General features: G+C 44.3%; 3 protein-coding genes across 4 annotated transcripts; all 3 read left to right on the top strand.

Moving 5' to 3' along the window:
- The first annotated feature begins 15,488 nt into the window (after window positions 1-15,488).
- Window positions 15,489-52,158, top strand: SNX6 (sorting nexin 6). 2 transcript variants are annotated; one of them, XM_068160353.1, is made up of 14 exons: window positions 15,489-15,574; window positions 15,738-15,785; window positions 22,225-22,329; window positions 23,279-23,389; window positions 25,087-25,208; window positions 27,156-27,279; window positions 30,846-30,941; window positions 32,105-32,210; window positions 34,163-34,238; window positions 35,467-35,506; window positions 38,110-38,196; window positions 39,495-39,654; window positions 40,691-40,776; window positions 50,194-52,158. In XM_068160353.1, exons 1-14 carry the CDS (start codon window positions 15,569-15,571, stop codon window positions 50,245-50,247), a joined length of 1,221 nt encoding a protein of 406 aa, XP_068016454.1. In that variant the 5' UTR covers window positions 15,489-15,568; the 3' UTR covers window positions 50,248-52,158. The 2 variants fall into 2 exon arrangements, with proteins under 2 accessions (XP_068016454.1, XP_068016453.1); XM_068160352.1 differs by having other exon boundaries at window positions 15,554-15,574; window positions 15,735-15,785.
- Window positions 52,159-52,419: 261 nt separating this feature from the next.
- Window positions 52,420-61,416, top strand: EAPP (E2F associated phosphoprotein). The gene is made up of 6 exons (XM_068160351.1): window positions 52,420-52,563; window positions 53,126-53,307; window positions 55,006-55,104; window positions 55,448-55,571; window positions 58,408-58,530; window positions 60,803-61,416. Exons 1-6 carry the CDS (start codon window positions 52,490-52,492, stop codon window positions 61,065-61,067), a joined length of 867 nt encoding a protein of 288 aa, XP_068016452.1. The 5' UTR covers window positions 52,420-52,489; the 3' UTR covers window positions 61,068-61,416.
- A 4,251-nt stretch (window positions 61,417-65,667) lies between these two features.
- On the top strand, window positions 65,668-70,123 carry SPTSSA (serine palmitoyltransferase small subunit A). The gene is made up of 2 exons (XM_068160350.1): window positions 65,668-65,846; window positions 68,817-70,123. The coding sequence occupies exons 1-2, from the start codon at window positions 65,744-65,746 to the stop codon at window positions 68,918-68,920; spliced, it is 207 nt and encodes a 68-aa protein (XP_068016451.1). The 5' UTR covers window positions 65,668-65,743; the 3' UTR covers window positions 68,921-70,123.
- The last annotated feature ends 168 nt before the right edge of the window (window positions 70,124-70,291 follow it).

The following is a 70,291-nucleotide window of genomic DNA, read 5'->3' as shown; positions in this document are numbered from 1 at the left end:
TGAATGAGACGTGGGTTGAGAGGGGGATTCCTGCAGAAGCTGGGCTGAACGTTCCCCCTCTTTTTCTCCTGCTGCCTCACCAGGCAGTGAATTTAGGCATCTACACTTCTCACTTATTTTGGGAAAGGTTTTGTTGCTTTGTTGGCTTTTTCTTTTTTCATGTTTAGGAAGGCACCATGCCTGAAATGTTTCAAATGTTTCTGAGAATTGCCTCAGTCTTTGGTAGTTCAGCCGATGGTATGCAGGGTGTCTGTGGAGGGGCTGAACTTCCTTTGTGTTTATGACAGCCACTGCATGTTGCTCTGTGCATTTCCAGGCAACACTGGACTATTGTATTCCATACAGCTTGTACAGCAAGTCCAGCTCTTCCAGCTAGAGTTGGATGCTCTCCAAATGCATATTACACAGCAGATAGCATAGAATCACCCAGGTTGGAAGGGGCCTCTAAAGGTCATATAGTCCAACCCCCTTGTAGCTAGCAGGGATATCCTCAACTAGATCAGGTCACCCAGAGTCCTTTTGAGCCTCACCTTGAATATCTCCAGGGATATCTCAACCACCTCTCTGGGCAGCCTGTTCCAGTACTCAGCCACCCTCGTTGTAAAGAACTTTTTCCTAACATCCAGTCTAAATCTTCTCTTCTCTGACTTCAAATTTGTGCACTTAGATTTAACACAGACCAGAAGCATCAGATGTTTGGGTCTCTGGCAGGTAGTGAATGATGACAGTCATATGGTTCTTTGCTAGCAAAACTGGGGGGAAAAAAATGGAAAGGCTGATGGTCACTTGCATCTCAGCTTCTTGTCTAGTATGTACTTTAAACTGCATACTTTCCAGTATTCTGACTCCTGTAGATTTATACAGCAGTGGTGAAATTTAGTCCATCCAATCTCAGCTGCTGATAATGCCACAGGGGACACGTAAAGGCATTGTAATGTATAACTTCAGATAAAACCTAGAGTTAAGCTGTATCAGACTTGCCCATGCCAGACACCAGCTCTTGCTTCCTTTAAAAAAATCTTTTTCACAGTGTTCTGGTCACCCTCCCCCTATGAAGATTTGTGATATGAATTAACTGAATTCCTCAGATTCTGAAGTCCTGACTGCAAGCATTTCAGAGTCTGGGAGTTGTGCCATGCCCATACTGTTCCTAAGGGTGTAGTCAAGCATGCTCTGTTCTTAGAGCTTTGAATATCCAAGGGCCAGCACTTCTTTAGGCTTGAGGTGAGGAGAAAGTTCTTCACAAAGAGAGTGAGTGCCTATTGGAATGGGCTGCCCAGGGAGGTGGTGGAGTCATCATCCCTGGAGGTGTTCAAGAGGGGATTGGACGTGGCACTTGGTGCCATGGTTTAGTAGTCATGAGGTCTTGGGTGACAGGTTGGACTTGATGACCTTTGAGGTCTCTTCCAACCTTATTGATTCTACGATTCTGCGAAGTTTGGGGTTTGCTTTGGTTGTTGAGACAAACTTTGGTCAGCTTCAGCTTTCTGTTAACGTTCCAGTATCTTAAGGAGGCCTACAAGAAACCTGGTGAGGGACTTTTTAGGGTGTCAGGTAATGATAGGACGAGGGGGAATGGAGCAAAACTAGAAGTGGGTAGATTCAGATTGGATGTTAGGAAGAAATTCTTCACCATGAGGGTGGTGAGATGCTGGAATGGGTAGAAGCCTCATCCCTGGAGATTTTAAGGCCAGGCTGGTTCTGGGCAACCTGCTCTAGTGTGAGGTGTCCCTGCCCATGGCAGGCAGTTGGAACTAGATGATCCTTGAGGTCCCTTCCAACCCTAACAATTCTATGATTCAATTCTATGATTCCAGGGGAATTGTGTCTGTGGTGGTTTGAGTGGAAAAGTGAAGTATGAGTTTACCACAGACCAGCTAGAAAACAAGAATGATAGGCAAAGTAGCTCACCTGATGTGCATTTGGAATTCAAGCAGTGCATGTGTGTCCTATGTATAGATGAAGTTAGTGGGTTGGGTTTTTTTTTGTCAGGATTGGTGTAATCCTGGAATAATTAGGGCTAGCTTCTTTAAACTCAGTGGAAGTTGGAAATGCTTAATACAAGTTAATTAGTGTCTGGAATCATTAGAATAATATGGCAGCAGAGGAGTACACTGGGGGTACAGTACATGAAGACAAATATTTCATCAGTGTTACGTGGCTTTCACTCCAACCACTTGCAATTGCCAGCTATCAAGTCAGATTGCCTTCCCACCTATTTTTTTCCCCCCAGTTTAGCAAGTTCACATTAAATTTATTATTTTTTTTCCCATTTTGCTTGTCTGATGGTGAACTCCCAGAACCCTGCTTCCACATTTTGAAACCTTCACATTACAGCCCAAATATATTTGTGGACATTTTATTTTGCACCTACTTCAGTAGCCTTCTCATTTCCCTTTTTTAAGTAAATCTCCTGATGTTATATTCTTTTTTTATTTGTTCATGCCAAGATTTTTCTGGCAAGGTAGCCCTCTTCATCCCCTCAGTTCTCCTACCAGCGCCTCTTGGTACCTGGTTCGGTTTGAATCTATCTTTCCTGAGCTTGTTTGGCCAGGCCTTATCAGTACATGTTATAATGATAGTAATGCATTGCCTTTTCTGCATTGCTTCTTCCATTAAAGTTTGGTATGTATCATGAGACTGATACATCTGCTTCTTTCTCTTCTCTTTCCCCATGCTTGTAGAAATTTACTTTGGCCCCTAAGAACACCACTTTGCATTATTTGCTATGCAATTCCATCCTGTTTCTTTTGTTGCAGCCCTCAAGGTCATGAAAGTCTTTCTGCATGATACTCCTTCTTCTGTATCAGTAGTACCTTCCTGATTTGTGTTGTCAGTAGATTTCATTAGGTCATTTACTTCTGATTTTGGTGTGTGTGTGCCAAGGTCACTATCGAGAAAATTAAATAAGATTGTTCCCAGAGTGAATCTAGGAAACTCCATTAATAATTCCCTTTTCTCCTGACAGAAGGCTCTTCTTCAGTCAGTTCTTTATATGCTTTACAATTCATATACTCATCTTGATTTTCATTTTAATTAATGTTATACAAAAGACATTCAGAAGTCCAGCTAGTTTGGATGATCAGAGGGCTGGAGCACCTCTCCTATGAGGACAGACTGAAAGTATCACAGTATAACTAAGGTTGGAAGAGACCTCGAGGATCATCGAGTCCAACCTATCAACACAGACCTCATGACTAGACCATGGCACCAAGTGCCACGTCCAATCTCCTCTTGAACACCTCCAGGGATGGTGACTCCACCACCTCCCTGGGCAGCACATTCCAATGATGAATGACTCTCTCGGTGAAGAACTTCCTCCTCACCTCGAGCCTAAACTTCCCCTGGCACAGCTTGAGACTGTGTCCCCTTGTTCTGGTGCTGGTTGCCTGGGAGAAGAGAGTTGGGGCTGTTCAGTCTGGAGAAAAGAAGGCTCTGAGGTGACCTTATTGTGGCCTTCCAGTATCTGAAGGGGGCCTACAAGAAGGCTGGGGAGGGACGACTTAGGATCTCAGGTGGTGATAGGACTAGGGGGAATGGAATGAAGCTGGAGGTGGGGAGATTCAGGCTGGATGTGAGGAGGAAGTTTTTCCACCATGAGAGTGGTGAAGCCCTGGAATGGGTTGTCCAGGGAGGTGGTTGAGGCCCCGTCCCTGGAGGTGTTTAAGACTGGATGAGGCTCTGGCCAGACTGCTCTAGTGTGGGGTGTCCCTGCCCATGGCAGGGGGGTTGGAACTAGATGATCCTTGTGGTCCCTTCCAACCCTGACTGAAACTATGATTCTAGTTTTGGTGTAGTGTCTGTTTCTGTAAAGAACAGGCAATACTTTTATGTAAATCAATAATATTTTCTTTTAAATCAAGCACATCAAGACTAATTTCTCAGTAAGTGGATGTTTTTATCCCACTTCAATACTCAATAATGTGCTGCCCAGGGAGGTGGTGGAGTTGCCATCACTGGAGGCCATTAAGAAAAGATTGGATGTGGCACTTGGTGGCATGGTTTAGCTGATGTGGTGGTGTGTGGCCATAGGCTGGATTTGAGGAATGCAGAGGTCCTTTCCAGCCTCAATAATTCTGTGATCCCCCTTTATGTTGAATTATGTTTTCCTTTCAAGTGTGTCATAAAATCCTGATCATTATTCAGCTCAGACATACATGCTTGGGCAGCTGCCTACTTCACTTACTCCCTTTCTTAAAAATTAATAGTAAGAGAGTATCTCACTTTTAGCAAAATATTAATTCAATTAAGACCCAAATATTTGGTACTTCATTCAAAATGAAAATGCTAAGATTTAGAGCAAACTAAGCAATTTCTCCCCCCTCCCCCCAATACTTATAAAATGGTGCCTCAGAAACTTACCAAAGAGGGGAAATATGAACACAATGAAGCAGCTGTAAACTTCATAGTGGGTGGCATTCACAAATTCTATAAGCATTATTTAGCCAACTTTCAGCTCTGGTGCATGCTGTTGCTTCACTGTGAAGCCCCTATATGGTAGCCTTGTTGCCCAATATGACTCAGTAGCTGGCAGCACTTCAGACTAAGCCATGATGATGCACTTCCTTAAAATAAATTCAAACATTGATATGCTTTGGATTCAGAATCAGGTGTGAACTGCAGGTGATCTGAAGAGGAGGGGATTAAAAGAATTGCTAGAAAGCTAGTAGGGGACTTTGTAAATGTGTAAATGGAACAAAGAGCCTGACTGAACCTTGCTTGCTGCTGTTATTTGCTTTGGCTCTTCACAAAGCTTATGCACGTCACGCACAATCATCTCTCAGGCAGACAAAACACGTTATGATTCATGTAGAAGTCAGAGCCCTGCATACCTCAGGGCATTGGTTCAGAATCATTGCAGAGGCAAGAGCATCACCTAATGAATTGCCAATATGACATTTTTTTTGCTGTCCTTTCCCATAAGGTACAGACTTGGTGTAACTCAATTCCACTGTACTTGCAGGATTTGATACAGCATTGTACCACTACAGCACACTGGGGTGTTTTATGGGGCAGAAATGATTGTGCATTCAAAGAGAAAATAGTTATGGTTAAGCAAAAGTTGTAGCTGTTGGTGGCTCAGAGGTGATTTGGTGGCTGCATGACTGCAAGACTGGATGACACAAAGTGCAGAGCTGAGGAAGGTCAGCCCAGGTAAGAGGGGGACTCCATTGCCAGAGTGTATTACTGAAATTCCTCAGTCTTCAGTGTTGCAGCTGGGTGACTACATGGAGATGTAAAGGAAGAAATACAGCAAAGAAATTCTCTTTCTATGAGATGAGAAAGGCAAAATTTAACCTGAAACTTATTTGGTGCATTTGCAATTGGGCCCTACACCGGTGCCCACCTTTGTCCTAAAGATTCTCTGGGCGGGGAAATTTCAAAGTGCAGGTTCCAAGAATAGCACTGCCTTAAATGGTGAGAAATGAGCTGCAAGGCAGGTTTGGTAGATCTGAAGGCTTTGTTCAGCCACTTAGTCATAGCTGCCCCCTCAAGTGAGAAAGAACAAAAGGAATTTTTTGTGAGAAGGTGGGACTAGAGCAAAATACAGTGATCTGAAACTGTATGGGCCCTTTGTGTTTTACAAAGGAAGCAGAGGTAAAAGATTTCCCATTGTGGTGTATTACCAAATTACTAGGGCAAATAAATTGTACATAATAATCTTGACTTCAGGTAATCAGCAAAGCTCCATTGACTTTAATGGAAAAAAACATTGATTTGCACTCTCAGATGAGCTGAGTGGAAGGAGGTACCTTCCTGTCTCGCTCATGTGGGTAATCTCCCTGAAATAATTCTCCAAAGTAAAGATTATTAAGGGCTTGTGCTTCTGTTGTAGGTCTGTTCTGCAGGTCCTTACACTTTCAGTGCCAAAGCCCTCTTTACCAGCCCTAGTGCACGCAGGGTGCAAAGAACCCACTCCAGAGAAGGGGCTGAATTTATTCCTTTTTTTTTCCCCCTGTCCTGGATAAGGATGCCTCACCAGTCCTGTGCCACAGCTTCCTGCTCTATTCCTGGTTTGTATTGCTTTGTGAATGTGTACAGTGTCCACCACAGGGGCAGAGAACTAGGAGAAGCCTGGAAATTCAGCAGCAATGAACAAGACACTGAACCCCCTGCCTTTTGCATGGAGTTAAACACCACCCTGATAGAAGACTTTCTGATGCCAAAGTTACTCAAAATATTGGCAGGATTTGGCCCTGTGTGTCACAATTGCTATTGTGTACAGAACCATACACAGCAATTGTGATCACATAGCTGACCTTCCCAAACCCATGTTCCAGATTTGGTTTTGTACCTTGGGAAAGAGAGAAATTGATCCCAGTGGGAAGATTGGGAGCATTTCCTCTGCTCATTCCCATTGCTTAGTTCTCACTTGCAGAGCCATCCATATATAACCTGCATTCCCTTCAGCCACATGTAGAACTCTCAGGCAGGTTCACCTGCTCCACCCACTCAGATCCAAAAATCTGTAAGTCAAAAGGCACATGTGTGGAAAAAGAAAAAGCAAAGGCAAAGCCCCACTGCTTTCCTTTCTTCTCTCTGCCATACATTGACCAGCTGGGACAAAAAGTGTCTGTAACAGTGCTCAGTTCTTCTCTAAAGACCTGCTCCTGGACCTGCTCCTGAACATTACAAGCTGATCACCTGCAGTACAGGTTAGTGTCTCAAATGCTGAACATTTCAGTTTGCCACACTACAGCACAAGGCTCATTTGCTCTCAAATACAGAATTACAGCTCTCATTTCACCTAGAGAGCTATAACCTCTCATAATATCATATCTTTGCCTTTACTGTGGAGCTATTGCAACTCAATAAAGGGCTAATGGAGATGCAAATGCTATTCCATTAGCTTTCATTCCAGATTATAGCCTGGCTAGAGGCTAATGTGTAAGTCTTTATGTTATCTGTTGCCATGCATGCTATGTGCAGACCCCTGTTGTGATGGAAACTATCCCAGCTGAATTTGTGCTGAGACAGCCTCTGTGCATTTCCTTGATAGCATGTTCTGTCCATCAGTGAAAACCACCACACTACTCTAAACCACCACAGCAGGAGCCTCATGACGTTTTCCTGGTCTCCCTCCTGGGTTGCTTTACTGTAATGTAGATGTGGGTTTCTCGTTGCTGAAGTGCAGGTTGAAAGAATCCATTAGTAATGCCACAGAGGTTTCCTGGTTGGTTTAAGCCAGTCTAAAACTGCACTGCTGCTGAAAAGCAGGGTGCTACCCTTCATACTGTCCCTACACTCCTATCATCCTGTCTCAAGTGAGCTGGCTAGGCTGTGACCCTGCAAGAAAACTGGGTGACTTGGGTCAGGTCTCTCATCTGTCTGCCATTGGGGCTGTACTGAGGCAATGCTGGAATGTCAATGGGCACAGGGGAAAGTGTGACTTCACTTCCAACAGCAGCATGACCTTTGAGCTTCATCCAAACTGCACTCTCTGGTTGTTTCACGTTGAGCATCTCCAGATCTGAAAAGATGGCCTGATAAACCAGGTGGAACTGGCCTGTCTGGAAGCATGGGCTGCAGCTCTAGAGCTGTCAGTCACTGTGTGGGAATCAGTTATTCAGGGTAGCTATTAGGAATGCTCTGCACATCCTGGCAGTTTTGTAGTGAGCACCATTAGTCAAGTCAAGCTGTCTCAGGAGATGTTAACTCGAAAGCAGACAGCTGGAAGTCAAACTGCAGTGAAGCCTAACAGTGAGTGCTTTGTGTGGCTGCATCTTAGCCCATGCCTCTTACTGCAGCTGGCTATCCAAGTTAACCAAGGCAATTTACAATAAGCAAGCATCTGCATCTCTGTAGCTGTTAAGTCAGGAAAAGAGAATCAAGAGGGTAATAGGCTTGGCCAGCCAAGGTCTATGTAGCCTGATTCTACTTTTTTGTTTCCTGACTACCCCTCAAGTCAGTCACAAAGCCTCTGGCTCTGAAGATACTATACAGAAAGGAGCACATCTGGATGCAGCATAAAATTCTTGGGGTTTTGTTGTTTGGGTTTCTTTTAGGCTGGACCACTGGGCAAGCAGGCATTTGAGACTGTGAAGAAAACACAGGATGTGTCTTAGGGTAGCTGCTCCCTTGCAACTCTGCTGTAATATGAGAGTCACAAGAGATTCACCTGGAGATGAAAGCAGCTTTGGTTTTGAGTCAGACATTATCATGTTTGGAGAGCTGCCCCAGGCCATTACATAATGCCTTGGCTGATTGTTGTTTTAACGCTGGTTGATGACATCTACCAAACTCTGCTTTTTCTCTGGTAAACCTATATCAGAGGCAGGGGTGGTGATCTTTTTTTATTGGCTTATCTTTGCTCATTTTAAATGAGACCCATTTGGTCAGAAAGTCTTCAGGATGCTGGTCAGGTAAGGCTCACCTGATCTGTGTATCACACCTCAAGTTGTGCCAGGGGAAGTTTAGGCTGGAGGTGAGGAGAAAGTTCTTCACCAAGCGAGTCGTTCATCATTGGAATGTGCTGCCCAGGGAGGTGGTGGAGTCACCGTCCCTGGAGGTGTTCAAGAGGGGATTGGACGTGGCACTTGGTGCCATGGTCTGGTCATGAGGTCTGTGGTGACAGGTTGGACTTGATGATCCTTGAGGTCTTTTCCAACCTTAGTGATACTGTGAGACTGTGTAGAAAGACAAAAGACACTTGGCTGATACTTGGTGAGCTTCTGAATACTGCATCAAGCAGAGCAGGCTAGTAGCCATCCTAATATCTCATGCTGCAAGTGATTGTCTAATGCTGCTTATAGGACATACTAGAAGACATCCAAGGTTTTCAGGGGAGGGAACTCAGTTGAGTGTGTCTATCTGCCAGACATGAAGGAGGGCAATGATAAATTCAAGTAACCAATAAGCCAGAGAGCAGCACATTAGAACACAAGAGTGAATGTAAGACTGGGAGTAAGAAGAAACAAAATGGAATAAGCTGGGACTGCTCACAGAGAGGACCTGAAGGCTTGGGAGTGAAGGTAGAGGCACCATTTTGCAATGAGCAGGACAGAACACACAGCTGCCCTTAGGCAAGACCAGAGGAAATGGGGGCACAGAATGGGTTGGTCTAGCCAAGAGAAAAAAAGAAACAGGTTGCAAGGAGAATGAAGTTAGGAAGGAAAAACTCTAAGTATTATTGAAATAAAAAAAGAGAGAGAGAGGGGAAAATGACTGGAAAGCAAATGAAGAAGTATTAGGAGAAAGGGAAATAAGATAACAGGGAGCAAAAGACAAAGAATAGTGAGAAATAGTGCCAAACAATAGGTATCTACTGAATTAGGCAGAAAGTGTCATTCAGCCTGTCCTGGCAAAATCAGCAGCATTGTTCAGTCCTTCCTGCTACCCATTATTGTACCACTGACAAGACATGACAAGAGCTGCTTTGTCTGCCCTGCCTGGTGCTGCTCTGCTGGGGCAGAACTGGCCTTTGAGAAGTGTCATGTATGAGGTCACTGTTAGCAAATCTGCTTTTTATCCCTCTTGGTCACACTTCTATCAACAAGACATTACTTATACTGAGGGGTTTTTTGTTTTGTTTGTTTGTTTGTTTGTTTTTCCTGAATCTGTTTTACTACTCCCTATCCCTGACAAGAACCATCAGTGCTAGCCTTGATGAAAGCACTAGTGTACATGGCCTTCTGGTTTTTCTACCTCATCAACATCTGATGTGAAGAGAGTAGTGAGACTGGTTCAGAGAGGACTCCCATAATGCCCCTACCATTGCAGTTACTGGTTGATAAAGTTAAGAGGCTGATACCTCCAAGAATTCCTATTGCCCTCCACAACCCAAGGATTAAACCAGGCAGCTCTAAATCCCTGTGAGGAGAGGATGAGGGAGTGGGGTTGTTTAGCCTGGAGGAGTCTCAAGGGAGACCTTATTGTGGTCTACAACTACCTGAAGGGAGGTTGTAGCCAGGTAAGGGTTGATCTCTTCTCCCAGGCAACCAGTAGCAGAACAAGAGGACACAGTCTCAAGCTGTGCCAGAGGAGGTTTAGGCTGGATGTTAGGAAGAAATTCTTCACAGAAAGAGTGATTGGCCATTAGAATGTGCTGCCCAGGGAGGTCGTGGAGTCACCATCACTGGAAGTGTTCAAAAAGAGACTGGATGAGGCACTTGAAGCCATGGTTTAGTTGTCCTGAGGTGTTAGGTATTAGGTAAGAGGTTGGACTTGATGATCTCTGAGGTCTTTTCCAAACTGGTTGATTCTGTGATTCTTGAAGATTAAAAAATCTGAGAAGCAACATGAAAAAAGTTTCTGTTTCTGTCATAATAATACATTCTGTTACAATAATTTAAAGAATTTTGTGCCAGTACTTGGTGCAAGTAAAACCCTTAGTTGGGAGCAAAGGTGAGGCCCAAAACTCTGACTTTCTCTTAAAGAAAGACATATTAAGAATTGAAAAGAGTGGAAAAAAAAGGGATTCTCTCAGAATATTCTCTGAAGTGCTCCATATTTCAGCTGATTTATAAAGAAGAAGGAATTGGAGTTTAGGAAAAGATGAGAGTTCAATGGCTTTAATTCCTGAGTAGGCAGCTGAAATGCTGATCAATCTGTGAGTTTATAAATATTTCTATGCACCCCTACGTGCCCACAAGCTCTTTCCTAGACAATCCTATAGGAAGTATGGGAGATGTAGTCTTTTTGTGCATCCATTTGCAATGAAGTACTTGTGCAGAGCAATGATTGCCTACAATCTGTTACAGAATTAAGATAATTAAGATCATAATAATATGCAATCCAAAGAAGAAAAATAAAACAACCAACAACTCCCAAACCTTCAAAAGCCTCAGGGCTCAGAATAAGTGATTTTTATTTCTATTTACTGGGTAATATATTCTCTCCCTTACAGCTTCCTGGCACCAGTTCATGGTGCTGTTGAAATCTTTAGATAGCTCAACTTTCTGCCCTGCTATAGCTGTGTGTGAGATAAATCACAAAGTGATTTGTGGCAAAGACAGAATGCCATGTAAATGGGGTTTGAAAAGGCAAAAAGGAAAAAAACCCTGCTTCTTTCCTAGGGAAGAAGTGTGCTGAATTGCATTACAATGTATATGCATACATAGCAGCAGCATCTGGCACAAGGAGGGCAGGATATTTTTTGAACTGCAGAATGAGCCTTTTCAGGGTCCCTGCAGCCTGAATAGAAACCCACACATCCTTATTATTTGCATATGGCCCCATTATGCTTTGGAATTCACAGAAGTCTGAGAAACAGACTTTTGGGGTTTCTCTTTCTGATGGAAATTATTAATCTTCAGCATGGCTAGAAGTTACTAGGCACAGTGTACTAAGATATATTTCACTTTCTTCTCTAGAATATGATAATTCCCCCCCCCCCCCCTTCTGTTCTTTTAATCCTACATCTTACATCCTCTTTGTGTTCCTGAAGGAATATGATCAGTTTGATAGCAATTTTTTACTGCAAGCCGATCTATCTCCAGAACAGGTAAAAAGCTTCTGTGGCTAACTGAGACTTTAAGGCTGGGTTTATAACAAGATTTTGAAGCCTTTCTTTCAGCCTTAACCTTCTGAAAACATTACACTTGAAAGCCCTAGTTTGCCACAGGAATGAAAGGTAAATATGATTCATCTTTTTAATATGTAATTATCTGCTCTGCCACCAAAAAAAAGGGGGGCAAAAAAAAAAAAGGCCTTGCAATACAATTTAATGATATGATTCCTTAATATAGTTTCAGTTAGCAGCAGTGGAGAAAATGTAAATGAAGTATGTAAGGGAACAAAATATTTTCATCTCAAAGATGAAACAAAAGGAGGAATCAATGTGGCACTGAGATACACAAAAGCTGCTCCTGATGACCGTGGTTTGTCTGCAGGATGTTGTACTTAAGCTCCACGTGAACAATACCTGAGGTTGCTTGAAGGAAACTGAGAGCAATTATGTTTAGAGAGGGAAGTCAAGAGACTGCTCAGAAGAGGAAAGCTCATGAAGAAGAGTTCCTCACACTTAAAAAAAATGTATAAAATCAGCTACTGAAATATCAGAACTACAGCACTTGCATACACCAAATGCTTGCATTCATTGAATCATTCCATGATCAGTCATACAGTACAGGACATGACACCATGGAGCGGAGAGTCTTCATATTTCTGTAATGATTCCCTGATAACAGCCAAATATTTCTTGAACTACGTGGCTTCCAGGTTTCCAGAGAAATCACCCTCGAACACAAAGGAAATGTTGATGGAGTAAACCTGGGCCGAAAATCATTCCTAAAAATACGTATATAGCACCATCTACTGATGTGTTTCAGTCTGTGCAGGGGGGTGCTTGTTGAACATCTGAAGACCTATCCATGGGTTAAGACAGTGCCCCACTTGTCCCCAGACTGGAGCTGGATTGGTGCCTCTTTCTACTTATGGCTCTGTAAACTAAAAACCAGCCAACCAAACCTACTATCAATTACCTCAATTAAGGTAAAATTACACCAAGAGCTTAGCAGCTAAAAATAAAATAAAGCACACTAACCAAACAGAAGAAAACAAGGGGGAAAAGGCAAGTAGAACAAGATAAAAATTGAGTAGCTGAGTGAGTTGAAGCACTGGAGTTCCAGAGGAAAAGTGAGATGTTGTTGGTAAAGGGTTAGGGAATAATTGGCAAAGGGAGTAATTTCTCAAGATGTCATTTGAGAGCCCCAAGGCTTTCCTTTTTTTCTGGTTTTAAGCTCCCACATCCTCCTCTGGGCCATCTACACAGTTTACCAGAGTCAATGCCACTCCCCTGACAAAATGGATTTTCCTTCTTATCCCATGTAATTTTCCTGCTGCTGAGACAGGCTGACTGTGCTTGCTGAAGACTAGAGCTGGTGGAAAGCAGAGAGTGAAGTGTGTGGAGATGGAAGGAAAGAATGTGATGGTGCTAAAGGCTGACAGATTGCCTCAATTACAACGTGTAATTTCATTTTTGCTGGGTTACATTTAATTCTTTGACCTGGTTTATCACTATTCTGTGGACATAATAATGCTTGTAAACAACTAAGATGGAAACTCCTTAGATGGAGCCATCAAAGGAATGTGATCCTGCACCCTCAGAGCAGGCTTATTAAACTGAGTCTTGACAGAACGCTGGGAAGAGGTAGTGCTCTCCTCCCAGCTACTAGCTAGGGTGTACCATGGCATTTACAATCTGTCTTTCAGCCACACTGAAGCAGAACTACCTGAAAGGACATTGTGGAGAGGCTGGTGCTGGTGTCTTCTCCCAGGTAATTAGTGATAGAACAAGAAGGAATGACCTCAAGATATGATTGGGTAGGTTTAGACTGAACAGTAGGAAAAAACCTTTCAGGGAAAAGAGTAGTCAGGCATTGGAATGTGCTGCTCAGGGAGGTGGTTGAGTCACCAGCCCTGGATGTGTTTAAAGGTGGTTTGGATGTGGTGACTGGGGATCTGGTTTAGGAGGTGAACCTTGGAGAGTAGGGTTATCAATAGGACTTGCTGATCCTGAGGGTCTTTTCCAACTGTAATGTTTCTGATAATGTGAAATGATGTGCAGCAAGCATTGCTCTGCCAGTGGGGAGGTGCATTGGGGACAAAAATAGGGCAAGACCGAGAACAAAGCTGATCAGGGCAGGATGAAAGATTAGTATCATGGGCAATATTGCTGCTTAGCAGTTTCAGTATCATTTGGTACACAGCATCTTCAGAGCTCCAGTACTGCTGTTGCTTGAGGATACGTCCCTCATGTGCCTCCAAAACATGACTGGAGTGCTCCCATAGCTACACTAGAAAGATATACAACTGTGTTTTATGTAGTCATCCTACCAGACTCGTACCAATCAGCCTGACTACTTAAGCTGTCCCCTGGAAGAGAATTGCCTATTATTTGTGAAGCCTTCAGTCTTTGGGGAGGATGTTTGTTCCTACAGGAATCTATTAAGAATCTAAAAAAATCCCCAGAACTTCATTCTGCCACTGATTTCAATTTTCCCAGAAAAACAGATGTTTACTAGGTGGAGTGATAGTGTGGTGCTGAGCCCAGACTGTGCACTGAACAGGATGCTAAGGCATGCAGAATCAGCTCCCCCTGTGACTTTCTCTTTACCCCTCCAGCATAACAAGGCTGGTGTTTAAATAAGAGGTCACATACTCTTTCTCAGTATCTTGTAAAATATTCATACTTCTCTTGAGCAGTCAGTACTTTGGATGATGTGGCATGCCTCTGTGTCAAGAAGAGACTGGATACAGGAAAACTGTTTAAAAGCCAGCTTTTAAAATTAGGTACAAAATGCACACTCAAAGGCCTCTTCCTGTAGCCATACTAAGAACAATTTCCCAGAGGTAACTTCCATTTCTGAATTCCAAAGCACACTTCTAAGCAGTGCAGAGCTCAGAAAGCATTCTCTTCACTTGAAGTTGTTAGAGATGCCTTCTCAAGGTGTATTTTCCTGATGGGCCTAAGCCTCCTCTAAATCCACGCTGCTACTGTGGCAATCAGTGATCCTGTCCCACTAGTGCAACTTATGGGCTTGGCTGGATTATGGACCTGACTCAAACTAATCGTTTGCTGCAAAATTAATCAATGCCCTCATCTGTCTGACTGTACGCCCATAGCAGCAGCAATGTCCGCACCTGCCACCATCTCTCAGCAACTGCACACACTTGGATTGGTTTGTGATGATCTTGAAACCCCACCCGGAGGTTGTTCCTTGGCAGTTCTAGCTCTGATTCACAGAAAAATGCTATCTCGGGCACGTACTCCCTACCCTCCGCGCTTATATTCGTTTTAGCCCACGGATGCTGATGTTTTCCAGCGTTATCAAAGGGGCTTTTAACGGCTCCTTTCTCCGTCTGAGTGAACGGCGGTTAGCAACCTTAGTCACCCAACTGCCCATAAATCAAAGACGTGCGATAAACCACTTCATTCCTAGCACCGCGCAGTTGCATAGGCCCGTTCCACACGCACACGCTTGCAAAAATTAACCCAGGGAAGGGCTGGCGCTGCGAAGCCCACGGAGAGAGCAGGACAGCACGAAAGCCACCGGGCGCGCCAACAGCCGGGGACGGCGGCGGTTCCGCCCGCTCGGCACGTTCTAAGGGGCTCCGTACGCCTGCTCTCAGCGCGGCCAAGCACTCGGCATTTCAAACGCATCGACAAAACCGCTCTGGGTTTGCGAAACGCGCGCAGCAAGCATCCACCACCGAGCCGCGGCTGCAGGTCGAACGGCAGCCTCTCGGTGCTCGCCCAGACCCGCCGGCAAGCCCCGGGAGCCGCAGCACGGGCCAACCACACCCACAGAGGAAGGGGAAATCCCAGGCGGCGGCGCCGCACGCGGCCGTGGCCACGGCCTCCGCGGGCGGCTTCCCCACCCCTAGCCGCGGAGAGCCCGGCTGCCCCTCGCGCCCTCCCGTCAACGGCCACCGGCATCGCGCGGGGCGGCGGAGGGGCGGGGAGCTAGGCGCGCGCGGCCCGCGCCCTCCGCTCCCTCGCGAGAGGTGCAGGCCGCCGCCGCCGCCGCCGCCGCCCCGCGCGCCCCGCCCCGCCCCCGCGCGCCGCAGCTCCGCCTCGCCGCTGGGCTCCGGGCGGGCCGGCGGGCGCGGAGCGCTGCTAGCAGCCATGATGGTGGGTCTTGAGGCGGCCGCGGTGCCGGGGCGGGGCGGGCGTGTGCGGCCGGGTCGCTAACCTGTGCGCTTTGTCTCCCCCCCCCCCCAACCCTTCCTGCTGCCGGCTGTGCCCCTTGGCGCCCCTCCGGCCCGCTCCGCCTCCTCCTCTTCGTCCCTAGCAGGAAGGCTCGGACGACGGCCCAGATTTTCTGTCTGAGGAAGACCGAGGTGTAAGTGCCGCGGGGAGGCGTTAGGGACCCCGGCGCCCCGGGGTTGGGGTGAGTGGGGGAGGGTAGGGTTGGCCGACTCCTTCGGGGGGCCTCCAGCTGTCGCCTGGCCCCAGCCCGCTGCGTGGGTACCGGAGGGACGCGGGATGCCGGGGGGCGGCGGGCCGCTAGGGTTCGGGGCGTTTGTCTGCCGGGATCTGCTGGCTTGGAAATGGCACAACCTCCCTCTGAAATTAGTGTCTGCCTGCCTGCCTGTATGTTGTGCCTTGAATTCTTCATTGTTCAGCTGCTCAAGTTTTGGAAGGGCTCTGATTTTTTTTATGATTTTTTTTTTTAATAGCTTGAAGAGATTGTGTGTGTTGCTAGAGATTCATATTTTCTCTGTGTGTCCTTCCTTCCCTCCTCTGATACGTGCCTCCCTCCTCCCGCACACACCCAGGTTGTACTGTGGCCCTGACCAGGTTGACCAGCCTTGTGGAGAGCACTAGGTTCCATCTTCAATCCTGAGCCAGGGCCTAAGTGGGATCGTCCTGCCCTCTCTCTTCTCTTAGTGCCCTAGAGACTCCTGTGCATAACAATGGGGCGTTTACATTGCTGCATAATAAACTGTCTGTTTGAAAAGAAGTTCTGTTGTTGAGACATGATGCCACAATTCTGTGTCTCACTGAGGAAAACCTTTTTTTCTATGCCTGGCTGTTTCTGGCCTCCATCTCTCTTCTGACTGCTGCATCCATCTCTCTTTAACTTGCCTGCCTTGCTGAATCAACAGATCAGCTAATCTAGTATAACTTACTCAGAATGATTACCCCTGTCGGTTAGCATCATGAGAGACTGACTCTAAACAAGCTAGGACAGCAGCTTCTGGGTTGCTGAGGTTACCTTGGCTGTGGCTGGTTATTAAAATGGCTGCATCCAGTATAATACTGAAAAACCCCAAACACTATGTTTGTATCCCTTTTATCGTCCATGCCATTCTGAACTGTCAAGTATAATGTTAAGTACCAAGTGATTTTTTGACTGTATGCATGTGGCAGGAATTCACTGCACTTCATGTTTCAGTTTATGACCAGGAATTTTAAAAGGAATTGTAGGTTGTAGTTGGCCAGTTCTGGTCACTGTAGGTCTTTTACCTTTAATTAGGCAGCTACCTTAATAAGAATGCTAGATAAAAAAAGAGAGAAGGTGGAAGTTGTTGTCCTCTTGAGTGTCTTCAGAACAAGGACTGAAGAACTTCTTAATTTTGTAGTTGTGCTTTACATAGGCTGTGCCTGGTATTTAGGAACAGGCACTGAAGTGCACAATTAAGTTGTCTTTATCTGAAGGTGCAGGTAGAACATAACAATGCAGATCTGATCTCGTGTCGAACTTGTTTGTTTGGTTATTAGTTTTCCCTCTAAGGCTACAGGTAGTCAGAGTTCACAAGGTAATTCAAAAGCCTTAAGAAATCTCTCAGCTGTCTCGTTTGTGCTGTTGGACAACTTGCATCATCTCACTTGGCCAAGTGCAGTCCCTTTTTTTTTTTTGCCTTTCCTCCCCCATCTTCCTCCAGCACAGAGCAATTAAACCAGATCAGTGTCCTCCTCCTTTCCCTGTTTTTCTACCTTTCTATTTTCAATCACTGTTGTCTTAATTTGTTTTTCATTGCTGTGTGAATCCTGGGGTTAAAACACAGGTTATCTGCACAATTTTGATTATGATACAGAAAATCTAATCAAAACCAATGCTGACAGTCTGTTCCTGAGTGGGTTTGCTGTGCTTTAATCTTCAAAACCATAGCTGTTTTTTCCCCCCTTAGTAGCAGTAGTGAAAACAAACAGCTTTTCATGAAGTGTTTCCCTCATTCTGATTTCTCACCTTCCTCTGGGATTAAAAAGATACGTAGGTCAAGCCTTTATTTTAAAGCATGGATGGCAACTTCTGGTTAGAGTAATTGAGCTTTTAGTTTTGATCTCGGTACTCTCTAGAATTCAGACATTGCTATGACAACTGTACTTTTAACTCTCCAGAGTCATGCTACATCATTTACTACAGTTGTGTTAGGTTTAATGTGGAGTTGATGGGTTAAAAAGAGGGCTGGAAGTCCTACTGGTGCCACATAGAACAATAATTCTCAGACAATTGTGCTAAACTCTATGGAGCCTCTGTAAAACAGCACTGAGAATCATCTTAGAGGAAGTAGCAGTGGGTGGTCTGTAGAAGGAACTTATTATAAATGGTCTGCATAAAATGAACTTGTGGGAATTGCTTCTCTAAACCTAACTTAGGAAGATATGATTGAATTTGCTTGGAGGAACTCGGTTCCTGTGGGGAGTTACTTGTGCTCTCTCTAAATGTAAACAAATAGGTGCTTTGAAAGGTGGTATAGAATTGCTTTACTAGTACTGGCTTGTGTATCTTGTACCTATATAAACTTTGGCCTACTTGCCTAGTGCCATTGTCTACTCATTTGGGGGAAATGAACTATCCCTTAGATCAGGTCTGCTAGAAACTTAGTGCCGTGATGATACTTTCTGAACTTTTGTTGTAAAAGTATCGTTTGTTTCCTTTGCTCTGTGTATTCATCTGCCTGTAAGGAACCCACTGAAGAAAGACTCCTTTTTCTCTAGGGCTTTTGGAAGAGCTTAGAATATAGAAGCTACTGTTGTTAACGGCTGACCTTGCCTAGGAATGCTAGGTTTGATTGTTTCTGTTGTCCCTACCAGCTTCCTTCCATTAGCATTTGAAGTTTAATTGATCCTTTAGCCAGAGCTTAGGTGCTAAATCCTCTCATTGCATTGTGTTCTCTTTTAGTACTGTAACTCCCTTAGCCCTTCCTTTGGCTTCTGGTATTTTCTAGACCCTTTGAATAAAAGAGGGACTTTCTTGGTATAGCATAGGAAAGCAGGTAAATTAGGTTAGCTTTTATCCAGCCTGGATGTAGAACGTTTATACAAGCATAAATTTAATATACTATGTTGCATGTTAGACTGGGGAGGAGGTGGGGTGAGATACAAAGGGACTATATCCTCCCTTTCTGTATTTTCTAGCATTCAAGGTACTTTCAGTTTTCATCCAAATCTGGTTTTGTAGCTTATTTCTTCTTCCCATTTCTCCTTACTTCATGCCTAGAAACCCATGTATTAATAGCAATTTTCTTTTGGAAGTAACGATGAAGATGTGGCTTAAGTTTGTTGTGTGATGATGATGGTTGTGATTATAATTCCCAGTACTGCCATGTGAACCATAGTGTCACATGAATACATTTTGAAGTGCTTCAACTTTCTGATTGTCTTTGACACCTTTCATAAAAGCTTCATTACCATTGCAGATGAAAACATTCCCTGTTGGCAGTCAGGCTACACAGCATAATTTAACATATGATTAAACTCTTCCAAACTGTTACAAACTTAACTTGCTATACATCCAACAAATAGTCCTGTGCAGTTGTATGTCGTGAGTGAAGTTGTGATATTTAAGTAGTTGTTTTTTTCAGTTCAGGTAAGCATTTTGTTTCTAAAGTTGAGCAGTCTATGTGCCCAGGATGTGCAGCACTAGAGACCAAATGTGCATTAGTGACTAACTTGAATTGTAGAATTTTGGTTTGCACTGTTCTCCTGAATTGTAGGTTTTTGTGCTGTACCATTCTTTCATTTTTCTATTTTTTAATGGAGGAAATTAGTAGAAAATTCTGTGACTTGTGGAAGACTTACAAAACTAGTTGGGATAGTCCAGATCATTTGCAGAGATTATTCTGTGTATTAAGGTATTGGAGGAAAAAACAATACTCCAGATGGTGTAACCACTAAAAACTGAAGAATGTGGTGTCATGACATGAGGCAGACACTGGTATGTCAGATTCTATTTTTCTTTCCTAAATTAGGTGTTAAGCACTTAGGAAACTCTGTAGGAGCTAAGAGATTCTGCCTCTCAGAAGTGATCTGCCATGGATTGTTGCATGATAACGTGCCATTGTGTGAGGCAGTGACCCCCTAAACCTTGGGAAAGCAAAACAGAAAGCAATGCCTGAATCACATGCGCGAATGTGTGCAGTGGTTTTAATGATTTCCAACTTTGCAGTAAGGAAAAAAAATACTACTGTTTGTGTAATAGTTATTGAGCTGTTTTGCTAGCCTGGCAGAATGCAGCAGACTGCGTGATTTTGGTTTACTTTAATACACCAGTTCTAAGATAAATTGGTCTGCGTAAGCAGCAAAGTTGTCCATTCATTGAGGTTAACAAGAAAGCCAGAGTGGGTGCTGACCGTTGTGACTTAAGGATTAAGATAAGTGGTAGAAAACAAGATGTGGCAGTTGATGCTTCTCTCCTAGTGCTGTTCCAGTGCCTTGCAGCGTTACCTTGAAAGTCTCCCGAGTAACCTTTGTACTGTGTGAGGCCGACACTTTAAAGTGTTTTCGTGCTTGAGTACAGACTTCAAAATGCAACCTGAAAAATTTTGTGAGGATAAAGTCTGCATCTCTGTATGGTAGAACATTTTTATACTGTAGAATGTGGTATTTCTAAGGGGGGGCAGGAAAAATCCACTAGCATCAAAGAAAAGAGTAAAAAAAAAATTGAGGCTCAGAGCGTGATGTTGAAATATTTTTTTGACAGTGTGATTAGAGAACGTTTGAAGGTTGGGCTTAAGTACTTGTGAGGATTGTCTGGTTGTCTGTTGATTGTGATGATTAAATTGTTATGGGACAAATTGGTCTAGAACAAGGGTGAAAGGGGAATTTCCAGTTGGGATCTAGATGAAGTTAGTTTCACCAGTACTGGTCATGGTGTCATAGTATCAGTCAGGGTTGGAAGGGACCACAAGGATCAGCTAGTTCCAACTCCCCTGCCATGGGCAGGGACACCCCACACTAGATCAGGCTGACCAGAGCCTTGTCCAGCCTGGTCTTAAACACCTCCAGGGACGGGGCCTCGACCACATCCCTGGACAACCCATTCCAGTGCTTCCCCACTCTCATGGTGAGGAACTTCCTCCTCACATGCATTCTGAGTCTCCCCACCTCCAGCTTCATTCCATTCCCCCTAGTCCTATCACTACCTGAGATCCTAAGTCGTCCCTCCCCAGCCTTCTTGTAGGCCCCCTTCAGATACTGGAAGGCCACAATTAGGTCCCCTCGGAGCCTTCTCTTCTGCAGACTGAACAGCCCCAACTCCTTCAGTCTGTCCTCATAGGAGAGGTGCTCCAGCCCTGTGATCATCCTTGTGGCCCTTCTCTGGACATGCTCCAGCATGTCCATATCCCTCTTGTAATAGGGGCTCCAGAACTGGACGCAATACTCCAGGTGGGGTCTCACCAGGGCTGAGTAGAGGGGGAGGATCACCTCCCTTGACCTGCTGGCCACACTGCTCCTCATGCAGCCCAGGATCTGATTGGCTTTGCGGGCTGCAAGTGCGCACTGTTGAAGCCTTTGGTCCAGTTACTGACAAATGTTGCAGTGCTCAGATAATCTTCCAATTTTTCTGTATTTGATCATAGTCTTGTTTTCTTTTCAACATGACTTTGGAGCTTTTTTGTGAGAGAGCTCAAACTTTGTCTTGTGGAAAACGAGAAGTGCATTCATTGTACTCTTGCCATTTCTTCTGCTGATTTTTGAGGAGATTGAAATCCTGCGTTTGGGGTTTGGGTTTTTTTAAGCTTTTTCATTGTATCATGGGAAATGTGAAACGAAAGCATGTGAGAAAACAAGATCTTTTAGTAGCTCTTTGAAATACAGGACCACTTTTCTCCTTAATGTTTTAACTTTTGTAATTACTTTTACAAGCACATTGACATAGAACAGATTGTAGATTAGGAGGATAGGAAGTTGAAAGAAAAATGAGGAGGAAAAACCTACCAAATTTGCTGCTGTTTGTCATTGCTGTTTGTCCCTGGGGAGGGACTTCTCAGGATATCAGGTAGTGATAGGGCTAGGGGGAATGGAATGAAGCTGGAGGTGGGGAGATTCAGGCTGGACATGAGGAGGAAGTTCTTCACTGTGAGAGTGGTGAAGCCCTGGAATGGGTTGTCCAGGGAAGTGGTTGAGGCCCCATCCCTATTTAAGACCAGGCTGGACGAGGCTCTGGCCAGCCTGCTCTAGTGTGGGGTGTCCCTGCCCATGGCAGGGGGGTTGGAACTAGCTGATCCTTGTGGTCCCTTCCAACCCTGACTGATACTGATACTATGAATGTCTTGAGCATCTCAATTACTGGCAAGTTAGCAATATACAGAAATGAAAAGCACTAACAAGCATGGTAAATAAAATTATTTGTGTGATTGTTGGTGCCATGAAACAGAACTCTGGAATTTCTTTTTCTGCTAGAAAGAATCTTTTGATGTTGGGTGTTTTTGTAATGTGTCCTTAGTGTGCTAAGGATGTTCAGTGTTGCAGAATCAGGGCTATTCTCAAGGGAAGAGTAAGGGAAATAGGTATATATTTTTAAATTAAATAGATTTTTTTTCTTTCTTTAGCTTAGACAAATAAATGTAGATCTTCAGACTGATGCTGCTCTGCAAGTGGATATCTCAGACGCACTCAGTGAGAGGGACAAAGTGAAATTCACTGTCCATACAAAGGTAAGTGCCTGAGTTTGTATGCTGAGCATTCTTCTTAATTACATAGAAAAGAAAGTTTGCTTGAACTGTTCATTGAATCAAGTGTAGCACAATCCAAAGGAAATGAGAAAGTAGCATTGGCCCATGTTTAAGAGACTGTGTAGCTGCAGTGCTTAAGAAAAAGATGACTAAAAATATGAGGTTACAAAACTTCACAAAGAAAATGTAACATCCATTTTTTGGTACTGATACATTGCCACACCAGTCCCATGTTTATTAATTGTCCTATTGGAGGTGGTGGAGTCACCATCACTGGAGGTGTTCAGGAGGAGACTTGATAGGGTGCTTGGTGGCATGGTTTAGTTGATTGGGTGGTGTTGGATGATAGGTTGGACGTGATGATCTTGAAGGTCTCTTCCAACTTGGTTTATTCTATTCTGTTTGCAGGTAGAACCTCTAATATACCTCAGTATTCTTCAGTATAGCTTTTTTATTAGATTAGTTATGGTTTCAGATTCTAAACATACAATTCATGATGGAATTGCCTTGAAGGATCATTTTTATTAGCCACTTGTTAATGAGTTTTCTTAATCTTTTTACATTTGGGTGTTTATTGATCGCTGAATAAGTTGAGGCTGAGTAAAATTTCTGGAGATACTTAGTTCCATTTGCACCCTGGCTCATACCATTAAATTGGGGTGAAGCACGTTGTTAAGGACTTGTCCATTTGGGTTCTGAGAGTGGAGACTCTGCAACCCCTTTGGGCAGCTCATTCCAATCAATTGTTGCCCTAATTAAGAAGGGGTAATTATTGCTGTACAAACTTCTTACTTTGATAATTCCCCTATTATTGCAGGGATATTTTTGTTGTTCCTTCAAAGTGTGCTTCATGTAATAAAGTTTGTTGGCGTTTTGGGTGTGTGTAGTTTGTTTTTGTTTCATCATTCCTCTCTTCCTTTTCACCTTCTAGAGTTCCTTACCAAATTTCAAGCAAAATGAATTTTCTGTTGTGCGGCAACATGAAGAGTTCATTTGGCTTCATGATTCTTTTGTTGAGAACGAGGACTACGCTGGCTATATTGTAAGTGTTACAGCTCTTTTGGTTTAGGGGCACTGTTTTCTTTGAGCTCTCTCAAAAGTGTCTTGTGACTGTTTTTAAGTGCAGTTGAAATGGCAGATGTTCCTTCCTTCTCAAATCAAATCAGTTGCTTTAATGCCTCATTTTATGCAGTTACTCGTAGTTAATGGTTGAAGCAAAGTTACTGCAGTTGTTACACTTTGTTGTCTTTCACTCCTAAGGAGTGAGTAGTTTAAACACTTATCCAAGCAGGTTTTAAGTCCACCATGTTAAGTGTGGGAGATAGGTGAACTATATAACTCGATGGTATTGTTTTTGCCATTTAATGTTTAACTTAGTTATAAGTTTCATGTTGCTTTTGTTTTAGCTGGGATAGCAGAGTGCAGTAGCTGAGCTCCAGTAATTAGACTTTTCCATTTTTCAGTATGGAAGGTCAGAATGATTTTACTGTAATCCAGTTGAAGGGGAAAATACCAATGCCAATACGTGGCTCAGTTGGTAGTGCATAAGTCCCTTAATGGGAAGGTCGTGAGTTCAAGCCTGCAGTGGGCAGTAGTGTCCTCCCTACTCTAGTCATGAGGTCTGTGGTGACAGGTTGAACTCGATGATCTTTGAGGTCTCTTCCAACCTTAGTGATACTGAATACTGAATAGAAATATAGAGAACCTTAATATACTTAAGTTTAGAAGTTTGTTTCAGGCCTGTGGGGAATAGAGATCCTAAAATAGTCACCTTATGATGTTGCTTATTAAAAGTGATTGCTGCTATTCATACTTTTAATTATGGTTATGTATATTTGACATCTTGGTGTGAAAGTTAAGTATTTGTTTTTCCTTTGTGTGTGTGTCTACTGATTAAAGAAGTGAGCATGTATTTTGAAGTGGACTACTGTGATGAATATAATCTATCATGCTATCCTTGAGCTAGTCTTATTTTAGTCAAAACAGCTACTTGAGACTAGACCCTCAATTTGGTACTACTTTCAGGCAGTTGACTGCATAGTTGCTAGAGTTTTCTGTTTTGTAATGCATTAATGTAATGGGCCAATATTGATGAACTCAAATTTAAGCTTTGTTCTCTGTCCCTTTACCAACAACAATTCAGGATTAGTTTGCAGTGTTTTCTTTTTCAGGGTTAATAGACTATATTAGAAGATGAACCCAGAGACTTCTTTACTGTGTGCTTTCTTGCTTCAAGAGACGTATCTTTAATGTCAGCAGTACTGCAATAAAGAGCTAGTGTCTGCAAACAATATGGAATGGGTTTTTTAGCTTAAAGTTTTGTGGAGTTATGAATGGGTGGTGTGAAAACAGTTCTGGATAATTTTTTTCTTCTTTGAACAAGAAATAATGCTTACCAAAGAAGTTAGAACTCAAAATCATTGTTTTGTATTTAGTTCTGTTTCAATTCATTGTCATGGGAAAGCTAAGTGTTACTTGGTTTCTGTTAGACTTGAGCTACTGAAGCCATTAGTTAATACTTTAGTAATCTTCAAGGACACTTGGCTAAAAGTGGTATAGTAATACAGCATGGGAATACAACTTGTGAATGAGAGACTTTATCCATAAATGCTCTAATGAATCATGAAAGAGGAAGCCACATATTAAAAAGCTTCAGGCAGTCTACAGTTCCTGTACTGAGTGGATGTTTTTTTGACTGAGAGGATGAGCAATTAAACCCTGCCCCTGATTCAATTCCAGATTCCACCAGCACCCCCCAGGCCTGACTTTGATGCCTCAAGGGAGAAACTGCAGAAACTCGGGGAAGGGGAAGGATCAATGACTAAAGAAGAATTCACCAAGATGAAACAAGAACTGGAAGCGTATGTAGATTTCATTACTACTTGGTTTTTCAATACATATTGTCTCCCTCAACTTCTAAAGCTGTTTGCTGTCCCATGTTTCTGATTTCACTGTAATGATTCTCTCTAAGATACAGACTTGGGAGTCCAGGTGCTACATAATCAGGGTTATCTTGGTGATCATGATCAGAGCCATTAGGAAAATTGTAGAAATACTTCAGTGGAAGATCTGAAATCAAACCAAAACCCAACAGCTTGTTAATGAGCATTGTTTTAGAAGGAAAAAATGATAGTTGGATCCTCTTCTTCACAGAACACCTGCAAAGGGAGGAGGTAGCCTCTGTCTTTTTCAGTTGTGTTGTTCCACATTTTATAAGCATAACAAGACTAAGGTTTTTATACATGTAGTGACTGCATGTCGTTGGCACTGTAAACAGATGCCAATCTCCTGTTCCCCAAGAAATATGGAGACTACTAGAAGATACTTTTTTTTCCACACCTTTTTTTTTTAACACAAGGAGAATATACTTGCTGAAAAGAGTATTTTCCTTTACTGTGAATTTTAGTGTGTGCTGAAATATGTTCTCTAAGGCTTTTTGTTCCATATTGAGTTACACAGTGAAGTTTCGCCTTGCTTCATCCACTTTCCTTATCATGCATTCACTTCTTTGATCTTTTTCCTGTCATTGGTTTCAGTTTTCAAGTGTATATTTACGCTGCTTCTAGACTGCTTCTATCAAGAGCTCTGAATTGGCAAGAAAAGTACATAGAACTCTTAGAACTGCTGCTTTCTCTTCGAACTTCAGCTGCTGTGAGCAAATGTCTTAAAAAGCTCTGTATTAGTGTTACATACAGCATAACTTATAGCAGAGTAGATATACACTTCCTGTGCAGAAAACTGGAAATTAGCAAAACACTATAGATTTTAAAGAATCTGTGGTTTTCCAGCGGCCCTGATCATGATTCTCTTGTGGTCTGGTTAGGGGTTGGATAACACAGAAAACTTTGGGTTTCTTCTACTGCCACCTCCATCCTCTGCATCCTCCTTTTTTGTCTTCACTGAATGACTACTACTCTCACTGAGATCAAACATCTCCCAACACTGACCCTGCTGGTTTGCTGGTATGTAAATCTTAACCTCCTTGCCCATAGTGGAAGCAAAAGTGTTGATTATCATTTCACCATCTGACCTCAGAATGGGGAAAAGAGCCCCCCCCTCATTTTCAGACACATTACATGTTACTAATTGAATTTGCAAAACAAAATGAATTCTAGCAAACTTACCTTGGTAAGAATGCCTTAAAGGAATGCTTTAAAGTTAAGTTGTCTGAACTGGACAACTATGCATTTGTCACAGTTAAACAAATTAATCTTTTTTGGTTGTACCTATCAAATACAGCACTGAATTTCACTTTTAGAACCACTATGAAGCAAGACATCCATGTAAGCTTTGACCCAAAAAGGCTAGATGCTTTAACATGGAATAAAAAGGCTTGCTGTCTAAACCTCTTACAAAACTACATGAATGTTTAAATAAGTAAGGAGGGTGCAAATAGGCAAGGGGATGGAGATGGGGAGGAAGGAATTTACACATCAGCTACACGGTGCCTAGTGACTGTAGTCTATCTCAATTTCTTGATGTTTGGGGAGTTGGGGAAAGGACAATTAAAGATGATCACACTTTCAGCAAATCAGTCTGTGTTAGCTAGCCATAAAAATTAGAAGGTGTTTGTTGAGTCTTCATTAAAAGTCTCTCTGTAATATGTTAGGGCTTCCAATTTCCCAGTAGAATTAACATTACAATATTGATGTATACATATATGAAATATTGGAGTCGTGACCTCTTCTGTATCAGCTTATAATTTGGTATCTTTACTGAGGATCTCTAAAATCTTCTCACTAGACTAATCTCAAGCTTAATTGCTTCCTGTGAAATTCTTAAGGTCTGTCTTGTTTTTCTGTTTGCAGTGAGTATTTGGCAATATTCAAGAAGACAGTTGCAATGCATGAAGTGTTTTTGTGTCGCGTGGCAGCACATCCTATTTTGAGAAAGGATTTAAATTTCCATGTGTTCTTGGAATATAATCAGGATGTGAGTATTGAAAACTGAGTTGCTGGCAAGGAAAAAATCAAGATGTACTTTTATGGTAGGATGGAAAATTGATTAAGAGGGCTTTACCTCCTGAAGCAAATTGCATCAGTTCCTTCATACCAGGCATATTTGTATTTTAGAAGTTAAAAATTAACTTAGTCTGTAGGAATTCGTTTTCTTGCCACCTGGGGAACCAGATGCACCATGTGCTCTAGCCTCAGCATCCAAAATATTAATGGGAATCCAATATGTTTTGGATTATAAAGATTAGCTTTTGCTGGGGATTTCATTTGAAGTTCCAATTGTCTGTTCTTTGGGGTGGGTTTTTTGGTTTGGTTTGTGGGTTTTTCGGTGGGGAAGGATGATGCAACAAAGATGGAATGCTGATTTCCAGGATTTGGAACCATGGTTTAAAACAAACCTAGAGAAGTTTTTCAGTGAAATGTTCTGAAAACTAAAACCTCCTTGTTAGGAATGTAAGTGACAGCTTGGTTATTTTTTTCTAGATATTGGGCTACTGTGGCTATGTTACATACTGAGTTGCTCTCTACTTTTGAGTTAATGGAGAGGAGCAGATGTTAGTCAGAGGGTAGAAGGGCTCTGCAGAGGGACCTTGACTGACTGGACAGATGGGTGGAGTCCAATGGGATGTCATTCAACAAGTCCAAGTGCCAGGTGCTGCTCTTTGGCCACGGCAACCCCATGCAGAGCTACAGGCTGGGGTCAGAGTGGCTGGAGAGCTGCCAAACAGAGAGCACCTGGGGGTGCTGATTGACAGCCGCCTGAATATGAGCCAGCAGTGTGCCCAGGTGGCCAAGAAGGCCAATGGCATCCTGGCCTGCATTAGGAATAGTGTAGCCAGCAGGAGCAGGGAGGTCATTGTGCCCCTGTACTCTGCAATGGTTAGGCCGCACCTTGAGTCCTGTGTCCAGTTCTGGGCCCCTCAGTTTAAGAAGGACATTGAGACACTTGAGCGTGTCCAGAGAAGGGCAACAAAGCTGGGGAGAGGCCTTGAGCACAAGCCCTGTGAGGAGAGGCTGAGGGAGCTGGGATTGTTTAGCCTGGAGAAGAGGAGGCTCAGGGGAGACCTCATTGCCCTCTGCAACTACCTGAAAGGTGGTTGTAGCCAGGAAGGGGTTGGCCTCTTCTCCCAGGCAACCAGCACCAGAACAAGGGGACACAGTCTCAAGATGTGCCAGGGGAAGTTTAGGCTTGAGGTGAGGAGAAAGTTCTTCACTGAGAGAACCAGGGAGGTGGTGGAGTCACCATCCCTGGAGATGTTCAAGAGGGGATTGGACGTGGCACTTGGTGCCGTGGTCTAGTCATGAGGTCTGTGGTGACAGGTTGGCCTCGATGATCCTCGAGATCTCTTCCAACCTTGGCGATACTGTGATACTGTCTTTCTGGATTCATAGTAACTCTTTGGTGTTACCACCTTAGGCTTGCATTTCAAAAGCCAGGCTTTAGGCCTGTCCTCATTTCAAAGAGCAAAGCCTGAGCAGCACTGGGTTGTTTTTTCCCTTTTCTTTGTTTTCATGGGGACTTTGAGTTTCTTATTGCATCAGTTGGTCATGGGATGTTTTTCACGTGTTGTTCTTCAGTTATTGGAACATACTGGGTTTTTGTCACAAATTGTTTTCAAACTCTTACTTCACCTCCTAATCAATATTGAAGCTAGATAAGAAGGGATGCTTATTGATCATTTTATTTGTTGGTGACTAAAGCAGCTGGGAAAAACACCAAAGTGCCTATAGTGCTATAAAAGGTAATAAGAGGAGGGGATTTGGAGACCCTCGAATGTCTCAAGCAGGTGCAGATACCCAAATACTTCACTGAATCATGCCCCATGAATATGTAATAGTCAGGAGGCATAATTGCATTAGATAGACTTGAGTTTGAAAGAGTTTATGTATAAATAACCACAGGAAATTTTCACCGGTGCTCCTGGGTTTTGGAACAGCTCCCCACCCCCCCAGCACTGAATAAAGAAAAGCTGCTTCATATGCACAGTGATGTCTAATGAGTTATTCAATTTGAGCATCAGTGTTGGAGTTGGTGGTTGCTTGTGTTCTGCAAGCAGTTTTCAGCTGCTCTTCAAAAAGGCAGGAATTTGTAATGATTTCTTCAACATTCAGTCCTAAGATTGGCTTGGCTGAGTATGTTACCAGGGATCCCTACTGCTGCTTAATGCAGAAATGCTTACTGATTCAGGAACTCAGTTTACCTAAATGGTAGAAATGTAGAAGGACAGGGAAGGTGTGAGGAAGCTGAAACCATTGTTGGCAATTGGAATGTGCTGCCCAGGGAGGTGGTGGAGTCACCGTCCCTGGAGGTGTTCAAAAAGAGATTGGACATGGCACTTGAAGCCATGGTTTAATAGTCATGAGGTGTTGGGTGACAGGTTGATCTTTGAGGTCTCTTCCAATCTTGTTGATTCTGGGATTCTATGGTTATCCTTAGTGCAGCAAGGGGTAGTTCCTTCTGTAGTTTCTAATAGGAAAAAGAATTGCCATTCTACGCTTCAGAAAGCAAAGTGTGGTTATATTAGGATAACTGAACAGCTATGCTGAGTGTGATAAGTATTGTATTATTAATAACTGAAATGTACACCATGTGTATTTGGCATTATCTGTAGGTGCTAGAATGTTGTGGGGGAGGATGTGGGGTTTGGTTTGTTAGCTTGTTTTTTTTTCCTGGAAGAGTATTTTAGATCATAAAGAACAGTCTAGGAAGTGAGGTAGTTTGTCATTCTGGGTGCAAGGTGTTGCAGAAGAGGCTGGATGGGGTGCTTGGTGCCATGGTAACAAAGTTGGTGAAGGGTTTGGAACACAAGCCCTATGAAGAGAGACTGAGGGAGCTGGGGTTGCTTAGCCTGGAGAGGAGGAGACTCAGGGGTGACCTTCTGGCTCTCAACTACCTGAAAGGAAGTTGTAGACAGGCAGAGGTTGGTCTCTTCTCCCAGGCAGCCAGTACCAGATCAAAAGGACACAGTCTCAGGCTGCGCCGGGGGAGGTTTAGGTTGGATGTTAGGAAGAAGTTCTATACAGAGAGAGTGACTGCCCATTGGAATGGGCTGCCTGGGGAGGTGGTGGAGTCACCATCATTGGAGGTTTTCAGGAGGAGACTTGATGGGGTGCTTGGTGCCATGGGTTAGTTGTTTAGGTGGTTTCGATTGGTTGATGGGTTGGACGCGATGATCTTGACGGTCTCTTCCAACCTGGTTTATTCTATATTCTATTCTATGGTTTAGTTGATTAGATAGTGTTGGATGATAGGTTGGACTTGATCTCAAAGGTCTTTTCCAGCCTGGTTAATTCTATTCTATTCTAAGAGTCCTGTAAGATAGAGTCATTATTTTCGTGGCTCTGGGGAAAGAACAAAGAGAATCGGTGCTCAAGTCAAGGAGCCAATACTATCCCCATTAGTGCCAAATACAAGACTAAGCAGAGAGCAAGAAAACTGGTTTAGGAGTAGCAAGTTGTGCTATGTAATTCTATTTGTTTTTTTAAATGTATTTTATTGCCTCCAGAAAATGAATTAACTTGATACATGAATTTGATTTTCAGCTGAGTGTTCGTGGGAAGAACAAGAAAGAGAAACTTGAAGACTTCTTCAAGAACATGGTTAAATCAGCAGATGGTGTCATTGTTTCAGGAGTAAAGGTGATTACTGCTGGGCATAATCAAGATTTAAAATACATTACCATTGTTGCTGTCTTTTTAGTGAAGCAAATATTTACATAAGCTACCAAAAAAAAAAAAGGGCTTCTTTGAATCTGTATCTAACTTAAGAATTATAGTCAGAGCGTGGGAGGGAACCTCCTGCCCTGGAATACAAGGTAACTGGGATTGATCTGATTGCTTCTGTGAAAGTAGGCCTACAGTACTCTTCCCTCTGTTCTAGGAAATTAAGCAATTTTTTTAATCCATAGATAATTGATAATCTGCTTTTTTTTTGTTCAGGCCTATCAGTTTATATAGTGGGTAGGCACTTCAGCTTTGACAGCTTCTGCAGTTCAGAAGTTACTAGTGCAGTGTGAATTTTGCCAGCCTTGTAATATCCTTCTGCTGTTTGAGAGCTATGGGATGCAGGTGGTGCTGTTTTTCCCAGTAGATACAAGGATGTAACTGATACTTAAAATAACAAAAAAGTTTCATTTTGACTTTTCCAAAAGTTGAAAAATGAGTTTTATAACAAACCTGTGTTCTGCAGAAGATGATTTTGATCTCGTTTGAGGTCAAAATAACCAGCAGTTTTCACAGCCACATTGTTCAAAGCTCTTGTTACAGGGTATCCCATGGTATTGAGCATTTGTGCTATTTTAGAGGGTTTTTTTGAAGTAATTATAAACCAAACATCTCAGACTGTAATACAGAAAACACTACCATTTACCTACATTTCCCAGCTTGAAAGAAGTCTATCAAGACCAGCATTGCTGAGCTAGTTCATATTGTCTCTGTTATGACTGCAGCATCCGTACAGCTGGGTGTCTGTCTTCCCCCGTCCCCTCCCCCCTTTTCTAGCTATTCTATTTTTCTGTCACTAAAGTGGTAGCTAGTAACTGAATTATTTCCTTCCCTTCAGATGTAGTTATCTACATCTTTTAATATGTTTTTGCTGTAAGTTCTTAATACAACTTAAGATCATGATAAGTGAAGAAGGAATCGGTTTACAGAAGTTGTGATTTAGACAACAGAAACATTGCACTTCATGTCACAGCAGCAGCATTCTATGCAAATTTACTCTGTGGTCACTCTGTTCAGTGAGTGAAATCCTGTGTTTTTTAATTGTTCTTGGGTTTGTTTTGTTTTGTTTTTTATTGTAGGATGTGGATGACTTCTTTGAACACGAAAGAACATTCCTTGTTGAATATCACAACCGAGTGAAAGATGCCTCTGCCAAATCTGATAAAATGACACGATCACATAAAAGTGAGTGGTTGGTTTTTTTTTTCCAGGGTGAGAATAGTACTAGTTTTTAAAGCACACACAAGTGGTGTGTTTGGGGCAGTAATTGTTAGTTTTCTTTTTATATTCATAAAGTGAAATATTTTCTCAAAACTGTAGTCTTTGGGCAGTCTAAAGATTGTCAGTCTGACTTTAGAACTTTGTTCATGTTAGCAATGTGCTAAACTTTAGGCAGTGAGTGAGCTTTTTATGTTGGCTATAGAAACAGGAAAATTGTTAGAAATTAGGTTATAGAGGATCTGATGGGAGAGGGTTGGTCAAACTCCTGATAATGCTTCACTGATTATCATAGTATCAGTCAGGGTTGGAAGGGACCACAAAGGATCACATAGTTCCAACCCCCCTGCCATGGGCAGGGACACCCCACACTAGACCAGGCTGGCCAGAGCCTCATCCAGCCTGCTCTTAAACACCTCCAGGGACAGGGCCTCAACCACCTCCCTGGACAACGCATTCCAGTGCTTCACCACTCTCATGGTGAAGAACCTCCTCCTCACATCCAGCCTGAATCTCCCCACCTCCAGCTTCATTCCATTCCCCCTAGTCCTATCACTACTTGATATCCTGAGAAGTCCCTCCCCAGCCTTCTTGTAGGCCCCCTTCAGATACTGGAAGGCCACAATGAGGTCCCCTCGGAGCTTTCTCTTCTCCACACTGAACAGCCCCAACTCCTTCAGTCTGTCCTCATAGGAGAGGTGCTCCAGCCCTCTGCTCATCCTCGTGGCCCTTCTCTGGACCTGTTCCAGCATGTCTATATCCCTCTTGTAATAGGGGCTCCAGAACTGGATGCAGTACTCCAGGTGGGGTCTTACCAGAGCTGAGTAGATTATCAGATTGAAATTGCCTGGGATGTGTATTGACAACTGTTACCAAACTGTAAATTGGGACAAACAGCACCTCTTGAAATTCTGGCTAGAGGAATAGAGTAATGACCTGGGAAGCCTGTTTTGGAAGTGGGTGTTCTGTAGTTTATGGATAACTTGTGATGGACAGAGAGCTGCAGGACTTACAAAGGTACTGACTTCCTGTTTCCAGCAGAAAGTCCATTTTCACATTTAAACAAGAGGAAAAGAAGGGGAGTTAATGCCTTCCTGATATGACTGTAACCAACTGCAGTGATTCCCTTGGGACGTTTGGAGTAGGGAATTGGGTGGAAAGTGACCCTACTCAATCAGTTAAAGTGAGGTTGTGTTATTAAAAATAAAACAGAACTAAAAATTCTGCTTAAAGGCCTATAAACTTCAATAATCTCCTTTTCTGTTCATTGCTTGGATCCATTAGCATTTCAGTCATCCATTGAGCTTATACTGAAAGTACATGTGCAAATATTTGGTCTTTATGATTAATACATAGCAGCATCTCACTAGTCAAACTCTGCATCCTTCTTTACAAACTCTGCTTTTAATTTCATTGTTTAAAATGCTTTAACACCAATGGTATTTTGACCAGTGAGTGCTTGTTGAAATGTGAGGGCTTCCTGAAAATTAAGCCATCACACATAGTGTGCTGTGTTTCAGTAGATTGGAGCTTGTATTCAATTCACTGCTCTCAAGCACAGACTGGGATTTTGTAATAGGCTTTTTCCAAATGGTTTTAAACTTCAGACTCAGATTTCAATGCAGATCTTTGCACATCTTCCACCAAAACCAAGCCTAACAAAGCTGCACAATAAATGTACCCAGCAGTTGCTAATTGTGTTAAACATTCCTAGATCAATTGTGCTTTGGTGAGAGCACCACGTTCGGGTGAAGTTTTTTCCTTCATAAGTCATCACAGGATTGAAATTTCATTTCTGGTTTTGTGTTAAATTGTGTTCCTTTCAGGAAAAAAAAACCACTTACTTTAGCAGAACATTCAAAAGATCTGGAAAGAAGAGGAATAAAAATAGTAAAAGAAGTGCTTGTTTCTTTTTGTAGGTGTGGCAGATGACTATAATAGAATTGGTTCTTCGTTATATGCATTAGGAACACAGGACTCCACAGATATATGCAAGTAAGATCCTGGTAATAACTTAAGGGGCAATTAAGTAGCAGTCTTAATGATGACCTGTTGAGATCAGTAGCTCACTTGCTATGAGAAAACCAGAGTTTGTTATACTTGTATCACATGAAGAGATTTTCTTCTCTATGATTCAATTTCTGCAGTAGGCTCACTTAATACTTTTGCTCTGATATTTGTCTGGGGGAAAATGCTGCTTTCTGCAGTTTGTAGAAAATTGCACAGATGAGATGTAGAAAATTACACAGATGAAAAGAAGTCCTTGTAAAATAAGGAAAAAAACCTCCCAGTTCTTCCACTACTTTTGAAGTGTTTTAAGTTTTTTAACATGTGCAGCAGGAACAAGTCTCAGACTGAGCGTACTGATTTTTGTGGGTGTTCCCTGTGCCAACATCTTGAAAAGCAGTTTGGCTGTTCTGGCAATATTGCTGCCATTAGGAAATAAAGGAATCCACAGAGGTCTCTAAGCCCTTGAAAATAGGAAAGGGTCTCTATGTACAGAGGTTTATTCTTTAATCTTTCAGTGATTTGTGCATCTGAAAGCAAACCTTAGCTAATGAGCCTATCGATGTTGATGCTTATGAACATGTACACTTCCTAGTGTGATGACATCTAGGAGATGAGTGTGAAAGCTTTTAGTAATTTACCTTGTGTGAGAGCTTACATATTGATTATTTTGATTATAGTTTTGAGATCTGCTGTAGTCTGTTTCAAGTCTGTCAGGATCATGCCTGCTTTCTGTCAAAATAGCGTGATTGCACTTGAATTCAGTCTGCTGTTACAATGTGCCACATTGTTGTTCAGCCTCCCTGAATTCCAAGTACAGCATGCATCATGTTTACTGTGTGTGTGTGGGCGGGGAAAAAAGTGCATTCAAATTTGAGTGAAGGACACTTGATAATTGCACAGAACTGTTAACCAGGGTGGTGGTGTTTGGAGTTCCAATTCACAGAAGCAGAAAGAATCCCTGTGCAATTATTCTTTAGTAGAAACCATCCATTTGTTATGCTTTGTGTATCCCTTACCTTTTCTTCAGTTGTACAATTCCCAGATGTTTGAAGTGCTTTAATTTGAAACTATTAAGTCTTCTAAGTTCTGTGAATTGCAATTCTAAGCAGTGCTTTTAAGGTCTTTATTACCAGACACAGATTATATTCTGAGCTCTAGACAATAATCAGACTGTTCAAACAATTTTGTAATAGAAGCTCTTTCCTTTGTGCAGGTTTTTTCTGAAGGTGTCAGAGTTATTTGACAAAACAAGGGTATGTACTATGAAACCTTTGTAGATACATTCTTTGTGTACATCCTGGAAGTGGCTGGACATTCTTGTGTCAACTAGACATTAATATGTAGATCTTTTATGCATGTTTCTATGTGAAGTGTTTAAACAAGGTGTGCTAGAGAATTGCCAAACTCAAGCACAAAAATTAAGCTTATAGAGGGTGGAAGCAAGGACAGGTGGCCAGGGAGGAATACTGAGAAATTGTCCAGGCAGGCAGGGATCAGGTTAGGAAATTTAAAAGTTGACTTAGAATTAAATCTGGCCAGAGACATCAAGTGCAACAAGAAAAGCTTCTGTAGGTGTGTTGGTGACAAAAAGAATGTAGACCTTCACTGGAAGGAAACAGGAGACTTGGTTACTTGGGATATGGAGAAGGCTGGGGTACTTAATGACATTCTTGCTTCAGTCTTCACCAGCAAGTGGTCCAGCTACACTGCTCAAGTGGCAGAAGGTAAAGGCAGGGACCAGGGGAATGAAGAACCACACACTGTACGTCAGATCAGGTTTCTCAGCTGGTCTTGCTTGGACTTGAAGGTGCACAGGTCCGTCGGACCTCATGAGATGCATCCATGAGTCCTGAGGTAACTGGTGGATGAAGTGGCAAAGCCATTGTCCACCACATCTGAGAAGACGAGGCAGTCTGGTGAAGTTCCTGCTGAGCAGAAAAGGGGAGGTGTAACCCCCATTTTTAAAAAGGCCAGTCAGTCTCACATCTGTGCCTTGCAAGATCATGGAGGATCCTCCTGGAAACTGCTAAAGCGTGTGAAAACTAAGGAGGTGACTTGTGAAAACCAATATGACTTGAGAAGAGCACAAATACAGGCTGCACGGAGAATGTATTGATAGCAGCTCTGAGAAGGACCACTTGGGAGTATTGGTTGATGAAAAGCTCAGTGTGACCTCTCCGCCTGTGCTTGCAGCCCAGAAAGTCAACTGTGTCCTGGGCAGTATCAAAAGAAGTGTGGTCAGCAGGGATGTGATTCACCTCCTCTGCTCTGCTCTTGTGAGATTAGATGTAAGGAAGAAGTTCTGCACTGTTAAAGGTTATGGGGCACTAGAACAGGTGGTCCAGAGAGGTTGTGAATGTCCCATCTGGAAGCATTAAAGACCAGGCTGGATGGGGCCTTGAGCAACCTGATCTAATGGAAGGTGACCCCATGGCAAGGGGCTTGTGACTAGAAGATCTGTGAGGTCCTTTGCAACCCAAACTGTGGTATGATTCTGTGAAAGAGAGTAAGATTCCATTCATCTGTTTTGTGAAATAATTGATCCTTAGGAGTCTTCAGTCTGCTAAACATTTCTGGGCAGTCTTTCTGTCTTCTGTGTATGATGCTGGTAAAGCTGCTCTAAAGTGCTTAGAGGCCTTCCTTCTTTGGATGAAGAAATGTAAACCTTAATCCACAAAAAGGTGGTCACACTATTTGTTGTTTGGGGTTTTTTCTAGAGCTAAGATCTGTTTCTGCAGTTATTTGACTCAGAAATACCATTGCCAATGCTTTTAACCAGAGTTGAAAAGATCTTGTCTCTTCTGCCTTGCATGTTTGGCTTGGTAGAGCACAAGATGTGTGCCTTGTATCAGGAAAACTTTCAAATGAAAAACTCTCTGCATTTCCCAAACACACAGATGAATGCACACAGCAAAGAAAAGGAATGAAATTTAACACAAAATGTTGCTTTTTTTTTAATGTAATTTTTCTTTCAAAACTAAGATTTACCCCACTGTGTTTCTAAATAGTATCATAGTATCAGTCAGGGTTGGAAGGGACCACAAGGATCATAGTGTCATAGTATCATTCAGGGTTGGAAGGGACTACAAGGATCATCTAGTTCCAACCCCCCTGCCATGGGCAGGGACACCCCACACTAGATCAGCCTGGCCAGAGCCTCATCCAGCCTGGTCTTAAACACCTCCAGAGACAGGGCCTCAACCACCTCCCTGGACAACCCATTCCAGGGCTTCCCCACTCTCACAGTGAAGAACCTCCTCCTCACCTCCAGCCTGAATCTCCCCACCTCCAGCTTCATTCCATTCCCCCTAGTCCTATCCCTACTTGATATCCTGAGAAGTCCCTCCCCAGCCTTCTTGTAGGCCCCCTTCAGATACTGGAAGGCCAATACACATAAATGTGTTTCCAATACCAGCAACTAAGGTTATGGGTCTCTTGGACCATTTATTAAATGCAGGTACACAGCCAGTCTGCAAAGGTGCCTTAAAAATTAGTTTTCCTTTGATCTCAAGAGCAACACAAAGCTTCTGATGTGGCTCTTTGTACTAGATAAGATTTTATTTCTCTGCTGTTTTTCTGGTGTGTGATTGGAACTGAGAAGAAAGCATTTTTTAAAACAGAAAGCTGCCTGCCTGCTCACACAGTAGGTTATTGATTACATTTTAATACAGAGTCCTCATAGTGCTCCTCAGGCTGCAGCTTGAAATATCCTGTTACAAATGCACAATCTCAGGTTTTGGAAAAGACAACCTGTCATGTTCTGTTGTCTGTTTTATCTTGTCTTTACATCATGCAGTTGAGTACCTAAAGTGTGAGTGGTTATTTTTATTGATGCTTTTACTTACTGTTTCTGCAGAAAATAGAGGCCCGGGTGTCTGCTGATGAAGATCTTAAACTTTCTGATCTTCTGAAATATTACCTAAGGGAATCTCAAGCTGCTAAGGTGAATTTATGGGGGGGGATTGTTCAGTATTTCTTGAGAGGAAAAACATAAAAATGAGAACAAGGGATCATCTTGAGAAATATGCAGTAGATAGGTTCTCCTTAACTGTAAAACCTGGATCTCTGTTGTAGGTAAGTGTTGGGGTTTGGTTTAAGCAAGAGGGGACATGGGTCCCAGAAACACCTGTGCAATTCAAGCCTTGAAGGATTCTCTGTTGATAATATAGCAATGGAGTAGGAGCTGTGGGAAAGTGCTGATTGCTTGGTATGCTGAAGTCCAGCTGCCCCTGAGAAGGGAGGCAAGCAAGATAAGGAGGAGGCGAGATCTGGGAAAAAAGAGCAATTAGACTGAGTAGAAAAATTCCAGAGAATAGTGAAAACAATGATGTAACCTTTTAGAGAGAAGCCAATAGTATGTGTTAAATTAGAATAGAATTAACTATGCATAAGATGAGACTATAAATAATGAAGTGTGGAACAATAAAGTTAGATGATTACTATCACTCATATTGAGTGCTGTCGTCCCTGTCTCCATTCTCGTCAGGTAAGAAACCACAATGCAGTTGCTGATCCTGGGACTGACTGTTTGGAAATCTGTGATCCCAGTTTTTGAGGCCAAATTGTGCAGTATAATTAAAACCAGTGGTGGAGTTCTTTGTGAACTGTTCATGTGTTTGCTGCTTGTAGACTGCATGCAATTGCAGTTTTTTAAGTGTTAAAATGGAATGGACTGGATGGTCTGCAAGTACTGATGCAAAAACCCATGGGCCAGATTTGGTGTTCTGTACCTATGAACATTTCATTCTTAGTGTTGGATGTGATGTGCTAGAATGAGGAAGCATGTGACAGAAAATGTCCAGGCTTAGAAGATGACAGCACAAAAAAATGCTACCTGTTTTTTTGAGCCTGTGTGTATTTCCAATATATAACATCAATAGAGGCTGTTGCTAATCCTAAAAGCTGTGAAATTTCCCATGATTGCCTCTTCTTGGGTTGGTGGTGGTGTTGGTTTGGGGTTTTTTGGAGTATCATATAAGCCATCTGTTCCTAGCCTCTGTCAGACAAGATGCAGACCAGATTATTAACTTGTATGTCTGATCCAGTAGGGACATTCCTGTGAGTTGCAGAATGAAGGAATGTGAATGCAAATAACAGTAAGGATTGAAATGCAACAACAAAAAGACTAAATCTGAACTATTTTTTCTCCCTCTCTCTTTCTTGTTTGATATACACTAAAATCCTTGGTTAGATATTTGTAAACACCTTACATATTTTCTACTTTTATCTGGTTTTTAATAGGATCTCCTATATAGAAGATCTAGGTCACTAGTGGATTATGAAAATGCTAATAAGGCATTGGATAAAGCAAGAGCAAAGAACAAAGATGTGTTGCAAGCTGAAACTACTCAGCAAATATGCTGTCAGAAGTTTGAGAAGATTTCTGAATCAGCAAAACAAGGTATTTGGGTGGTCTTTGATCCTGTCTTGCCACTTGAACATTAACAGGTTTTAGGATGTTATTAGTGAGACTAGATTTTTTTGTTGTTGTGTGTCCTAAAAAGAACTCTTATCTTTTAATCAGCATTTACTTATTTTAGCAAGTTCAAATGATATTTCCCTTTGGCTCCTCTCAGATCCAGTCAGCAGGGCAAAGTCCATGTGCAAATTATTTGTTAACCACTTCTTTTTATATGCACAGTATAGACTAGAAAGATGGTAATTCCTAGCAATAAAGGCAAACCTAATCTTTTAAAGTACTCTTGATACTCCCTATCTGGTTTTATACATTCTCCTGTGAAAGCAGCAGTCTGTCACAGAGGTGATACTACATCAGAAAAGGAGGAAATGATGAAATCCAATCTCACTGAAATGGCAGGGTTACAGTAGCTGTAGAAAGGAGCCCTTTTTATATGTTGCTTTTTCTTCTGGAAACTTAGGGGTTTTAGGCCAAGATTGTTCTGAGCTAATGATCATCTGACATGATTATTTGTTCAGATTTGTTCAAGGTTTAAACACCCTGCTCCTCTGGTTTTATCATTAAAGAATCTTATGATTTCTATAAATGAGACAGCAGAGAATGAGTGATCCTATGAGCCACAGAGGTATATGCATAAAGCATACTTGCTTCCTCCTCTCTTCATGATAGTTCTGGCTTAGTATCTTCCCTAAAGACTTTCACATATCAGCCTTCTAAAAACAGTGCACATGGAATGAGAGAGTTAAGTGTTTAAAAGCCATCCATACTGCAGCCTTTTTTTTTCAGAAGAGCTTTGCATCCACAAAAGGTTAGCTGGAGGTGAGGAGCTCTAGTGATGGTTTGCTTTCATCCAATAGTGTAGCAGTATCTTTGAACCTGAAATGTGCTGATGTTAAACCTGAGCTTTTTCCTGTTGCCTTTTCTCATCCTTTTATTTCTTTCATCCTGAAGGAAAGTCTGTGAGCAGTTGAAGGCCTTTTCAGTAATACTGTTAATTACCCCTTTTTACTTTCTGTAGAACTGATAGACTTTAAGACAAGAAGAGTTGCAGCATTCAGAAAAAATCTGGTGGAACTAGCAGAACTGGAATTAAAGCATGCTAAGGTAATTGTGATCCTTTCTTCCCTGTATTTAAATAGATTTTAGCCATTATAAGCTTGAAAAACCACAATGGCTACATTTGTTATGTCAGATTCAGGAAAGGGGAATTTGAAGGCAAGCATCATCCAGAAAGGTGAACTTCCTTGAATAACAAAGGGAAAAACAAAGCATAGGTGGAATATCTCTGAGGGGCTGGTGTGCTTTAGATGCCTTTGGAAAACTTATCTCCTTGAAGATGATTTTGGCTTCAGTTTGATGTTTCTGTAGCTGTTTGATATTTTATAGCTGCAGAGTTTGAACACCTGCCTATTTTTATAACCTCATTGCACCATTTGACTGCGAGACAGGAAGTGGTTTCTCCTGTTACCCAGATGTTGAGGACTTGATGTATAGGATAGGCAAACTATTGAGCAGGAGATCATTTGTCTGAAGTCAGGTCAGTGTTACCCTGAATATGCTTTTTGAATATTTCTGCTTTTAAACTATACTATACTAAACTTTTAAACTGTAAAGTGCTAACAGAAGAGAAATGTTTCACAAAGCTTTTTCAGTAGAAAATTTTTTTGCAAGAAAAAGTTAAATTTCTCCATTTATTTGATCCTTTGAATCCATATGAACTCAGTGTTAAGTTAGGTTATCTGCTCTGATTTCATAGCCAAGTACAACAGTGTCTTACTTCAACAATCCTATAGCAGGGGCAGCTGTCTTTTAAAATTGAACTTGTTAGCACTTCCCATTCTCATCACAAATCTGAAAGTGCATTGGCTACCAAGCTTTCAATGCACTTGGAATGTGGGTGTTGAAAGGACTCCTGAAGAGGTGTACAATCATAGAATCAGCCAGGTTAGAAAAGACCTCAAAGATCATCAAGTCCAACCTATTACCCAGTACCTAACACCTCATGACAGCTAAACCATGGATTCAAGTGCCACATCCAATCCTTTTTTGAACACCTCCAGGGACGGTGACTCCACCACCTCCCTGGGCAGCACATTCCAATGGCCAATTACTCTTTTTGTGAAGAACTTCCTCACTTTGAGCCTAAGCTTCCCCTGGTGCAGCTTGAGACTGTGTCCTCTTGTTCTGCCACTGGTTGCCTGGGAGAAGAGACCAACCCCAACCTGTGTACAACTTCCTTTCAGGTAGTTGTAGACAGCAATAAGGTCTCCCCTGAGCCTGAGATACACTCTTTTTCAGTAGTGTTGACAGTGTCAATCTTCATTCTGTCAGACCCCTTGTTTATAAAACTAACGCTCTGTAAAAGGTTAAATTGGGGACTTCTTGATTGATTTATCTTTTTTAAATCTTTGTAGGTATAAGTTAGTTTGATAAGATCTTCAGTTGATAATCAGTAAGGTGTGTGATACTCCTTTTCAGGATGAACAGTGCTTGCTTTAATGTGCTCTGAAATTCAGCTTTATTTCTGCCGAAGTCTTAAAACTTCTCATAATGCTTGGCTTGTTCAGCCACCCTGCTTCTCAGTGTACAACCACTGTCTATATCCAACCCTGAGTGCCCAGAAATCCATGTGGGTCATGAATGTACTGGTTATGGGGTGAAATGAATAGTCGTAGCAATGTTCTTAACTCTTGTCCTCGAGATAGTCCTGTTGCAAGGCAAACTTGCAACCGTGTTTATTGCTTTGCCATGTCATGCTTTAACAAGGGAATGAATCCCCAGCATTTCTGGCCTGCTTCTGTCATTTGACTCTTCATGATTTCACAGTATCACAGTATAACTTAGCTTGGAAAGGACCTCGAGGATCATCGAGTCCAACCTATCAACACAGACCCCATGACTAGACCATGGCACCAAGTGCCACATCCAATCCCCTCTTGAACGCCTCCAGGGATGGTGACTCCACCACCTCCCTGGGCAGCACATTCCAATGATGAATGACTCGCTCGGTGAAGAACTTTCTCCTCACCTCGAGTCTAAACCTCCCCTGGCGCAGCTTGAGACTGTGTCCCCTTGTTCTGGTGCTGGTTGCCTGGAAGAAGAGACCAACCCCTTCCCGGCTACAACCACCTTTCAGGTAGTTGTAGAGAGCAATAAGGTCACCCCTGAGCCTCCTCTTCTCCAGGCTAAACAATCCCAGCTCCCTCAGCCTCTCCTCACAGGGCTGTGTTCAAGGCCTCTCCCCAGCCTTGTTGCCCTTTTCTGGACATGTTCAAATGTTTTGATGTCCTTCCTAAACTGAGGGGCCCAGAACTGGACACAGGAGTCAAGGTGTGGCCTAACCAATGCAGAGTACAGTGGCACAATGACCTCCCTGCTCCTGCTGGCCACACTATTCCTAATGCAGTCCAGGATGCCATTGGCCTTCTTGGCCACCTGGGCACACTGCTGGCTCATGCTTAGGCAGCTGTCAGTCAGCACCCCCAGGTCCCTCTCTGTTCGGCAGCTCTCCAGCCACTCCGACCCCAGCTTGTAGCTCTGCATGGGATTGCCTTAGCCAAAGTGCAGCACTCGGCACTTGGACTTGTTAAATGCCATCCCATTGGATGGATTGGATGGGTTTCTTTTAACTGATCCTTGCCTACGTCCTTGCATGCCTTGGAGTGGAGTGCTTAAAAATGTCTCTACCCTGTAAAGCATCCTTAAAGAATCGCTCATATTAACTCTCTGTGCAAGTCAAAATCTTGTAGTGATAGTCTCTTGAATTTTGAGAGCTGGTAACCACAGAAGGCAAAGAAGGGAAAATGCTTAAATTCTTTAGCTTCAACTTCTTTGTGTTTCTTAGAATCCTCAATTGACCTGGAAGAACTTGAATTTTTTTATCACTTTTTAATTTGGCACCACATCTTATTTAAGGTATACTTCAGGTAGTTTGTCTGTGGGATACTTTGTCTTAGTAGAATCGCTAACAGGGAGTGTGTCAGGCTGTAATAGAAACTTTGAACTGCAGCATTGGCTCTGAAGCTGAACTTTTTGCTGACCTTTTCACCTATTTTATCCTGGAGCACTGTAAGATTCTCTAGACAACTTTGAATATTCAAAGTCTTACAGTATAAAAGGCCCTTTTGACTCAGGGTGACAGTTGATGAGATGTTGACAGACGTGACTTTTTGAATGAAAGGCTATTTTGTTTCTCACTGGGTTTGGAAGTTCTGGGTTTGTTTCAAAGCCTCTGTTTCATATTCATTCAAAACAAGCTCCTACAGATGGGTCAGTTTGGCTCCTGTGCTTTTATTTCTACAGATGGAGTTGGATTATGACAGAGTTTACCAGTGGAACAGATCATATGTTTCAGTTTTATGTAGTGGGGAATTTTCTTATGAATGCTGTGACCAGCATATTTGAGGATAATCTTAGAGAGAGCTTTTTAATCATACAGAGTGTTGAAGGATGAAATGGTCTGGTGGAGGCCTTCTGAAGTAGTTCCATAAAAGGAAGAGAGAAGATATGAGAAGATTCAGGGATTTTTTTTAAGACAGCATTGTGCCCTGATGGTTAGGGGAATAGGAAAGTCTCCCCTTGTCCCAAAGGGGGATGTTTCTATACTTGTTGCCATGTAAGTCATGAACAATGCTTCCATTTCAGGGAGACTAAGTAGCCCTGGTTTCAGCTGGGCTAAGCTGGAGTGTTTGCAGATGCCTAATTCCTCTTGTAGTAGTGCCAAAAGAGGGCTGGGTAAAATTCAAACCCCTACTTCTTCATGTAGACAAGAAAGGTCTTAAGTGCTCTTTCCAGCCAAAAAGTTAACTGTGGAGAGGCAGGCAACAGGTAACACTGTTGCAGGCTTTTGCTACAAGTCTTGTGTTGAGGGGTTGGTTTGGTGGTGTTTTTTTTCCTGAAAGGCATGCCTCTGGACTAGCTGTCATACAGATGCCTGTCTCTGAATGGGTCTAGTCATGTGTCTTCTGAACTTGGAGTTTCTTGGCATGGAAAGTATGGAGCTGAAATATGATGCAGCCGTGGATGCTGGAGTTCACCTGAGCTCATTCCTCTTTGGAAGGAGCCCTATGAGGAGAGGCTGAGGGAGCTGGGATTTTTTAGCCTGGAGAAGAGGAGGCTCAGGGGTGACCTCATTGCCCTCTACAACTACCTGAAAGGTGGTTGTAGCCAGGAAGGGGTTGGTTTCTTCTCCCAGGCAACCAGCACCAGAACAAGGGGACACAGTCTCAAGCTGTGCCAGGGGAAGTTTAGGCTGGAGGTGAGGAGAAAGTTCTTCACAGAGAGAGTCATTCGTCATTGGAATGTGCTGCCCAGGGAGGTGGTGGAGTCACCATCCCTGGAGGTATTCAAGAGGGGATTGGACATGGCACTTAGTGCCATGGTCTAGTCATGAGGTCTGTGGTGACAGGTTGGACTCAATGATCCTCGAGCTCTCTTCCACCCTTAGTGATACTGTGATACTGTGAATTTAGCCACAATGAAGGCTGCTGTGTGATTTACTGTTAAAAGTTATTTGCTCTGTGCAGAGAGAAAAACAAAAGTTCCCAAAACAGAGACAGCTGCAGTGAAGTCAGAAGGACCAAGTATCAAGAAGGGGTTCTGAGAGACAGGTTGCATTTCTTCAGCTGTTTCTGTGTGGCTCTAGAAGACTGGAGAGTGATAGGGAAATCAAGCTTTTAGTAAACCATGGACACTATATATACAAATACTCAGTGTCCTTTCTCTGCCCAGTTATGTTTGTGCTACTTCCTTATAAAACACTTGTTTTCATCTTCTAATACCCTCTTTCCCTTTCCTGGTTGCAGCTCAAGATGTTTGAAAAAGCTAAAAACCAAACTCTGTGTTAGATTGCTTTAAGCTGATGCAAGTGCAGACCACTGCCAGGAAGGATGACGATACATGACTCCGTTCCTTTCCCTGATGCTGGCACTATTTTGTGTGCAGCTGTGGATTAAGATGAAGCTAAAATTTGCTCTGGGTTTTTCTGAGCTTTATTTTCAGTCTTGTTTCACAGCATCCCTTTGTGTCAAAACACACAGCTTTGGCTGGGAATAAGAGAGAACTGAGGTCTTAGCAGCAGCATGGGGTTGTTTCTGGGGTTGCTTAGCCTGGAGAAGGGGAGGCTCAGGGGAGACCTTATTGCTCTCTACAGCTACCTGAAAGGAGGTTGTAGCGAGGTGGGGGTTGGTCTCTTCTCCCAGGCAACCAGCACCAGAACAAGAGGACACAGTCTAAAGCTGCACTAAGGGGAGGTTTAGGCTTGAGGTGAGGAGAAAGTTCTTCACAGAGAGTAATTTGCCATTGGAATGGGCTGCCCAGGGAGGGAGGTAGTGGAGTCACCGTCCCTGGAGGTGTTCAGAAAAGGATTGGATGTGGCACTTGGAGCCATGGTTTAGTTAGTCATGAAGTGTTGGGTGATAGGTTGGACTTCATGATCTCTGAGATCTTGTCCAGCCTTGTTGATTCTATGTATTCTAGGTACACTTAAAATAGCTGCCAAACTGCACCTTTAGGTTCTGCTTGGTCTCTGACAGATTAGACTGATTAGACTAGACAGATTGAGGTTTCTTTTCCTGTGGCCATTCTGTCTGACTATCCCTCTAGGTCATGTTTAATTTTTGCTTTACTAGTTCTGTGTTTCTTCATGACTTCATACAGCTGTAGGTAATGTAAGACCTGATTAAGTGTTTGGATTTAAGCAGCTGAATTTTGAGATGAAGGAGGGAAGTTTGATAGCTGGTGAAATTGCTAAGGTTATAGTCATATACTTAAGGCATTTACAGCCTTGGCTTTACTTCTAGAGTCTTTTGACACAAAAATTGTAGCTGGATAACCACTTCCTTCAAGTTATAAAAAAAGTATTTAAACATCTCTTTCTACAACTATTAATGTGTGTGTTCTTGCCTCTGGGGTTTTTTTGGCAACAGAATTTGTTGCATTACTAGCAACAGATGTCTGGTTTGGAGTGGACAGAAGGAGGGAGTAAGTGAAATCCAGTGCCACTGGATTTGGTTAAATGTCAGTAATTCTTTCTTGCCTGCAAAGGATGTTTCTGTCAGTGTGGTTCTGCCAGTAACTAACAGCTGGCAAGAAACACTTTTCTGCATCTGAATTTGTAGGAATTTCTTCAGTTATGCTGATGTAAGGCAAATGTCAGTTGTTGCAGCCAGAAAGAGCAATGGCTCACAGCCCCTGTTGTCCTTGGTTTATTACAGTTTGAGCAAGGTTGTTCTCATGAATGTTTGTACATTTGGTATAATGAAAATGAGCGATTCATCTGGGTGGAAGACTTCCTGTATCAAGAACAGTGTGGCCAGCAGGAGCAGGGAGGTCATTCTGCCCCTGTATACTGCACTGGTTAGGCCACACCTCGAGTACTGTGTCCAGTTCTGGGCCCCTCAGTTTAGGAAGGAGGTTGACTTGCTGGAACGAGTCCAGAGAAGAGCAACAAAGTTGGTGAGGGGTTTGGAACACAAGCCCTATGAGGAGAGACTGAGGGAGCTGGGGTTGCTCAGCCTGGAGAAGAGGAGACTCAGGGGTGACCTTATTGCTCTCTACAACTACCTGAAGGGAGGTTGTAGACAGGCAGAGGTTGGTCTCTTCTCCCAGGCAGCCAGTACCAGAACAAGAGGACACAGTCTCAGGCTGCGCCAGGGGAGGTTTAGGTTGGATGTTAGGAAGAAGTTCTATACAGAGAGAGTGATTGCCCATTGGAATGGGCTGCCTGGGGAGGTGGTGGAGTCGCCGTCATTGAAGGTGTTCAGGAGGAGACTTGATGGGGTGCTTGGTGCCATGGGTTAGCTGTTTGGGTGGGTTGGATTGGTTGATGGGTTGGGCACGATGATCTTGAAGGTCTCTTCCAACCTGGTTTGGTTTATTCTAAAGGTTTATTCTAATAAAGTAGACTGGGTGGCCAAGTCTGGAAATGGCTGATGTATAAAAGGCATCTTGGGACCATCTTTTGAGTGCTCCATAGCGGCCTGTGCATTGCAAGTATACTTCGTGCTGCTAATTGGTTGTAAAGAGCTGGACAAAAGATCGCTGTCGCTCTTCTGTACCACGTAGCATGCGCGCAGCCCCCAAAGAGCACTTCAGACTGAAGTATTAGGTTTGAGGAGTGAAGTACTCCTTTTCATTCCTTACTTCATTCCAGCTCAAAATCAGCTGTTCAGTAACAGAGACCCTAGATTTATGGATCTTGTGCGCTGCAAAGATGGATCACCAAGCCCCATGAATCTCACGCCTAGTGAGCTAGTTCCTGCCACAGAATGCATCAGAAGCTTTTAAATAGTGTGTGGCTGTCCTTTGCCAGTATAGGCATACAAAGACAAAAAGCTCTTGAAGATGTAACTGCCTTCGGGAGAAGGCTGAAAAGGATTCAGTAGACACAGCTGGGAAGCTTCTACTTTGGAGCCTTTAATTTAGTTAATTGCCTAAAGTGGATTATAAGAGGCTTAGTGGGGGATATAATTAAGATTTCTTACCTTTTTGGGCTGAAGGCTACTGTCCTGCCTGTCTGACAGAGGTCACTTGGATTGCTTTCAACTGAGAAAGTAAGAATGATGAGTGTTTTAGTACTTGTGTGGGCTGTTTCTCAAGGACAAGCAGATCACAGCTACCGGTGCTGTTTGTTTATGGGCTTTGGTTTCTTTGAGCTTTTCAGGTTTCTTTTGGGATCCAAAACCTTTATAAAAGGCATCAGATTCTCCTCTGTTTATAACAAGCTGTTTTCTTCTTCCATTTTATCTGAGCCTAATAGGAATTACTCCTAACACTACCATATTGCTTCTTAAACAGTGATTTCAGATTTGGGAATGAATCTAGTACAGCTATTTAATAGCGAATAGGCAGTAGTTCAAAGTAATCTTAGCGTTAATAAATACTGTGACTACTGATCAGGGTGGGGTTTATCTGGAAAGTAAATCCTGCCTTGCTTTTTCCCACTGCCTTTAGTTCACAAGGTTACCTTTGTAAGTGTCAGTTCTGTAAATTCATATAGAAATCTGAAAGTCAACTTGTATGGTTTTTAGGGTAGGGTTAGAATGCTTTAAATAAGATCTGAAACACCTTTGTGTTTGAAAAGAAGGACAAAACTTGACATTAGAGATGAAGCTTGCTTAACTTATTGCTCTCTACAACTACCTGAAGGGAGGTAGTAGCCAGGAGGGGGTTGGTCTCTTCTCCCAGGCAACCAGCACTGGAACAAGAGGACACAGTCTCAGACTGCACCAGGGGAAGTTTAGGCTCGAGGTGAGGAGAAAGTTCTTCACAGAGAGAGTTGTTAGTTGTTGGAATGGGCTGCCCAGGGAGGTGGTGGAGTCACTGTCCCTGGAGGTGTTCAAGAGGGGATTGGACGTGGCACTTTGTGCCATGGTTTAGTAGTCATGAGGTCTTGGGTGACAGGTTGGACTTGATGATCTTTGAGGTTTTTTCCAACCTTATTGATTCTATGATACTGTGTTCCGGTAATTAGTTCTCTAGCTCCAAGCAGGTAAATGATTATGCTGTGTTTCAAGCAAGGCCTACCCTTGAACAGAGCTATGAGCTTAGCTGGCTGCTATAACTTGTAGGCACTGAGTGCTGTGAATTGGTTAACACTTCTTGGTGAGTGCAGTATTCAGTACAATAGTTTAATACTTCTGCTTTGGGAATTGTATGCCAGTGACCATCACTGGAAATTCTTTGCTAAGACAGTGCTCTGCAGTGAATAGTTTTTGTGCCCAGACTAGCTCTTTAGTGAGAAACTTGTGAAGAAACATGGAAAGGGTATTAAATGCTTGTTGTTTTTAATCTCAGCTTGGCTCTCTTTAGTTCCATGACACAATGCTCCTACAGTCCAAATAATTACAAGGCTGGTGAGAGGTCTGGAGCACAAACCCTGTGAGGAGAGGCTGAGTGAGCTGGGGGTGTTTAGTCTGGAGAAGAGGAGGCTCAGGGCAGACCTTATTGCTCGCTATAACTACCTGAAAGGAGGTTGTAGATGGGTGGGGATTGGTCTCTTCTCCCAGGCAACCAGCATCAGAACAGGAGGACACAGCCTTAAGCTGTGCCAGGGGAGGTTTAGGCTGGAGGTGAGGAGAAAGTTCTTCACTGAGAGAGTAATTGGCCATTGGAATGTGCCGCCCAGGGAGGTGGTGGAGTCACCGTCCATGGAGGTGTTCAAAAAAGGATTGGATGTGTCACTTGAAGCCATGGTTTAGTTGTCCTGAGGTGTTAAGTATTAGGTAATAGTTTGGGCTTGATGATCTCTGAGGTCTTTTCCAACCTGGTTGATTCTGTGATTCTTGAAGATAAAAGTTACATGAATAATTTTACATAATCGTAGAATCAGTAAGGTTGGAAAAGACCTCAGAGATCAAGTCCAACCTATGACCTAATGCCTAACACCACAAAATACCTGCCTGTTCTTCCCCAGTGCTGTTACTGCTATTTAAAAAACACTTTGTTTTGATTTGGTTTTGCCACAGATAGAAAATCAGGCAGGGAAATGTGGTCATGTTTTTCTTGTTTCTTTTTTTACAGGGTAACTTACAGCTGCTGCAGAGCTGCCTGGCAGTGTTAAATGGTGACACATAAGCTACGCTCCGTCCTCCCACTAACAAGGGCTGCCCTCCTCTGGATTCTGTTTCCATGACTTTAAACAGGCATTTACAGTTCCTGGAGAAACCATCCGACGAAGCGCATACAAGCCAGCTCCTTTCAAAAGAATTGAAGCCCAACACCTGAAAGTAGCTCCAGACTATATGAAGCAACAGCATACTTGTTATACATACATACATACTCATGTTTATTTAATCATTATGCTTTCATGGTTGAGAAACCAAGGCTCTGTTTTTGTGAGACTAGCCGATATGATTATGTTTCACCTTACGAATACTACGATACGCTACCGATCCTTATTTACCTTTGTAAAGTTCACCGTTTCTCCAGTGCACCATTTGAAGCCCATGGTTCAAATGGCCCTAAATATTACCATTAGATATTAGTCTCTTGTTACTATAATGGCATTGTATACACTTGTCTTAGTTTTGTTTTGTTGGTTTGGGGGTTGGTTTGGGTGTTTTTTTTTTTTCCCCACGTACTGATACCGAGCAACTTAAATCTTTTTTGTTTTCTCTCTTCTTTTTCAATTGTGAACATTTCTTAGAGATTTTTTGGAGACCTTTGTGTAACCTTTATAACTATGATTTAAAAAAAGAAAAGCAAATGCATTAGTATGTTTGCCTTAACTTGTAGACTAATCCAATTATTGTAAAATAAACCATGGAATCAATGATTTTTCTAAAAGGATTGCAGGCATTGTATCATCTGTAAGCTGAATATTTTCTAGTAAATCGATTTCATTAGCTTTTTCTCTATTCATCCTATAAAAAAACAACCCATTGAGGATTGGATTGGTCTGACACTGAATACTCACCCAGTAATTTTTCACTTGCATTCTCAGGTTTATCTGTTTGCCTGTCTGTTCGTCTGTGACTTTTCCTATCCAGTGCACTTAAACTGTTTCGAGCTTGGTGGCTAACTTCGCAGTTTCTTTGGCAGAAGTGCTTTGCAGAGAACTTTTTTTTTGGGGGGGGTTTCTTTCCAAAAAGGGAAAATTTAAATTAGCAGAAGGGAGATCAGAAAATGTATAAAATACCAATGAAAGGTAGGAGTGCTGCCCCACTTTCGTACGGAGCAGAGAAGGTTTTTGCTTCAGAAAATGAAAAGTAAAGGTATCCCAAATAAAGGAGTGCCTGAAAAGGATCTCATTCTGCTTGCTGGACTTAACCTTATGAATCCAGTTTGAATTGTTGTATTGCTTTGTCTCTTCTACTTGAACTGTGACTTTTCCAAGAGGTGCTGTTCTATTGTGTAATTTCAGGATGTCATACAATTAGGTTTTACTTGATTAATTGCTCTTCATAGTAGGATTGCTGCTTTATACGGGTTTGTAGAGCTTCAGTGGAGCAGCCTAAGTTTTGGTGAATGGGATATATGGAGATGCAGGCCAATGTAAGTCAATGCTTCTGTGGCTACAGACTCCCTGTACTGCTGCAGAGGTGTGTGGGGTTGGTTGTCTTTAAGGGGGTAACCTGCACAGTGTAGCATCCCCTATGCTGCTGCCTGGCACCTTGGAACACTTCAAAGGCAGAGGAGTTTCTTAGCTGAGCAAGCATGCTGTTTGCATTGTGTGTTGAGTTGCACACACATAGCCTCCCTCAGACTTGGATTACCACTGCCCAGCGGCTTGCAGCAACTCATCTCCTGTACGTAACACGTGCCAGCACTGGCTCATACAGTAATACTGCGCTGTTGTTCATCTTGCAGATCTAGCAGCTGTAATTCCTAAGGAACTCGTCTGAAAATAGACTACAAGGCACAAAGATTACAATGTATATACAGCTAACACCATTGTAAATATTTTAAGTAGGATGTGGGAACAGTTTTTAGACTAGTCCTCGGTGTGCAGTGTTACTAGTTCATTAAACTTTTTTCAAGCCTGTTGGTATTGGGTGTGTCTCTTAAAGCTCTAAGCCCTGCCTGTGGGGCTATGCACAAAGGTACGTGATATCCCGACCCGAAGACTTGCAGCTCCGAGGGCAAAACAAGAGCTCGGGCGCCCGGGTCCCACCTCAGCGCGGGGCGGCGGCGCTGCCCTCCATCCCCTTCGCGGGGGCCAAGCCGCGGCAGCGGCCGGCAGCAGAGGGCTGAGCGGCGCTACGCGGGGGCGGGAGGTGCGCGGCTGCCGGAAGCCGGCGGGGAGACCGGAAGTGGAGGAGCTGCGCCGCTCGGGGTCGCGCTGCTCGGAGCCGCGCGCAGGCCGCCCGCTGTCGCCATGAGCTGCCTGCGGGAGGAGGACGATCCCTACGTGGTGGAGGAGCCCAGCGACGAGGAGCGAGCGCTCAGCAGGTGCTGGAGAGCCCCCGCTACGGGCAGGCCCGGGGCGCTTTAATGGCTGCCCTCACTGGGGTGGTCGGGCCGGGGGCCTCCGCCACCCACCGATTCCCACTGCTGCCTGGAGTCTTCTGGCCGGGGTCCGAGGAGGCCCGGCGGCTCCGGGTGCTGCCTGCGGGCGGCGAGGCCGTGAGGCCCCTGCCCTGCGCGACGGGGCTCCCTCAGGGCCCGGTCGTTGGGCCGGGCAGTGGGTTCCGCCCGCGGGGTGCAGAAGAGGGCCTTATAAGCGGCGTATTTCACACTGCTAACCTTATAAATGCCAGTGTGTAAAAGCATGAGGCTCCTGCACGGGGCCTCGCTGAGAGAGCTGCAGCCAGTCACCTGCAGCCCCTTTGCATTAGAACCAGAGGTGTAACACCAACAACCTAATAAAATACTCCTGTAAATACATTTCCTGTGAACACGAGCAAGTGCTTCCCCGTGGATCCACACGATTCAGAGGTTCGTTCTCTCAGTGACCTGAGTCGGTGTTTTCAGCCGGTTATCATAACTAAGTGTGTAACGCTTAATACTGCAGCTCAGAAGATGAGGTGGATGTGCTCTTACACGGCACTCCGGAACAGAAGCGCAAGCTGATACGGGAGTGCTTGACGGGCGAAAGCGAGTCTTCCAGTGACGATGAGTTCCAGAAGGAGATGGAAGCAGAGCTGACCACCACCATGAGGACTATGGAAGGCAAATGGAAGTCGCCAGACACGGGTACATTTTAACAGCTGCTCACATATGAAATCGGGAGCTAAGTGGTGTCCAGATAAGGTGTGAAGTTTATTATTGTTGTGGCTATAGATGTGTCTGGTGACAGTCAGCTGCTGTTTGAAGCCCACACAGGATCTTTAAATGACTGATTACTCGAGCAGAAACGGTCTCCAGGTGCCATTTCAGTGAATGTCACTTGTTTAAGCTCTAAGACTTTGAATTTGGTGTTTCTGAACTGATTTCCTACTTTAATATATTTTCTCTTTATTGGAACAGTCCCCTTTCCCCCCATATCTCTTTGTTCTTAAGTTGCAGATTGCAGACTCTCGTACTTTGTGCTGGGTGGCTATCAAGATAAGCTCCTGTCTTGAAGAAAGGAATGGTAGATTGAAATCCCAAACCATCTGGGGGGAAAACTCAGGGAAAGATGTTAATCTCTTCTTTCCTTGCCTACTTACAGTAAAACTGTATTAAACGTGTGTATTCTGGAGTTGGTGTACCATGGGTACAAGAGGATGGATTGCTTTGGCATTTAAGAGCATGTGTTCTTTTTAACCTCTTACAAAACACTCAAGGAGGTGTTCTTAAGTTCCTGGAGAATCAGTATAATGTTTGCTTTATTGTAGAGGCTTCACTGCATTCAGTGGGTTTGTTGGTTTCAGTTGTGTCAGTGGACAAATCTGAGCTCTAGGTTTTGGTTGTGTAGTTAGGAAGATGTAGCACTGGTTTTACCACATCTGTCCACAGAAAGGGATTTTTGGGGCAGACTTGCCTGGCTGTGGCATATCTGCTTGGGAATTAGGCTAAGTCCTTTTTGAACTGCTGTGGCCCTGAAATTTTGGGGCCTTGTTTTAGTGCACATTGTTGTAATCAAAGTTTGTGAAAGTGTGCCACACCTGCATGTTCTTCCTCATGTGACTGGAGATCTGTGGAGTGTCTTAGACTGTGTGGATTACATAAGGCAGGGGCAGTTATATGTGATGTCCTCTGTGCCTAGAGAGGGAGTGTATCTTAGGGGAAGTGTTGCTTTGATCTGTAGCTGAGATTCATCTTAGAAGGGAGTAAGCAGTCAGAGGACATGGTGCACCAGGGGAGGTTTAGGCTAGATGTTAGGAAGAAGTTCTTCATAGAAAGGGTGATTGGTTGTTGGAATGGGCTGCCCAGGGAGGTGGTGGAGTCACCATCACTGGAGGTGTTTAGGAAAAGACTGGATGGGGTGCTTGGTGCCATGGTTTAGTTGATTAGGTGGTGTTGGATGATAGGTTGGAGTCGATGATCTCAAAGGTCTCTTCCAACCTGGTCCGGTTCGGTTCGGTTCGGTTCGGTTCTGTTCTGTTCTATTCTATTCTATTCTATTCTATTCTATTCTATTCTATTCTATTCTATTCTCTATTCTATTCTATTCTATTCTCTATTCTATTCTATTCTATTCTCTATTCTATTCTATTCTATTCTCTATTCTATTCTATTCTCTATTCTATTCTCTATTCTATTCTAGCTCTGAGAGAGTGCCTGTAAAAGAAATAACACGAGTGGATCACGTTGTAGGACTAAACTGGGAGAAATGTAACTTAGCACATCCAGATAAAGCAGAGCACTCCTGGATAGATTTACCTTGGAAATGAAGGTTTGTTCTGGGCTGTATACTTGATGACTTTTCAGTGGGGTGTTACTACCACTTCTCTCTAATTTCCCTCACAGGTACTTTCTCAAGTACTGAGCAGACTGGATCTGCCACCACTTCAAAATACTACGATGACATTTACTTCGATTCTGATTCAGAGGATGAAGATAAACTAGGTAAATGGCTGAGGAGAGGAGAACATCTTTCTTTTGCATCCTGTAGAATCCTTTAGTGAGGTCAAGGGGCTGTTTCTGAAGGCAGCCTTTTGGGGGGAATTACCAGCCTGTATCACCTCAGCCTAGTTCCTGTAACTTTATGACATCTCCCAACCCACATAAGGCGTGTTAATGCTTTGGAGTGGCACAGTTGGGAGGAGACCTGAGTTAGACTTTTCTGTTACGGTTCACATTTGTTGTGAGTATGTAAAAGGAAAACTAAAAACTGAGTACTGAAATTTTTGGTGTAGAGAATCGTCCTGTGTGTGATGGATGTAACAAGTGCTTGCACAAACCCTTCCAGTTACACAGGATGTCCGAAAGAACAGAAAACAGCAGCAGCGCCGGATTCTTTCCAACGATGAGCTGCTGTATGACCCAGAAGAAGACAGCAGAGACCAAGAGTGGGTGGACTCACAGAGGAGGGGGTAAGAGACCATAAAGATTTGAACTGTAGGAGGAAGTCAGACTCTTCCCAGTGGTGCACAAAGACAGGACAAGGGGCAATGGGTGGAAGTTGAGGCATAGGAAGTTCCCAAGGGCAGATTTAGAATTTAGAATAAAGCAGGTTGGAAGAGACCTTCGAGATCATCATGTCCAACCCATCAACCAATCCAACCCACCTAAACAACTAACCCATGGCACCAAGCACCCCATCAAGTCTCCTCCTGAACACCTCCAATGATGGTGACTCCACCACCTCCCCAGGCAGCCCATTCCAATAGACAATCACTCTCTCTGTATAGAACTTCTTCCTAACATCCAGCCTAAACCTCCCCTGGCGCAGCCTGAGACTGTGTCCTCTTGTTCTGGTACTGGCTGCCTGGGAGAAGAAACCAACCTCTGCCTGTCTACAACTTCCCTTCAGGTAGTTGTAGAGAGCAATAAGGTCACCCCTGAGTCTCCTCTTCTCCAGGCTAAGCAACCCCAGCTCCCTCAGTCTCTCCTCATAGGGCTTGTGTTCCAAACCCCTCACCAACTTTGTTGCCCTTCTCTGGACTCGTTCCAGCAACTCAACCTCCTTCCTAAACTGAGGGGCCCAGAACTGGACACAGGACTCAAGGTGTGGCCTAACCAGTGCAGTGTACAGGGGCAGAATGACCTCTCTGCTCCTGCTGGCCACACTGTTCCTGATGCAGGCCAGGATGCCATTGGCCCTCTTGGCTGCCTGGGCACACTGCAGGCTCATGGAAACATGAGGAAAATTTTTTTTCACTGTGAGGATGGAACAGGTTCACTGGAACAGGCTACCCAGGGGCTTGTGGAGTCTCCTCTGGACACATCCAAAACCTGCCTGGATGCGTTCCTGTGTGACCTACCCTAGACTCTGGCAGCAGGGTTGGCCTGGATGATCTTCTGAGGTCCCTTCCAGCCCCTAACATTCTGTGTTTCTGTGATACTTAGCATAAGCTGAAAAATGTAAAAGAAAAGTGGTGACTGTAGAGAAAAAGTTGATGCTGTCAAGTCCATGGAGTGAAAATTCTTGTTTAGAATTCCCAGCATAGGAAGCTTGGATGGCCATAAAATTCATAAGGAATGGAAGTGGAGTCTTCAGACTTACACAGTTCTCAAACTTGAAGTTTTTTACAATAGAGGCTTCTTAGTTCTGTAAGCCAGCTTTGTCTGTAGATCTCTGAATAAATGTGCTGTGAATCACAGAACCACAGAATCATTTTGGTTGGGAGAGACCTTCAAGATTTCAAGATCATCGAGTCCAAGCATTAACCCAGCACTGCCAAGTTGCCACTAAACTGTGTCACTCAGCACCATAGCTCCACATACCTCTCTTTGAAACCCCTCCAGAGATGGAGGCTCTACCACTGCCCTGGGGAGCCTGGGCCAGGCCTTGACAACCCTCAAGAGGAAGAAATTGTTCCTTGTGTCCAACCTAAACCTCCCCTGGTGCAACTTGAGGCTGTTTCCTCTTGTCCTATCCCTAGTTCCCTGGGAGAAAAGACCAACCCTCACCTGGTTCCAGCCTCCTTTTAAGAAAAGGCTGCCAGATACTTTGATTGCTGAAGTAATCTCTGTTTCTACTAAATAATGTATTTCTAGTTTTGGAAAACTTTGAGTTTAGCAAGCCACAAAATACTCAGATGAAACAGGAACAGCACAAAGCTGCTTTACTGAGGATTTTTTGAGGGGTGAAGTAGAGGAATGGTTGTTGCAGCAGAACTGAAATTCTCTGTGTGAAATCTGTTGAAAAGGACTATATTAATGTATGTTAGCTGCAGAGTCTGTTCTTGAGACATCTGCCTTGTCAGAGGAGAGGGGTGCTAGGTGTGCATTCTCATTCCAGGTGTGTTTTCTCACAGAATGAAAATACTCTGTACATAGTGAATGAAAAGGTAATAGTGTGTGTTCCCCTCTACTTATTTATGTGCTTTGAGTTACAGTATCACAGTTTCACAGTATCACTAAGGTTGGAAGAGACCTCGAGGATCATCAAGTCCAACCTGTCACCACAGACCTCATGACTAGACCATGGCACCAAGTGCCACATCCAATCCCCTCTTGAAAACCTCCAGGGATGGTGACTCCACCACCTCCCTGGACAGCACATTCCAGTGACTTATGACTCTCTCAGTGAAGATAAGGGCAACAAGGCTGGTGGGAGGCCTTGAGCACAAGCCCTATGAGGAGAGCCTGAGGGAGCTGGGGTTGCTTAGCCTGGAGAAGAGGAGGCTCAGGGGTGACCTCATTGCCCTCTACAACTACCTGAAAGGTGGTTGTAGCCAGGAAGGGGTTGGTCTCTTCTCCCAGGCAACCAGCACCAGAACAAGAGGACACAGTCTCAAGCTGTGCCAGGGGAGTTTAGGCTCAAGGTGAGGAGAAAGTTCTTCACCGAGAGAGTCATTTGTCATTGGAATGTGCTGCCCAGGGAGGTGGTGGAGTCACCATCCCTTGAGGTGTTCAAGAGGAGATTGGATGTGGCACTTGGTGCCATGGTCTAGTCATGGGGTCTGTGGTGACATGTTGGACTCGATGATGCTTGAGGTCCCTTCCAACCTTGGCGATACTGTGTGATACTGTGTGAACTTTCTCCTCACCTCGAGCCTAAACTTCCCCTGGTGCAGCTTGAGACTGTATCCTCTTGTTCTGGTTACCAAAAAGGGTGTCCAGAAGGAACCAAGGATAAATTTTTTTCAATATAAAATTGGTGTTTTTATATATATCTATATAAAAGTTTGCCATCTGAACTGATATGCAAGGGTGTGTAATTTCCCTTTCTTGTCTCTCTTTTCACCTCTCCTGAACTGGCAGGTACCGTAATCAAAGAAGAGCTCTGCCACAGCAGCAGCAGGCAAAACCTGCAGCTGTTCCAAACAGTGATGCTGTTTTGAACTGCCCTGCTTGCATGACAACCTTGTGCCTGGACTGCCAGAGGTAATTACTGAATAACAAGGGGTCTTTTTGGGATGTCTTTTTTCTTCATCAGCCAGAAACTCAATTGATGGCAGTTTGCCTTGGGAGGTGGTGCTCATAAAGAGATGGCAGGTCCATGTCAGTCAGCTTTAGAGGTGAATGCAGGTTTGTAAGAATGATGATCAGTTTAACCTGTGATGGGTTGAGGGGTTAATGGATACAAACTACGTCACAGAAGGTTACACCTCAACAGGAGGAGGAACTTCTTCACTGTGGGAGTCACAGAGCATTGGAAGAAGCTTCTTAGAGAGGTTGTGGAGTCTCCTTCTCTGGAGACTTTCAAGACCTATCTGGATGTGTTCTTCTGTGATCTGTGCTAGATTCTATGGCCTTGCTCTGTCAGGGGGGGTTGGACTCGGTGGAGGTCCCTTCCAACCCCTAACATCCTGTGATCTGTGAACCTCTGACATGGAGATGAAGAGCAGGGTAGAACTTTAGCATAGTTGAGAAGGTAAACAGTTGAAAAAACAACTAAAAATACCATGGACACTAAACAGGAAGTGCAGGCTGCTGGAGTTTTTTTGGTTGGTTGGTTGGGGTTTTTTATTTGGTTGGGTTTTTGTTTGGGGTTTTTTTGGTTGTTGGTTTTTTTTATAGTACATTGGCTTGACAATTAGAGGCATAAAATCATTCCAAGTTGCTTTTGTGTAAAAGTGCCTTGATAATGGGAGGATTAAGCAAAGTGAAGACAATGTATTCTTACTTGGTTTGAGTCTTAGAAGTGTGGGTTTGAATACAGTTACATTTAAAAGTGCCCCATAAAGCATTCACTCAGAGTCTATAGTGTGTTTTGCAGCTCTGCAGTATCTTACTGCACTGCAAACCTAGTTAGTGTTGTTAGCCCCTACTAAGGAGAAGACTCTGGAACTGAGAAGAAAGGAGGAAGAAATCTTGTGAAATGAGGAATGGAATGGAATGGAATGGAATGGAATGGAATGGAATAGAATAGAATAGACCAGACCAGGTTGGAAGAGACCTTCAAGATCATCGCATCCAACCCATCAACCAATCCAACCCACCTAAACAACTAACCCATGGCACCAAGCACCCCACCAAGTCTCCTCCTGAACACCTCCAACGATGGTGACTCCACCACCTCCCCAGGCAGCCCATTCCAATGGGCAATAAATGGGAATAAACTACCTCTCATTTACAAGGATGAAATTCCACAACAGCCTAAAATCCTCTCTGAGTACTGAGTGCTGTTTCTCACTTCACTTTGCTGGCTCTGGTATTCTTTGAGCCTGTTCTGTCATTAAGTTTGCTAAGCTGACAGAAAATGATCCATTTTTATTGTCAGACTGGTCTTCTGTGGGTTTTATAAACTGCATTAGCTCAGCACAAGCAGGAAAGCCAGCAGAAGTCAATAGAGAACCTTCTGAAGCCACCTGTTAGGCTGCTGTAAGGCTGCAGCCCGAGGGACGTTGTGTTCAACTGAATTAAACCGCAGTCCTGAATTTTGCTCCATACCCCAGCTATAGAGGTGTTACAATAATGAGAGCCGAACATGGGCCATTACATTTTATGATAGACATACTTTTTCAAACATGATCTGCCAGTGTTTGTGAAATTAGACATTTCAGGCTTGCAAGAAAGACATTTTGGGATGCAAATGCCAGTAGTTGAGCCATTTTCACTCAGAACTTCGTGATCTTTTGCCTAGGGGGAATGGAATGAAGCTGGAGGCGGGGACATTCAGGCTGGATGTGAGGAGGAAGTTCTTCATCATGAGAGTGGTGAAACCCTGGAATGGGTTGTCCAGGGAGGTGGTTGAGGCCCCATCCCTGGAGGTGTTTAAGCCCAGGCTGGATGAGGCTCTGGCCAGCCTGCTCTAGTGTGGGGTGTCCCTGCCCATGGCAGGGGGGTTGGAACTAGATGATCCTTACGGTCCCTTCCAACCCTGACTGATACTATGATACTACTATGATAAGCAGCAGTGTGTCATTCAGCAGTAACAATACTGTTGTATTCCTGGGTGTTTATTTAGCAAGAACCAGTGTGGTTTTCAGGAACACCTTAAAAACAATGCAGATGGCTACAGTTCCACTTTTTCAATGATTCTTGTAGTTGTGACTCTTCTTCTGTTTGCAAAATCCTCGCAGGTTTTTGGCTTTCAGCCTGTTGGTGTGGTACTTGCTATCTTTAATCCCCTTTTTGAGTCACGATAACTGATTTCTTGGAAGTCAGGTTTTACCAGTTGAATGACTTGGCATTTTTCTCCCTTTCTCTGTAGGCATGAATCTTACAAAACACAATACAGAGCAATGTTTGTGATGAACTGCGTTGTGAACAAGGAGGAGATTTTGAAATACAGAGCCAAGCCGAAGAAAAGAAGTAAGAAAGTGAAGCTCAGCAAAGAAACTGCCTCTGTACAATCAAATCAAGAAGAGGAGGAAGTGTATCATCCAGTGTTATGTACTGAATGCTCAACTGAAGTGGCAGTAATGGATAAAGATGAAGTTTTTCACTTCTTCAATGTTTTAGCCAGCCACTGCTAACGTGCAAAAGCAAGGGGGAAAAAAGTAGCCTGCACTGTTGCCAGACTGTGAAGTATCAAACATGCAGGCAGGTTGGCTTTTCTTAGAGTAAGGCCTCTTAAAATGTACATTTCCATCAGATAGCTTTGTAATGGTTGGACTTCTGCAGAGCTTATGAAATTAATACAGTTAACTGCCTGCACTTGAGAGCAGTATTCTTTCACAGCATCAGGTGTGAGGGCTTTAAACTTTGTAAATACAAGGTAAGAGCTGTGCATTATGATCATTCCCTGTATATATGCTCTCCATTACCTCAACATGCATTGGAACTGTTGCTTAGAATAAATGTTGTGTAGTAACTGGTTCTCCATAGCTGCATTGGTCATTTCTGTGGCACGTGGTAGCAGCTCTTGAGTGTGGGATGTTTGGCTTCTTCAGGCAGGTGTGCTTGGGAGGTTGCAGATTGGTAGGTTTGACAGACAAGGAATTGTCATAGTTAAAGTTTTTGGCCCATCACAGTCTCAAAAATGGGAACTTTTATGGAAGAATGGAAGATAAGCTTCTGTCAGGTTTGCTGCATGGATCACCTACATCAGCATATTAATTCTTAGTGACACAATGAATGTTTAATGCATATATGTATATTAAGAGAATACTGGGCTTCTGTCTTTTTTCCTGTGGTGATACCTTTTAAAATGAAATTTGTGGTCAGATTTATGACCATAGAGCTAGTTTGTATGCTTTTTCTGTTGATTTAGTATGTTTACAGCTTCTTTGGAAGCAGAGGAGCTTCTGCCACTCAGGTATTTAGACTTCTTGCTTGGTCTGTGTAGCTACTGCAGTGTCAGCAATGGATCCTTCCCTCTCTTCCTCCAGGTATCCTCCCAAGAGGTGAACTCTTATTAGTGTTTTCACCTGCCAGTGAAGCACAGAGGTTCTGTGTAGCCTCAGGGTAAGGGTCTTTGCACTGAGATACAGGAAACATGGGGGAATGTAGTTCCAGGGTTCAAGTGTCAGTGTGGGGGGAGGAATAATAGGTGATGGCATTCTCTTAAGCAGGGGCAAGAATGGAGATGGTGAAGGAGGGGAAACTCTGTATAGACAAATACTGTCCATTTTTCTTAAGGGGGTTAAGTAGCAAAAAACCTGTCTCCTAAATATGCACCATACTCAAAAGCTGTGAGGCTGGTTAGGGCAGGTGGAGCAGGAGACTTGGAAGCCAGCATGCCTCTAGACATTACTCTTCCTCTCATGTCAGGAATAGGCACATCAGGAGTATGTTGCTGCTGCTTCATGCTTGCCTTAGTACTTGAATTGCAGAGCTTCTTGTTAGGAAGCATAGGAACATGCAAGACTAGGACTTGTTTGCCCCATATTGATAATGTGCTTGCAGCTTTGAATGGGAGTAATGCTTTAGAACAGTCCCCTTGTCCTTGAACTTTGTACAGATTTACAGAGAGAGGCTTTCAAGATTACTTCTGCTTTTTCAGGCAGCAACACCAACAGAAGACTGCTTGTCATGGAGGCATCCACAAAGAGACAGCAACAGCCAGCTGAAAACTGGATTTATTGCAATTAATCTGCTCTCCTTTCAGCACAATAAGATCACAGATTCAGGTGTCAGTTGGGAAAATACTGTTGCACAACTAATTAAACACTCACTCAGAAAAGGAAAATCTCCCCACAGGTACCCAGGATATCACATAATCACAGAACATTAGAGGTTGGAAGGGACCTCCAGAGATCATCCAGTTCAACCCCCCCCTGCCAAAGCAGGATCACCTAGGGTAGTCCACACAGGAATGCATCCAGGCAGGTTTTGAAAGTCTGCAGAGGAGACTCCACAACCTGTATACACATACACACTCACCAAAGCTTGAGACTGAGGACTCCTTAGACAAGAGCTTGTTCTAAGGGGAAAAGATCTAGCTGCCAGGCAGGCTGCTTTGTATGGGGAGCACCACCTCTCTCCATAGCAGGACTCCATTTGTACCCTGGGAGGTGTTGTCCTGTGGTCAATTTCTTAACTATCTGGAGGGCTGACTTCTAGACCCAGAGGTGCCAGCTAATGCCCAGGGGCATCAAACTGATCTCTATCAGCTCCAAGCAAGCCTCTGCCGTTTGCTTGGGCTCTGTTAAGACCCTGTGTTTGTTGGAGGTTGGTTGTACCTGCTGCATTGCTGCAGCACCAATTGTGACTTGCACCAGCAGTCTTGGATAGGAATAGCAGCCCCTGTAGCTAGTGGTGTGGGGATCTGAACTGAACTAACTGAGAGATGTTCCCTGTGCTGAAATAAATCTATATAGATAAAGTGTATCTACATGTTTTCTGTTTGAATGAAATCCTGCTGCAGAGACCATTACACTCTTCAGCTGTCTCTGCCAGCTGTGGGGGGTTGTAGTCTGGCAGCATAGTTGTATTGTGCATCTGTGTACACAGTTCATAGCAGTACCCTCCTGTTACTGTATTTCCTCATCTTTTGATTGTACTGATAGCACAGGTGGAGGTAGGGGCAGGGGCGCTGCAAGAACAGAATCACACTGTCCCCAGTGGCATAACTGCAAACTGATTTTCTGAGCAGGGTGAGTCTGCTGGGCCAGTACCAGTTCCTAATCCATGGTGTGCACACTCGGCATTTGAGGTCCTGGCTGGTGGCCCAGCCCCGCTGCCTCATGGTTGCACCTTACACTCCACTTAGTCTCAGTGCCTGATTGCTGCATACATCCTCTTCCAACAGGCTTCTGAACTAGATTGCCAGTGTTAAGCTGCCACCAGCCTTTCTAATCATGCAGTCCCAGGCCAGTCTCTGGAAATTAATCTCCTTATCTTAGGCCAGTTAGCAGTCAGAGCAGAGGTGTCCCACACCCTCTGGTTTCTAACCCCACGTGCATTAGGGAAGTGCAAAATTTGCAACAGACAAAGTAAATGATCTATTGCCTCTTTATTTTCCCCATCCATACAGGATTCAGTTAGTCAGAGTTGGATGATGTTAAGGTCTTATTTCTCTGAGCCATGCTCTTCTGTGGGCCTTACCCTCTGACAGCTGAAGATGCTGATGACTCCTGCAGAGCATTTGCGACACACAGAATCACAGAACGTTAGGGGTTGGAAAGGACCTTGAAAGACCATGTAGTCCAACCCTGCTGCCAGAGCAGGATCATCTAGGGTAGGTCACGCACAGGAATGCATCCAGGCAGGTTTTGAATGTGTCCAGAGAAGGAAACTCCACAACCTCTCTGGGCAGCCTGTTTCAGAGCTCTGCCACCCTCACAAAGTTTTTCCTTATGTTACTGTGGAATCTCCTATGGTTCAGCTTGCACCCTTTGTCCTATCATTGGACATTACTGAGACGAGCCTGGCTCCCTCCTCCCAGCACTTACCTCTCACATATTTATAAACATGAGGTCACCTCTCAGTCTCTTCCAAGCTAAAGAGCCCCAGCTCCCTCAGCCTTTCCTCCTAAGGGAGATGTTCCACTCCTTCCATCATCTTTGTCTCTCTGTGCTGGACTCTTTCAAGCAGTTCCCTGAGGCCCTTCTTGAATTGAGGGGCCCAGAACTGGACACAATATCCCAGATGTGGCCTCACTAGGGCAGAGAAGAGCAGGAGGTGAGCCTCCCTCGACCTGCTAACTACACCCCTTCTAATCCACCCCAGGATGCCATTGGCTTTCTTGACCACAAGGGCAGGTTGCTGGCTTATGGTTATCCTTCTGTCCAACAGGACCCCCCCAGTCCCTTTTCCCTACACTGTGTTCCAGCAGGTCAGTCCCAAACATACACTGGTACGTGATACACTTCCCAAGGGCCCTGCCAAGCGGAGTTTTTGAGCCTTCTCTAATTGCCTGAACGTCCATTTAGACTTGAATAAGATGAAGGAAAATAGGCTGCAACAGCAGCTCCTAGGGACGGCTCAGCCAGGCAGCTTCGTCCAAGCTCCACGTACTCTAGCCAGATCGATCACGACCTGTCACACACCGCCGGACTTTCACGTGTAACGCAAGGTGCGACGGGACCGCTGTGGGCCTGCGCCCCCCCGCCATGCCTACAGCCGCCCCGCCATGCCTACAGCCCCCTGCACCATACCTACAGCCCCTGTGCCATACCTAGAGCCCCCCCGCCATGCCTACATCCCCCTGCGCCATGCCTACAGCCCCCGCGCCGTGCCTACAGCCCCCCCGCCGTGCCTACAGCCCCGAGCGATGCCTACAGCCCCCCCGCCGTGCCTACAGCCCCCCTGCCCTGCCTACAGCCCCCCCCGCGCCATGCCTACAGCCCCTCCCCGCCCTGCCTACCGCCCCTCCGTGCCCTGCCTACAGCCCCCTGCGCCGTGCCTACGGCCCCCCCGCCCTGCCTACGGCCCCCGCGCCCTGCCTACGGCCCCCCCGCCGTGCCTACAGCCCCCGCGCCATGCCTACGGCCCCCGTGCCCTGCCTACGGCCCCCTCGCCATGCCTGCATCCCCTCCCCCGTGCCTACAGCCCCCCCGCCGTGCCTGCAGCCCCCACGCCGTGCCTGCAGCCCCTGCGCCCCTCCACGCCGGGGGGCTGCGGCCGCCCGGGCGCGGGGCGGGGCCGGGGCGGTCCGGGCCGCGCCCGGCGGCGGAGGGAGGGCCCCGGGTTGCCACCGCCCCCCGTCTACGCTCGGCCTGGGCCCGGCGGAGGGCCGCTGGCGGGCGGGGAGAGCGTGTGGTGCGCCATGGCTCTGGGCTCGGCTTGGAAGCAGATGTCGTGGCTGTACTACCAGTACCTGCTGGTCACCGCGCTCTACATGCTGGAGCCCTGGGAGCGCACCGTCTTCAGTATCCTTCCGCCGGCTGGACGCTGTCCGCGGGGCCTGGCGGGGCGGGCGGTGCGCGCGTGGCGCCGGGGGGCCGGGGGCTGCCTCCCCCTGCCGCGCCGTGCTCGGCGGCGGCTCCGGGGGTGCCCCGAGGTCCCCGCCGGGTGTGGCGGCCCCGCCGGGCGCAGCGCCTGTGCACGGCGCCTGGGCCGTGGCCGTGCCGGGGGCAGCTGGCGGGGCTGTTTGGGGGCGAGGGCCGAGCGGCGGCAGGAGGGGAGCTGGGCCGTGCCGTGTTGGGAATAGCTGGCCCAGGGCGCCGAGCCGCGGCCGATGCCCACGGCAGGCGGGGAAGCGGCAGCCGCCTCCACCCGGGACCGGGGCATGTCCTCCTCCCTAGCGGGGGCAAAGTTCCGCACCTTCACAAACTAACGTGCTGCCCAAGCTGGGGAAAGAATTCTCATGCTGCTGTTCCGCATCCTGTCACTGGCAGTCTAGTCTGTTTCTCCTCGGGCATAAGTTTATCTCTCCAAGTTGTTTGTTCTCCTTTAATTTTTCGTCTGTAGAGTTACGGTGGCTCTTTCTCCCCTCTTTTGCACACAAATCTCCAGCTTTGTCTTAGCGACGTCTTTCACGAATTCTTTGGTGGTTTCGTGTAGTGGAAAGTAAACGTGCAGGCTGCTGTGCCTTGCGAGCTTGTTTGCATGCTGCTTTGTCAAATGTTTTTTATTAGGTAGGTATTTAATCCCCCAGCCTGGTAATTTTGCTTGGCTTTCTGGGAGTTGACGACCTTGCTTATATGAAGGCATCTCTTGACCTTCATTTTATCTCTTACTGTGTAACCTGGGACTAAAAATACAGCAAGCAGCACGGTATGCTCTAATAAGCACAACTAACACCTCTGCCATGGGGCAGTCAGAGAGCATTTGTTACACGTGTGCTGTGGTGACTTCATTGAGATGCAGAGCCGTGTGTAAGTTGTCCGGTTTCACTTGTGGGAACTTGAGTACTGCTGTCCAGTGTTATCGTGCTTGTAAATCTCCAGTGCTTTTTATAGTGCCTCTAAGTTTACTAAATCTCCGCAGGTGAAATGAGCAGAGTGCTTTTGAGTTGCTGAAACCTTAAACTTTGAATGGCATAACCTTGCAGTAATCTGATGCCAGAACTTCTGTGGATCACAGAAGTACAAAGTGGTAGGGGTTGGAAGGGACCTCCAGAAATCGTTGAGTCTGGACCTGATGACTCTTCAAGAACTCGTGGAGCTTGACAAAGATCTTGTCTCACCTCTATATAAGCTTTACAAAAGGTGCCTGTTGGGAGTTGAATTAATAAAGCAGCCATCTTAAGATTGTTTAGCAGTTAGCTTGATGTGAAGTTTGTTTTGCAGTGGAGTTTATTTTACAATCATGGGTGCATGTTTACTTAAGTGCACAACTTGAAACGATGCTGAAGCATATTGTGAGTGAAATAGAGAGGTGGATGTCACCCTGCTGCACTTTTCACTTCCCCCAAGGTCTCTTTTTCCAGAGTAGTGACAACACATAAATCGAGCTGCTTGCCCATAAGGAAGGGGTCTGAGAGTGACACACAGATGGAGAAGTGAACCAAATAATGCAGTGATTTAGAGCATAGAGGACACTGGCTGCTAGAAATGAATTTGAGGTTTCCCAACTTTATTATGGTAACAGTATAACTTTCATACCAGATGCATTCCATGCATCATAAATGAAGTCTGGTAGGCCATACTACTCCAAGAAGTTGAGGTCAGCATGTAATGCTGTCTGCTTAAAAATTAGTAGGTCATCCACAAATAAGACCTCTTATTCAGTGCAGCTACTTCTGTTATTGTTGTGGTTTTTTGTTTGTTTGGGTTTTTTTCTTTGTCCTTGTTTTGGTGGTTGACGTTTTTCTGCTTGGCTGAGTGGGGGCTGGCTTTTGCAAGACTTGCATAACACCTGGGAAGATGCATGTAAAAGCTTGTATATGCTCAGTGCCTGTTTTCTGTTCCTCTTTCACCCTTCCCATGCTTTGGCCTGTCCTCTTGTGTCTGTGACAAGGCAGTGGATAACTTGCAAGGCATCCTTCCATAACTCAGCCAACCACTCCTATCGGTGTTCTGTTCCTCAGTGTTCAGTTGGTTCTTCCTGTGGCTGTAATTACTGAAAACAGTTTCATAGTTTCATTCAGGGTTGGAAGGGACCACAAGGATCAGCTAGTTCCAACCCCCCTGCCATGGGCAGGGACACCCCACACTAGATCAGGCTGGACAGAGCCTCATCCAGCCTGCTCTTAAACACCCCCAGGGACGGGGCCTCGACCACCTCCCTGGACAACACATTCCAGGGTTTCACCACTCTCATGGTGAAGAACCTCCTCCTCACATCTAGCCTGAATCTCCCCACCTCCAGCTTCATTCCATTCCCCCTAGTCCTATCACTACCTGAGATCCTGAGAAGTCCTTCCCCAGCCTTCCTGTAGGCCCCCTTCAGATACTGGAAGGCCACAATTAGGTCACCTGGGAGCCTTCTCTTCTCCAGACTGAACAGCCCCAACTCCTTCAGTCTGTCCTCATAGGAGAGGTGCTCCAGCCCTCTGATCATCCTCGTGGCCCTTCTCTGGGCACGTTCCAGCACCTCCACATCCCTCTTGTAATAGGGGCTCCAGAACTGGACACAGTACTCCAGGTGGGGTCTCACCAGGGCTGAGTAGAGGGGGAGGATCACCTCCCTCGATCTGCTGGCCACACTTCTCCTGATGCAGCCCAGGATCTGATTGGCTTTGCGGGCTGCAAGTGCACACTGAGAGCTCATGTTGAGCTTTTTGTCCACCAGCACCCCCAAGTCTCTCTTCTCAGGGCTACTTTCCAGCCAGTCACTCTGATTGAAAAAATGTGATGTTACCAGGTAGTTACCAGGGAAACTTTGCTGCTGCAGTTAGGTGATGTGAAAGGTGCTTTCTGTTTCGAATGCTTTTTTTTTCCTCAGCTGTAACTCAGATTCCATGCTAGTTTCCATTGTGGGCATGGCTCTGTACACGGGCTATGTGTTCATGCCTCAGCACATCATGGCGATACTGCACTACTTTGAAATTGTGCAGTGATGAAGAATGTCTTTTCCAGAAGCAAGTTGGCTCTGAGCTCTGCTCTGCAAAGAAGAATGAACCTCTCAGTTTTAACAAGACTTCTGCCACTGTCAGAAAGCCACAAGTATGACTCCGAAGGCGAGAACCAAGCTGCGTGGCGCAGGGACACGAGAAGTTCCCTCTGTTGTGTTCATTCCTTTTAATTTTACAAGATAGGCCCTTGTATAGTAGTTTTGTCTACTTTAACATTGTGATTGTTCTTTGATATCAGTATTTTCTTAACTTTGTGATGGTTTCAATATTGCACTGTGAAAAGCTTTTCTTAATTGTACTTTCGAGTAAATCTTAATTGCCTTCTATTTTTAATCGGAGAAGTCATCTTATTAAATGGGGCTTGAAAGCTTTTGCTATTGTATGGTATGTATTTGCTGGGTATTTCTATGAATGCTTTTTTTTTGGGGGGGTGGGGGTGGGGTGGGTAAGAAAGTGCATTTAGATTCCTGTTTAGAGATGTGGATCTATTCGTCTAACACTATTTACAAAGGTTAGTTTGTATGACTAAACTCAGGTGTTACCCTTTGCTGTCCAGCCCTTTGCTCAACAGCCTTGTGCGTATGGCCTAAACTAGGAATCAGCAACCCTTTCAAGTTTCTGTGTTCTGCCTGTTGGAGCAGGGTGGGGGAGATGCTTTGAGGTGGAGTGAAGGCTGCATTCCTTTAAGTTCAGAGTAGTGCTGTCGTTCTGGGCTTTATTTAGGGGGGGGGACGGGATGGAGGGGCTGGGACTTTTCTTTACTGATGTAGGCCTACATAAGCACTTTAAACCAACCCTTTTTCTAGCTATTGATTCAACTGTACTTTTCCAGGATGCTTTATTATGTTCCACTGGCTATGATTTCTGCTACTTTTTCACTCAAACAGTGTAACTATGTGGAGGTTTTAAAGGGGTTTTTCTATTGCTGCTAGCGTTCCAAACATGTTCTTGCTACAAGTGACCAAAACATAGGGGTTTAAATGGACTTGAGTTACAACTACAGCAATAAGTAGCTGAGTGCTTGGCTGAAGTCCTGTGGGGTTATTTTTTTTTAATAGGGATTTTTTTTCCCCCCCTAGTTTTGTATTCCAAAATGTAAGGTGGTGGTGACAACCTGACTTTCCTAAGTGGAGGATTTTTTGTTGTTGTTGTTGCTGTTGTTTAAGAAAAATAAAAAGTTTAAATGCAGAGCTTTGATGCAGAACTTTTCTTGGGGAAGTTGTGTTTCTGAATGCTTCTTGCTTTTCTCCAAACTTTCCAAAAGGCAAAAAATGACCAAGGAATTGTGATTTGATTTATTTTTTTCCCCCCTTTTCCCCTTATTTTTTCATTTGAAATGGCCTTTTATGCAGCTTT

Source organism: Melanerpes formicivorus, unplaced genomic scaffold (assembly GCF_026170545.1).
Source record: "Melanerpes formicivorus ecotype bairdi unplaced genomic scaffold, bMelFor1.0.p_v2 SCAF_49, whole genome shotgun sequence".
NCBI classification, from domain to species: domain Eukaryota; kingdom Metazoa; phylum Chordata; class Aves; order Piciformes; family Picidae; genus Melanerpes; species Melanerpes formicivorus.
Note: the sequence above shows the minus strand (reverse complement) of the source record. Positions and strands in the feature narration are given on the sequence as shown.

Coding starts and splice junctions, on each gene's coding strand:
- SNX6 (XM_068160352.1), top strand. Junction 22,330..23,278: donor AATTCACTGTCCATACAAAG/GTAAGTGCCTGA, acceptor TTCACCTTCTAG/AGTTCCTTACCAAATTTCAA. Junction 39,655..40,690: donor TTCTGAATCAGCAAAACAAG/GTATTTGGGTGG, acceptor TACTTTCTGTAG/AACTGATAGACTTTAAGACA.
- EAPP (XM_068160351.1), top strand. CDS start 52,490: ATGAGCTGCCTGCGGGAGGAGGACGATCCCTACGTGGTGGAGGAGCCC. Junction 55,572..58,407: donor GTGGACTCACAGAGGAGGGG/GTAAGAGACCAT, acceptor CTGAACTGGCAG/GTACCGTAATCAAAGAAGAG. Junction 58,531..60,802: donor TTGTGCCTGGACTGCCAGAG/GTAATTACTGAA, acceptor CTTTCTCTGTAG/GCATGAATCTTACAAAACAC.
- SPTSSA (XM_068160350.1), top strand. CDS start 65,744: ATGGCTCTGGGCTCGGCTTGGAAGCAGATGTCGTGGCTGTACTACCAG. Junction 65,847..68,816: donor CTGGGAGCGCACCGTCTTCA/GTATCCTTCCGC, acceptor GCTGTAACTCAG/ATTCCATGCTAGTTTCCATT.